Source organism: Sander lucioperca, chromosome 13, assembly GCF_008315115.2.
Source record: "Sander lucioperca isolate FBNREF2018 chromosome 13, SLUC_FBN_1.2, whole genome shotgun sequence".
Taxonomy (NCBI): Eukaryota; Metazoa; Chordata; class Actinopteri; order Perciformes; family Percidae; genus Sander; species Sander lucioperca.
The window spans coordinates 26,464,801-26,536,889 of NC_050185.1; the positions used below are offsets into that span (position 1 = coordinate 26,464,801).

Consider the following 72,089-nt stretch of genomic DNA (forward strand, 5'->3'; position numbering starts at 1 on the left):
TATTGTTACTGATGACGTTACATGTTACATGTCATTTAGCTGACGCTTTTATCCAAAGCGACTTACAATTGCTATAGATATATGTCAGAGGTCACACTCCTCTGGAGCAACTAGTGGTTAAGTGTCTTGCTCAGGGACACATTGGTTGATGTATCGCAGTGGGATTCGAACCCGGGTCTCCCACACCAAAGGCATGCGTCATATCCACTGCGCCATCACCAACCCTTGATGAATCCTCCAGGCACGCTAAAGTTAGCCATGGTGTTCCACAAGGTTCAGTGCTTGGACCAATTATATTCACCTTCTATATACTTCCTCTTAGCAATATTATTAGTAAACAGTCTGTTAATTTTTACTGTTATGCAGATGATACCCAATTATTCCTATCAATCAAGTCAGATGAAACCAGTCAGTTAGTTAAACTTCAAACATGCATTAAGAACTTACAATTCTAGATGACCAACAATATCCTGATGTTAAACTCAGACAAAACTGAAGTTAGTGTGCTGGGCCCTACACACCTACAAAGCTCAATATCTAAAGATATAGCTACTCTGGATGGCATTGCACTGGCCTCCAGCACTACTGTCAGAAATCTAGGAGTTATTTTTGATCAGGATATATCCTTTAACGCCCACATAAAACAAATCTTAAGAAACGCCTTTTTTTCAGCTGCGTATCATTGCCAAAATTAGGCACATCCTGTCTCAAAACGATGCAGAAAATATAATAATTCCTTATCAGATTGAAAAAACAAATCTCTCTCCAGCTGATCCAGAATGCTGCAGCACATGTACTGACATGATCTAAGAAAAGAGACCATATTTCTCCCGTATTAGCTTCTCTGCATAGGCTTCCTGTGAAATGCAGTATTGAATTTAAAATCCTACTCCTGACCTACAAAGCTCTTAATGGTCAGACACCATCATATCTTAAAGAGCTCATAGTACCTTACTGTCCCACTAGAGCACTGCGCTCCCAGAATACAGAGTTACTTGTGGTTCCCAGAGTCTCCAAAGTAGAATGGGAACCCTCAGTCTGGGTTCGAGAAGCAGACACAGTCCCCACATTTAAGAGTAAGCTTAAAACTCTCCTCTTTGATTAAGCTTATAGTTAGGGAGTGACAAGTGGTAGCGTTCGCCTAGACCGGCGGGGGAGTGTGTGTATCTCCAGACACAGTGCCCCCTCCTTCTTACTGCTTCCTTATCAAAGTTGTCTGATTCATCTACCAATCCTTTGTAGGCTGGCTCAGGTTTGCTTTGAACCAGCACTTAGTTATGCTGCTATAGTTTTAGACTGCCTGGGGACTTCCTTTGACACACTGAGCCCCTCTCTCCTCTCTCTTTCCATCTGTGTGCATTCATGTCCCAGTAATGGTTGTTACTAACTTAGTTCCGGGGAGATCAACCCTTCTAAAGTGAGTCATCCAGCGGAGATTTAACGGCAGGTAAACAAAGACCTCCGTGTACTTGTGCCAGGGCTGGACTGGCCATCTGGCACAGCAGGCATTTTCCCGGTGGGCCGACTCACTTTTGGGCCGAATCGCCGATATAATTTATAAGCCTTTTTTTTTTTTCTTTTTTTTTTAAAGGTTACCTTGTTAGAAAATAGGCTACAGAACATTTCATTCTGTATTGACAGGTGCAATATTAGAATTCTTTTAAAATTACATTTATATCTGCATTTATATCAAAACCTAGAGACTTTCAAACATCAACATGTCATTTATTAATATGTATTTGTGTCAAAATTACATATAAACATCTTTTCGTATTCTATTTTGCCTGGAAATGCTTCCAACATGCTTGCGTGTCGTGTGAAAAATAGGCGTCGGTTCTATTTCTAGCATGCACGCGTTTTCAGCGCTGTTCGAGCCGCGCCCGAGACGTGCGTATCATGCAGGCAGTGTGTAAACTCTAACCTGTTAACATGGGAGCTGAAATATAAACGGACACGCCACGCAGCTGACACGCTCACGCGATGCAGCCAGTGTGTAGCCGGCCTAAGAGGACTGTCTGCAGGGAATGTGTCTGACCAATCACGGTGGGTGTGGGCTGCCTGGGCCAAAAATGCCAGGGCCGATTTTTTTGTCCCAGTCCAGCCCTGACTTGTGCTGTTCATCTGCATGTACGGCAGAACAGAAAATCTGCACTTTCCCTTAAGTTACCAGCTAATGCTTGCTAGCTAGCTAACTTGGTTGGCAGAACACTGAACAAGATAATTTTAGGCGACCAAAATGTTCCAATTAACTTTGATGAAGTGAAAACACAAGGTAAGAGGGTCAAAGTTTTAGATGAAAAAATGGACAACAGCCAAAAACAAGTTCAGGTCTACTTTAATGTCCACAGCGTTAGCATGGTTAGCATATCTGAGCCTCTGTCCTGATTGACAGGTCCTAAAGCATAACATAAACTGTAAGTTCTAAGTGTCTGACAACATTATGTAAAGGAGCCCTACAGAGATAGAGCTTTTTGTTAAGATCATAATGATCTTAAGATCATTTTTGTTTAACATGAAACAGCCCCAAAATCACCATCACCAAACCCACCAAACTCCACTTAAATAAACAATAATTTTATCATCGTAAAACTCACTTTATTCAAAGTGAACAGAAACTGAATGAAACAAAAGCCGTCTTGGTTCATCTTTATATTGTTCCAACAATCACCTCTCTGGTTTGGTTGAAATAAACCCTTAATTAATTTAATCCACATTTACATGTGGAAATATGCTGGCTCTATACAAGCTAAAAGTATTGATGATGATAGCAATCTCTGTGCCGTTTCATGTTAAACAAAAAGGATCTTATTCTTTAACAAAAACATCTTTCTCTGTAGGGATCCTCTCCATACAACCCGTTCTCATTCCCAACTTGTAAAATAAAGATGTTTGGACAGTGGCTGTCAGTGTCTGATGTGACGAAAAAGGCGTCTTTCAGCGTGTTTGTGTAACGCACTGGGGAGAGCAGCAGTTAGATAGGATTTAGCGAGTAGTATGTAAGGGCGAATTTCCGCATATGGAGGTTGGTTGGGGTGGTGGATGGGTCAAACAAAGACAGGACTTTCACCCAGGAGAGCGGGGTTCGCATCCCACTTGGCACGCTTGCTATAGTCGCTTTTTATTTTCCTCCCACGTGTCACGGAACCGTAAGCCCACCCACGACCTTTTCCTTAACATAACTGCGTCAAAAGGGACGGCAATAGTCCCGACCAAGCGCGTTTACTTAGCGCTAAAGGGACGGCAATAGTCCCGACCAAGCACGTTTACTTAGCGCTAAAGGGACGGCAATAGTCCCGACCAAGCGCGTTTACTTATAGCGCTAAAGGGTCGGCAATAGTCCCGACCAAGCGCGTTTACTTATAGCGCTAAAGGGACGGCAATAGTCCCGACCAAGCGCGTTTACTTATAGCGCTAAAGGAGACTTTTAGCGTCAATAACAACGACAAAGGCACCTTACCAAGCGTCCGTATTTTACGAGATGAGTGTGAGAACCTGTTGCTCCATAATGTTGTCAGACATTTAAAATAATAAGCTGAGCATGTCAGTGGCAAAAACAGAACTTTTAGTGGACGCTAACAGTTGTCCTATAGGGTTACATTGCAGCCTGGTTTGTGGCTGTCCAATGCTGGACCAATGTCAAAGATTATTGTTCACATTAGTCACTTAGACCCCTATGCATGGGAAAATAGGGTCCAGGTTAACCCTTTCATTTAGTATTGAGTCATTTTGCCTCTGTCATAATGTTTTTTTTCCTGGTAAACCCTATGAACTTTTCTCTGACTGCTTCGATCTGCAGTCCGTAGATAACAGAGTTCAGAGCAGGAGGGACCACGTGGAACAAGATGGAAGCCAGCTTCCTGTGGTCTGACAAGTCGGGGAAACGATGGAGAATGATGATGATGCTTCCTGACACGAACATGATGATGTAAACAGCCAGGTGGGTGGCGCAGGTCTGCAGCGCTTTGCTGTTCAGAGCTTTGTTCTTACTACTCAAACACACCATGGCGATCCTCAGATAGGTGAGCGTGACACTGCCGAGGGACGAGCCCAGCAGCACCACCGTGTAGCCGAGACCGTAGATGTTATTGATGAGAACGCTTTCACAAGACAGTTTGAACAAGGACGCGTTATCGCAGAATGGGTGGAGTATGACCCACCTGCAGCGTGACAAACGGACGCTGAGGCCCACGAGGATCACCACCATCAATAAAGCCACCGCCCAGGCTGACACCGAAAGCAACACCACAATCCTGTTTGTCATGATGGCGGCATACCGCAACGGGTTGCAGATGGCCACGTAACGATCAAAAGCCATGATCATGAGCACCGTGTGACTGGCGCTCGCATGAAAGTGAGCACAAAACGCCTGAACGACACATTCATAATAATAAATGTACCGGTCTGTGATTGGAATAAAAACGTCACTCAGCAAGGGAGGGATGATGGTCGTTGCCCCAAAAACATCATTGATGCTCATGTTGCAGAAGAGTAGATACATGGGCAGGTGGAGGCTCCTGTCTGCGAAGATCAGCACCACCAGGCCGATGTTGGACACCATGATGAAGGCGTAGATGAGGAGGAGGAGGATGAAGGCGGGAAAGGAAGACTCAGGGCTGACCTTTAACCCCTCCAGCTGGAGAATATCCAGGTTGAAAGTTGCATTGTCCATGCTGCAGGGGGATAACAGTTTAAATATCATGTAATATATGTTGAGCCAGATTGAACAAATAAGTTTGATCCCCTAACCCTAACCCGCTAAACCTAACCCCCTAACCCATAAATAAAGTTAATGTTAAACAGAATTTTAGTCCTATGTTATGGTAAAATTAACAACTGAACTTTGTTCTCCAGATTTGATTATTTTATATGAATCAGGTTTACCCAGAATATATTAAATTATATATAAAAAAGTGTGAATTGATGCAGAAGTTCCCCTTAAATAAACCACAGTAAAATTTGAATAAACAGTTGTTCATGGCTCTCTCCATTTTATCAGATTTTCTGCATTTCAATTTCTTTCGCTTAGTCTGAAGGTTGCGCAGAAATCTAAACAACTTTTTGATGTAGTTTTAAGTCGTCGTTTAATAGCAGCAGTTAAAAAACATCAAAATGACTTTTTTTTAAATGTAAAAGCACATTATTAGCACTGTTATAGAAACATATTGTTTATAAAATTGCACAGAATTATTTCGCCACACTTCACCATCATTTTTAAATGTAAATGGACACTTTGGTATGTTTCAACCTGGACTCTATTTTCTCATGTTTTCGTGTCCAAGTGACTGATGGGAACAAGATCTATGGCCATAAAATTGGTCCAGTATTTGGCAAAACGAAACAAGCTACAATGTAATGTTAATTGGCAAATGTTCACTAAAAGTGCTGATTTTGCTGCTGACAGGCTCAGATTATTATTCTAAGTGTCTGACAACATTATGGAAAGGATCCCTACAGAGATAGACCTAAGTCGACAGAAATAACAGTAAACTATTAAAAGCCGTCTTAGTTGATCTTTCCACTGTTCCAACAAAAATAAATCTAGTTTGGTTGACATAAACCCTTAATTCACCCATTTATGCCCATCAATACTGGACCAATTTCAATGATTTCTTTGTTCACATTAGTCACTTACACACCAATGCACGGGAAAACATTTAAACTTTACTTTTTAACCTACTTACGAAATGAAACCGGCTTCAAATATAAAAATCTTCAAAGTCAAGTCAAACATTAACACTGCATCTAAACAATATATTTAACATTTTCAGGCACAAAGAGAGAATCCTTCTCTACATGTTTTACCTTTTGGGCAGTCTCATCTGTCTCCAAATTCAAAACAGGAAACACAACACAAAATTCACCACAATCTACTAGAAGAGCGGACAAAATTCCTGTGCAAACATTGAAATTTTAAAATTTACAGATTAAGCTGCTTCAATAAAAACAAGTATTAGTTCCTATTTATTTTCTGTCATTCAGGCTACAAAACATTTCAGTCAACTAAAATGTTTGTGCAAGCCTATACGTAAAGTTTAGCTTTAGTTAAATGATTTTAATTTCTTTAAAACACTTTGAAAATCTAACATCTGGAAGATTGTTTTCCAGTTTGAAAAAACACAGTTCATTTTGTTCATCAACGTTAACATTTCAGTTAGTTATCTTTTTCTACACAACATGCAGATACAGTTCATTCAATACTCAGTGAGCAGTGAGAAACATTGCTAGGCTGAGTGAGTGAGTGTGTCAGGCTTACTTGTTGATGTGAACCTCCTCCAGTCAGACCAGAGTTGGACTGCAGACTCTTTCTATAAACTGTCTGAGCAGCACTATAAGCCAGACCTCCACTGGGGGCCCCTGAGGGCTTTGATGTCTTCATACCCGAATCATTTAATGATGTTTTTAAGTTTCATTCAACTTTGTTGAACTTGTATGAAGTGCATTGTGTTCTTCACAAATGTTATCTGACTTCAACTTTTCTGCACATGACGCACAGTGCTCTGACCATGAGTTCTGTCTAAAAAGCTAACTCTTCAAACTGCCATACTCAGCATAATTATATATATATATATATATATATATATATATATATATATATATATGTGTGTGTGTGTGTGTGTGTATTACCTTGTTTTTCTGCTTGGTCTTTGTTGTGCATCTGTTTTTATCTTTTATTATTTGTACATGTAAGGTGTCCTTGAGTGTCGAGAAACGGCACCGATGAATGAATGTATTGTAATTATTTAAAGTACGTTTATTAATATATAATTATATAAGTAATCCTGATCTTGATCTCATCCATAGCATTGTGTTTACTGATATCACTGTGCAAATGTTAGAGACTGTCCTCCCATGGAAAAAAGTTCACATAAGTTGTTTGTTCAAGCAGCAATTACGACCTATATTTACATTTACAGTGCCAGTGCCCCTCTAGTGGCAGTAGTAATCATGACGTGAGTAAAGCAGGAAGTAAGGTGATGAAGTAGAAGAGCGCCAAATTTCCACGTAATAAAGGATTGGTCAAACAGGAATTTCACCCAGTTTGAACATTAGTTAAAGCAAATGACAAATCTTTTTACTTCAAGGAACAAATAGAGCTAAGTCACGTTCTGCGTCACATGTGTAACCGGAAGTGAAGCAACGTAACTGATGTACTGATGTAACCCAAACCCCGATCTCTTTTCAAACTTAACTAAGAAGGCCTCTTGACACCCCCGTGAAGCTTTGGAGACCCGTCGTGGGGGATCCTCAGATTAGGGGCCACTGCTGGAAACAAAAACTATCTTAAGTGTGAATGTCACATTCTATACAGCAAGTAGTTTTGGTGCCTAAATCTAACCAAACTGTGACCGTTTCACAACGTTAGACCGATTTTATTAAAACTCTAGCATAAGATAATGTGCGTCGCCTGCTGCACATTATTCATACGGCAAGTAGCATAGACGCACCCTGCTCGGTTCTATCACTGGATGCCGAGAAAGCGTTTGATTGGTTGGAATGGGACTGGGACTATCTTTGGGCTACTTTGGATACATTTGGGCTGACCAATTATAGTCAGGTATCTCGGCATTGATATCTTCCCTTCTTTGACTTCTATTGCAGCACAAAAGTTTTAAGGTATATACAAATGTATAGAGAAGGACTTTCAACACTGGTCAAATCTCCCAAATTCATTTCAAGCCCATTTAGCAATAGTTAAAATGGATGGATTCCTCTTACTACTCAAATTGGCTACTGGGAAATATTCACTCATTAATATCTAAAAACATATGGAAAGGAAAGAGGCCTCGATTTTAACACAACTGTTCAATGAGGCAAGGCACAGGGAGCGCTGGCTCTCCCAGATTTTAAGACCTATTTTCGGTCCTTTGTGTTACGCCCTCTATCTATTTGGTTCAATATTGGTTCTTCAGTCTTTTGGAGACCAATTGAGGAAAATTTGTCGCTGCCTCACAGACTGCAGGACCTAGTGTATTCCAACATACCATTTAAAAAAGCCAAATTATGTTTAGGCCCTCACAACTTTCCGTACTGTAATGAAACATGTACACGCACATCCCAAATGGCACAATCACTCCCCAATTTTCAACAATTTTTCACTTCTTAAGGGTAATATACCTTTTTCACACATTGGAAGAACAGGGGAGTTTATGTTTTAAAAAACCTGTATTGTGACCATGGCTTAAGAGCCTTTAATGATTTACAGGCTGAGTATGATTTTCCGGGATCATCTTTTTTTTTCTACCTGCAGTTAAGGTCAGCCATGTCCCATGGGGATCAGCACTCCCCACGCATCCTCTTCAAATGATATTAGCCTCAGTGGGACCAACACGAGGGAGTGTCTCTAAACTTTACAAATTTATTTTTGATCCTGGCAAACGATTACCAGTAGACCACATGTCATAGGGACTTAGCTGCTATAAATGTTGAAGATATCTGTTGGGACACAGTGAGGAAAAATGTGTGTGGTACAGCTAACAATCCAGATAATCAACTAATACATTACAAATTTGCTCATAGGATGTACCTTACCCCTAGAAGGCACCATTCTATGAAAATTACTACATATCCCAATTGTGACCTATGTCCACTCGATGTCCTGGGGTCGTTTATGCATATGTACTGAGAATGCCCCGATGTGGTTAGGTTCTGGAAGATGATATCTCTCACTTTAAGTGACATGCTTAAAGTTAGGATTATACTCTCTCCAATTTTGCTCCTACTAAATGACGACTCCAGAGAGCAGAGACGCATCTTATGGGCTGGTTTCACGGCAGCTAAGGGACTGTTCGTTTTTTATTTAAGGGGCTACCGGAGGAGTTTTGGGATCTTTAGTCAAAATAGACTTGACCCTCCCTTCGCCCGCAATACATTTTTCTCCAAAATGATTGGGAAAAGAGGCATGACCCTCCCCAACAATTTATTGATGCCTTCTGTACTGGTTTGCAAAGATGTACAGATAGCCACTGTTTTTTTACAATCATGACATACATGACTTAACCTCTGCTTTCTCATCTTACACATCACAGTCCACCAAGATGGTGGCCATTTCAGTACATTTACTCACTATAAGTTAAAAATGAAACACTTTTTGGTTTTAGTTTTGGAATATTTTATGTATGTCAAGGGATAGGGCAGCTGAAAAAAAAGAAAAGAAAGAAAGGGCTAAATCTGTGATGTGTAATGTTAATCTTGCCTTTCTCAATAAAAAATGTATCCAAAAAATATGCCTGAACTACGCAGTCGATGTAATGAATGTACCGGTCTGTGATTGGAACGAAAATGTAACTCAGGATGCGAGGGATGACGGTCGTCACCCCGAACTCATCGTTGATGCTCATGTTGCAGATGAGCAGATACATGGGCTGCTGGAGGCTCTGCTCCATGAAGATGAGCACCCCCAGGCCGATGATGGACACCATGATGAAGACGTAGATGAGGAGGAGGAGGATGAAGGCGGCAAGGGAGGACTGAGAGATGACTTTTAATATCCAAATTGAAAGTTTGGTTATCCATGCTGCAGGGGGATGAGCAAAACCAAATTTTCAAATCAAGTACACAGTATAAATATGATGTATAGTCAGTTTGGACCCAAACGTTTGAACCCCTAACCCTAACCCCCTAACCCATGAATGAAGTTCATCAATCCATTATGTAGAGGGTTCAGTTAAGCCTTGTAAAGATGAGAAACATTATATAAATGGCGGTTAATCAGGCTGTTCTCATGAACCATTCGTACGTATCGCTACAAAAAGTAGAATACAATTCAAAGTCCTTCTCCTCACTCACAAAGCACTTCTCAACAAAGGCCCCCTCCTATCTCACCAACCTGCTACACCACACTCCCTCCTGCAGCCTCCGCTCTTCTGATGTCAACCTACTGTTGCCACCAATCACGACCAAGCGCCGGACCAGGGGCGACAGAGCCTTCTCTATAGCTGCCATCCATATGGAACTCTCTCCGCAAACACATCCACGACTGCACCAATCTGTCCATGTTCAAATCACGTCATGTTGTACTGAGTGAGTTGTCATAGTATGTGTATTTCCTTTTAAAAAACTGTAAAGTGTTCAGTGTACGTGTAATCAGGACATCTCGGCCTCTGCTTTGATTTTAACTTCAGTTTTTTAGTGTCTTGTCAGTTCAATTTTGGCGGCTCGTCCGAAATCAATACGATGCATAATACGCTGTAATTTGTATGTATTTCGGATGTTTTTCGCCAGTGCACCACATTGACTGCTGCGGGTTTTTTTTAACTTCATGGTGTTGCAATACTAAATCGCTGGAGTTCCCATTTAATTCAAAACAACAAAACAAAGATAATGACAATAATAATAATGAAAATGACTGAATAACAATACAATTTCCATATACTTTTTTAAAGATAATGTTTTGGGCATTTTCAGCCTTTATTTTGATAGGACAGCTGAAGACATGAATGGGAAGAGAGAGGGGGGTAACGACATGCAGCAAAGGGCCGCAGGTCAGAGTCGAACATATATATGGGTGCCTGCTCTAGCAACTGAGCTATCCTGGCGCCCAAAATTTCCATATTTTAAAGAAATATATTTTATGTTTGCAAATTTAAATTTAGTTTAAATTTAAAATTAGTTTTTACAGGCCTAAATATCGTAAAAGCCACAAAATACACATTTCGTTTCAAATTAAAGATACAAACTAAATTTGTATTATAGAAAATTACTGTATTTTTAAGTCTTTTCCAGTAATCTTTTTAGGATTCTTTCGCCCCAACTGACAAAATATTATCTTTTTTTACATAGTATCTCACCACAGTGTTATTCATTTACCTTGCTCAAACAGTACAATGATTTCACAGATTCTCTCAAATTAGAGCTGCAAAGATTACTATTAAATTAAATTAAACTTAATTGCAGATTAAATTAATCTGCAACTATTATTGGTTTAAGTAATTTTTAATGAAAAAACAGTAAAACTTGTGTAATGTCAGTTTGTTAAATGTGAATACTTTCTAGTTTCTTCTCTGTGACAGTAAACTGAATATCTTTGAGTTGTGGACAAAACAAGACATTTGAGGACGTCATCTTGTGCTTTGGGAAACACTGATCCACATTTTTCACCAATTTTCTGACATTTTAGAGACCAATCAACTAATCCATCTATCAAGAGAATAATCCACCCATTAATCGACAATGAAAATTATCTTTAGTTTAAAAAATATACAAGTATAAAATACAGTAGAAGAGGACAAAACATGCAACATGTCAAGTTACTTTATTGTTATAAAACAAAGTTTTAATCATCTGCCGGACCTCTTTATTTTGCAGTCCGTAGATAACAGCGTTCAGGGCCGGCAGGACAACGTGTCCCAGGACGGACGCCACTTTCCTGTGTTCGGCCAGAAGAGGGAAGCGGTGCAGGATCACAATGAGGAAGCCGGACACCACGAGGATGACGTACACGACCAGATGAGTGGCGCAGGTCTGCAGCGCTTTGCTGTTCAGAGCTTTGTTTTTACTACTCAAACACACCATGGCGATTCTCAGGTAGGTGATCGTTACGCTGCCGAGGGACGAGCCCAGCAGCACCACCGTGTAGCCGAGACCATAGATGTTGTTGATGAGAACGCTCTCACAGGACAGCTGGAACAAGGACGCGTTGTCACAGAACAGGTTGAAGATAACTGACCTGCAGCGTGACAGGCGGATGCTGAGCCCCACGAGAATCGCCACCAGCACGAAGGCCGTTCCCCATGCTGCTGCTGACAGCAACACCACCATCTTGTTGGTCATGACGGCGGCGTATCGCAGCGGGTTGCAGATGGCCACGTAACGATCACAAGCCATGATCATGAGCACCGTGTGAGAAGCACTCGCATGGAGGTGAACACAAAACGCCTGGACGGCACAGTCGATGTAATGAATGTACCGTTCTGAGTCTGAAATTAAAAGATCTCGGAGGACATGAGGTATAATTATTGTCGCCCCAAAAACATCGTTGATGCTCATGTTGCAGACGAGCAGATACATGGGCTGCTGGAGGCTCTTGCTCCGAAAGATCAGCACCACCAGGCCGATGTTGGACACCAAGATGAAGATGTAGATGAGGAGGAGGAGGATGAAGGCGGGAATAAAGGACTGGGAGGTTACGTTTAACCCCTCTAAGATTAGAATATCCCCAACAAAAGTGTTGTTTCCCATTTCTCATCTGTCTCGTCAGGATAAAGACTCTGAATGTACAACTGCAGTTGTATGTATATGTAGTTAAAGTTACAGAAATGCAACAAGATTTAACTGTGACTCTTTAAAAAAGTCACAGGAAGAAATTGTCTTGATTTAATCAACAGACCTGTAAAACTGAGTTTCTCCACAAGATCTCACTGTGACTGTTTGAGTTCCAGGAGATAGTCCTATGTCAAATAATAAAGATACTCAACAACTTGAGTGTAACTGAGTTCATCATCAAACAATTTCCTTTAATTAGGGCTGTCATCAATTATTGATTTAATCGATATATCGGTAAAAAAATTAGTTTTTTTTCACGCTAAATGATGTAACAAACACTTAAACCCAAACAATGTATTTTTCTTATGAAGCATAAGTGTGAGAGAAGTAGGGCTGTCCTCGACTAAAGAAAACTCTTCGTCAACTAACACTCAATTTTACGATTGTATCGACTCAACGACTAGTTGATTTAATGTCAGATCTGTAAAACTAAGTTTCTCCACAAAGAATCATGCAAAAGCCCCACTTTAAATCTATAAAACCAGAGATTTGTTTAGACATGTCTTGAAAGTGAATAATTCTGCACGAAAGAAGCGTAAAAAATGACTAAAGAAATCGTAGTCGACTAAGAACAAAACGACCAATTAGTCGACTCAGAGGGAGCATTCTTATCATGTATGAAAATTAATTTACATAACAAACATACTTATTTAAACTGTCACCTAACTTATTTTGTACTAACTTTTGAAAAATCTTTTCCTTAATCTAACCAAGTAGTTTTGTTTCAATTCACAACGGTAACCATACGGAAAATTCGTTACCCTCGAAATGATGTTTAAAAATGCAATTTCTTTGGAGCGTAATTATTTAGGCAACAGGGTTGAAGTATTTGCACATAGGTTTCTTGGAAATAAGTCATTCACCATGAAAAAAGCATAAAAAAGAATCGACTTAAGAAATCTTAGTCGACTCGGAGGCAGCAGCCCTAAAAAACGTCTTCATAAAGTTTTAACAGTGAATCTAAACATGTCTACATCACAATAACAATGACAGGCTGTAATGTGACACAGATCTTTGTTATTCTGCACTGTTGTTATCATTAATTTGTTACAGAGGCATCCAACATATTAAGTCACCATGTCTGATTTCTCTCTCCATCTTGGCCTAATTGATTAAAGGGTTGATTCACCTATATTACAAAAAGCATTATTTCTTTACTTAAAATGGCATTTCAAGATTTCCAAAATGTCCCAGGAACAGCTGTTTCCAGAAACAATGTCCCAGTTACACAATGAAGAGCTTTCACTGGAAGTAATTCTCACAAAAGAAACAAAGAGAAGTTGTCAAACCTCCAAGTCAATTTGCTTCAAAATTCTTCTATCATTACAGCCTTGAATCAGATTAGGAAAAACGACCAAAGAAACACTTTTGAAAGGGTAAAAAATCTAAGAAACTTCAGGAAGAGCAACAAAAGATAGATCCCTCTCTGAGGACAGACAGATACATCGATGTTGAATGTCTGTGAGCTGCACAAACTAACTTTCATTCGAGAGAAGGCAGAAATAGAGACACATATAAAACGTGACAAATTAGTCAATAACTACTATATAATTTGGGTGAATCAACACTTTCAAAAAGCATAAGTGTCAGGTTTTGTGCGCACAAGATTAGATTTCTTTTGTTAACACGTTATCCTCCACTTCAGTCAGAACTCTTCTATAAAGCTGCGACACAAAATGAAGAATACTTTCACCTCTAGTGCATTCAAGTGAAGGCAGAAACAAAAACATTGCAAATAAATCTATATCTGCAATATCATTTGGGTGAATCAAGACTTTGAAAGAGCTTAAAGATAAGTCAAAAGTGCAAGCTTTGTGCCCAGATTAGATTTCTTAATGAAACACGTAAGGATTAGGGTTATCCTCCACTTCACGGAGAACTCTTCCACAAAGCTGCGACAGAAAATAAAGAATATGTTCTTTCTGTAAATTCATTAAAACACAGATTGTATTACACACATATGAGAAAACACATCCTCCCTCCACCTAAGACTAGACGTGAAACTGCAGACACTTTTATTCAGCACTCAGCTGTAGCGTCATACGCTGACAGGTCAACTGTTGCTTGGCATCCATTGATACTGAGCATGTGTATCTCCTGCCGGTTGTTTTTAATTTAAGATATTGGCATAGAGACTGACCAAAAATAAAGAAGTAAGTAACTAAAGTTTATTTATATGGCACTTTATAAATAAAAGACATAAGAATACAAAGGAAATCATAAAATCAGACAGCCATAAAAAAAACGTGCTCGATGGTGTTTAAAGCCCCCAACGTTGAATTCAACCCTAACCATTGCCTAAGCCTTCCATGCAGCACTGCAGCCTGGGGGATTAAAATACCAAAAACCAAAAGCCGTTGTCTAACTAAAAGCCTGTTTAAATAACAAAAAAAGAAGCTTTTATTTCATAAAGAAGATTTTATTTATTAGTCACATACAATCATATACAGTAAAATATATTAAACCCAGTGGCGATTTTAGACCCTTTTTAGGGTGGCTCAGCCCCCCTAAAAATTATAATAATAAAAAAATAACTTTTTTTTTAATCAATTTTAGTGCTTTAAGGTAGAGTTTGCAAACTTGTCTGTTAGTGACAGAAGACAAATAATTACAGGTTCAAAGAAGCAGGTTTAATATCCTGTCTCACTGTCGCCGATGCTATGCACCTGTAACCCAGTGATGGAAAGTTTTATTTTTTATTAATTTATTGTTTACACCTTATTATCATTTCATTGGATTCTGGTAGTCCATAAAGGGACTTTCGTAGTTTTTTCATATGTTCAATATTTTGCATTTCTCCTCTCTTATAATAATAAATACATATATTCATTGTTATCCATTGAAATTACTGATTTAGCAGGGGGGTGTTTAACACTTTTGCACTCATCCATGTCACATTCTCATTAGGGGCTGAGACCCCCTAAAGGTCTGATCCTAGAACCGCCCCTGATTGAACCCATCCTAAGACAGACACATAGTAGCATCCAGGGAACAACTTGGGGTTCATTGTCTTGCTAAAGGACACATTAGGCCCGTTGGAGATGAGCGACACCTCATCTGTAAAGTGGACGGGAGCAGCGGCGGAGACAAAAAGTTGTGGTCAAGTCGGACAGTTTCCGACCATTTCAAGAAACCTTCTGTCTGTACAGGAAGTCACAGAAACACTCATTTAGATCCTGTTAGATCCGATTCTTATTTGTTAAAATGTTATCAAACCCATACATCAGTTTGTACTTTGTGCTTGAATTTGGATTGTATTGCGAATTCGGCTCCTAAAGATCACAACAGAGTAATCGAGAAAAACAATTATTTTGCACTTTACATTTTGCAAATAAAGTATTATTTTTAATAGTTTAAAAAAGACTAAATACTTTCACCTCATAAACGGGTGTTTTAAATGAAACCCCAATCTTTTCCATAATCTTAGTCGTTTTGGTGTCTAAACTTAAGTGTTGTGGTCACTTTTTTTTGGCTTAACTCAAATGCCATGATCGCTAAAATGACTGGCAGCTCACTGTGCTCTATAATCACATTAGAGCTGAAGATCTTTGCCCCAGAGTTCGGTCTTTATTTCTATCATTTTACACAGGCTCGGGCCAGGCTCGGGCTTGCGCTCCGGGTTGCGGTAAATGAGCGGTCAGGTGATGTGTTTCGATTAACGCGAAAATGGATGCTGAGGAGGTGAAACGGAGGCTGGCTTGTGGCGATTACGTTTTGGTTGCACCGGCAAAGAAAGCAAGGTCTGAGGTGTGGAACATTTTGACCACAATGCATAATGCATAATGCATAATGCATAATGAGAATAATTAGCCAGTGGGTTATGTGAAATGCAAAAGATGCGACATTCTGTTAAAGTATGACAGCAAAACGACAGGGAAGTCGTCGCTGATAAGGCATGTTGGCCTAAAGTGCTGAGATGTTACGATGTTACAGAAGACTTAGTTTATTTCTTTGTTCCAACTTCCAAGTGGCCTATAGCCTACATTAGTCATGAATAAATAATGTTAAAAAAATTATGACTGACTCATTCTTGACAAAAGGCAAAAGAGCTGTGTGCGTGCGCACATTTTAATAATGTCAGGCTGTAAACGGGTTTGGGCTTTTAAAAAGCTGTCAATCAAAATGTACTTGTCAGGCTCGGGCCTTGTCGGGCCAAACATTTGAGGCCCGATTACAGCTCTACGTCTAATTTCGTAGGATATCATATGAAATGGTGTGCATACGTTTTCACCTAAAAAGGCAAATTTACCACAAATATGTTTATATTTCACAAATTAAACTTTTAAATCCAAGTTTAATTCTGTAAATACATTTCTTAAAGTAGATAAAATTAGTTTTACATGCAAATATCAGCTGTATTTCATTTATTTCCATCCCCTTTACTGTTGCGAAACAAAGTGATGATCCTCTGCTTGATCTCTTTAATTTGCAGTCCGTAGATAATGGCGTTGAACGCCGGCAGAGTTGCTTCGCATAACACCGACACCACTTTCCTGTAGTCCGCCGTCCGAGGGAATCGGTGCAGGGCGATGATGACAGCGGCTGACACCAGCAGGAAGACGTACACGGCCAGGTGGGTGGAACAGGTCTGCAGCGCTTTGCTGTTCAGAGCTTTGTTCTTACTGCGCACACACACCACTGCAATATTCAGGTAAGTGATTGAGATGCTGCAGACAGAGAAGCCGAGCAGGAGCACCGTGTAGCCGATGCCGACAATGTTGTTGACAGTAACGTTTTCACAGGAGAGGTTGAACAAGGAGGCGTTGTCGCAGAACGGGTTAGGTATAACCCGCCTGCAGCGTGACAAACGGATGCTGAGGCCTACGAGCGTCGACGCAATCAACAATGACACCGTCCACGCCAACACCGACAGCTTCACCACCATCCCTTTGGTCATGACGGAGGCGTACCGCAGCGGGTTGCAGATGGCCATGTAGCGATCGAAAGCCATGATAATCAGAACAGTATGAGTGGTGGCCGCGTAGAAGTGAACACATAAGGCCTGGACGGCACAGTGGACGTAACGAATGTACCGCTCTGAATATGGAATGAAAATATCTCGGAGTACGTGCGGCGTGACAATCGTTGCCCCAAAAATGTCATTGATGCTCATGTTGCAGAAGAGCAGATACATGGGCTGATGGAGGCTCCTGCTTGTGAAGATCAGCGTGACCAAACTGATGTTTGACACCAATGCAAAGACGTAGATGAGGAGGAGGATGGTGAAAGCAGGAATGTTGGACTGGGGGGAGATGGTTAACCCCTCCAGGAGCAGGATGTCCTCGTTTAATGTCTGGTTCTCCATAGCTGTGTAAAACTGCACAAGTGCAGCGTTTTCCCTAGATTTGTGACAGGGTTAGGTGCAATAAAGAACATGTAATTTCACATCATTTTGAACCAATATTATTAGATGACTGTGAACAAAATGTTGGGAAAGCTAGAGCAGATAACAAAAAGTTTAAAGTTTGGTTATCCATATCTGTGTAAACTGCAGGGGTTCCCCCTCTCTCCCCTTTTTCTGTTGTCAGCTCAAATAAATGCCAAAGAATGTCCAAAATATAAACTTAAAAAAAAGAAGACACTGCATTGTTTCCCCTAGATTTGTGAAAGGGCTCGGTGCACATATTTAGCCAGGGGTTTTGGAGGAAAATGTTAAGTTTTTTCAATAAAAAAACATGCAATTTTGAGTATGCAAATCTATGTACCAATCTAATGCTATGTAATTAAGCCTGAAAAAAAATATATATTTAAAGTAGTATATTTGTTTTTTTTCCCTTTGACTCATGACTGACTCATGACTGATTGCCTTTCTAACTTTGTTATCCTGATGGAAATGTAATCTGCAGCAGGCATCAAATCACATCAAGTTCTATGACAAACATACATTATTGACAACAGCAACAAAATACAGAAAGATTCCACGCCACAAATGAAAACAAGGTACAACTACCACACTGAACCAGAAGCTAAAAAACTAACTAAAAACATTAGAAACAGCACAGTAAATTATACATGTTATGTTAAATAAAGTGCTGGAAAGTAGACATGAATGGAATAAAGAAAGAAAAGTCCAAGATCAAGATCAAATTTGACCTGAGAACAACATGAGGGTTAAAATGTTATCAGTTTGTTCTTTGTACTCGAATTTGTATCGTGAATTCGGCTCCTAACGATCACAACAGAGTAATTGAGAAAAACAATTAATTTGCACTTTACAAAAGAAACAATTTTGAAAGAGTAAACAAATCTAAGAAACTTCAGGAAGAGCAATAAAAGAGAGATCCCTCTCCGAGGACAGACAGATACATTGATGTTGAATGAGCTGCACAAACTAACTTTCATTCGAGGGAAGGCAGAAACAGAGACACATAAAACATGACAAATAAATCAATAACTACTATATAATTTGGGTGAATCAACACTTTAAAAAAAGCTTAAGTGTCAGGTTTTGTGCGCACAAGATTAGATTTCTTTTCTAAACACGTTATCCTCCACTTCAGTGAGAACTCTTCTATAAAGCAGCGACAGAAAATGAAGAATACTTTCATTCACCTCTAATGCATTCGAGTGAAGGCAGAAACAAAAACATTGCAAATAAATCTATAACTGCAATATCATTTGGGTGAACTGACACTGTGAAAGAGCTTGAAGATAAGTCAAAAGTACAAGTTTTGTGCCCAGATTAGATTTCTTACTGAAACACGTTAGGGTTATCCTCCACTTCACGGAGAACTCTTCCACAAAGCTGCAACAGAAAATAAAAAATACGATGTAAATTCATTAAAACACAGATTGTATTACACACGTATGAGAAAACACAACCTCCCTCCACCTAAGACCAGACGTGAAACTGCAGACACTTTTATTCGGCCCTCAGCTGCAGCGTCACACGCTGATAGGTCCACTGTTGCTTGGCAACCATTGATACTGGGCATGTGTTTCTCCTGTAGGTTGTTTTTAATTTAAGATATTGGCATAGAGACTGGACACCAAAAATAAAGAAGTAAGTAAGTGAAGTTTATTCATATGGCACTTTTCACAGATAAAAATTACAAAGTGCTTCACAATAAAATGAAATACAATAAATAAACTAGAACTGCAAGCAGTTATGACAGGGCCCAAGCCACCCACGCCAGTCGCCCCTGGTGCTCCGGGGAGTGCGCGAAAGCGGAACCCAAAGTCGGGCGGCGGGGAGGCAAACGGCGGTAAATATCGAGAGGCACGCGCCACACGTCTGCGAAAGTCATCGTTGCAAACGTAGCGGTCAAAGGTTCAACTCCACGCATATACAGACTACCTTTAACAATGATATACGGATAGGATTGGAGATGATGCTCAGTATTTTCATCGGCACCTATAAATGGTGTTGATTTTGTATTGAAAAAGTGAGAGAAAAGAGTTGCATTTGTCCACTGAAGGTTGTAGAAACTTTGTCAAGTGGGTTAAGAAGTTTGCTTATTGTAAAAAAACAGAGGAGCATGCAAAAGCGAAAATCAAAACGTAACGTAGGAGGCAAACATGGCGGGCAGCACGGTGGCTCAGTGGTTAGCACTTCTCCCTCACAGCGAAGGTTCTGGGTTCGAATCCAGGTCGTTCCGGGCCTTTCTGTATGGAGTTTGCATGTTCTCCCCGTGTTTGCGCGGTTTCCCACCACAAAGACATGCATATGAGGACTACAGTTGAAAATTAGCCGACTGGCTAGCACTGGCGCATTTACAGAAATGTTGATTAACGTGCATTGTCCCAATCAAATAAAAATAAAACTAAACATCAGTAAATATTGAGAAGCGTGAGCTGCAAGGTCTGTGGTACATTCCCATTACAAATATGTCATTAACATTGAGTAAAAGGGCCAAAACACGTCTACGTCCATTATAGCACCCCCTAATGGCCGATCTTCGCCAAATTTGGTACAGAGCCTTTTCTTTCTTTTCTTTTTAGCCTAGTTTCGTGTTGATTGCTGTTACTGTGGCAGAGATATTGTAAATGCAAATTTCCCATTTAAATGCATTGAGTTATTGGCCAAAACAAATAAACGTTGCTTATAGCGCCCCATAGAGGCCGATCTTCACCAAATTTGACACACAAATTTACAGAGCATCGTAGTGTGATGTTGAACAATGCTCCCAAGTTATTCGCTGATAACATTTAATTTGGTCGAGATATGATATGAATATGTGTGTGGTAGCTAGCTAGGAAAATTAGTTTGGTTGTCAAATGCGCATACTTTAACGTAGCAAAATTCCTTGAGTAACTTTTGGTCAGGTCCATCTGGAGATGCTACGTACCAGGTTTCGTGCTGATCCACGATCAAAAAATGGGCGTGGCCTATATCATGTGATTCAGTTTGATTCAAGGAACACGTGGATGTATGGTTTTCTAATGTGCGATGTGTACTGTGGGAGTTAAAGGCAAAAAATATTATAGCGCCAACTAGTGGTCCACATGTGTAATTCTTGGTAGGTGTGGTCCATGACCCATTGCCTATCTAGCCTGTACATTTAAAGTTGTTCACATTAGTGTAAGTGGTGAATCTAGACTTGGGTCCCATAGGCCACGCCCACTTTGACCCCTCAGTACCCCACTCTAGAGATGGCCTCAGGAGTGTCCCTAGATGGTACCCATCAAATTTTGTAAAAATCGGATGAGCCGTTCATGAGATGTAAACTTTTTGTACTTGTAGCGCCCCCTAGTGACCAATTTTCGTAAAACGCGTGGGGGACCTCCAGAGGGTCATGTCAAACAAGAATCTAGTCTAGTCTAATCTAGAATCTAATCAAGTTTGGCGTTGATAGCATTTATTTTGGCTGAGATATGGCAAAGTTGGTGTTTTAATAGTTAGCTACACAAATTTGTTTGTGCGTAATATGCACAATTTTTATCCTATAAAAATTATTTTTATTAACTTTTTGTCAGGTCTGTCTTCAAGTTTCGTGCAGATCGGTCGCACGGTCTAGGAGGAGATCGAAAAAGTAGGTTTTTGATCGCGATTTTTCATGAATAAAAGTCTAGGCAGAAATGGGCGTGGCATATATCACGTGATTCAGTTGGATCCAGGGAACACGTGGATATATGGTTTTTAAATGTCCGGTGTACGGTGTGGGAGTTATAGGGCCAAACGCGTTTTTTCTGCTTTAGCGCCACCTAGTGGTGGAAGTGGGTAAATTTTTGCACCTGAGGTCTTTGCAGAGTTTCGGATCAGTCCTGAAAACGGCAACCCCCCACCATGTACCATTTAGGCTGTAGTCAGAGTTTTAGGCGGAGAAAAATAATAATGAAAAAAAAAAAAAAATCAGTAGAAAAACAATAGGGTTCCACAGCTCTGCTGGAGATGTGAACCGCGTTGCCTTGCATTACGCGGTTCCCATGCCCCCTTGGGCTTGGACCCCTAACAACATAAGAAAACAAAGGAAAACATAAAATCAGACAGCCATGAAAACCGTTGTCTAACTAAAATACCAAAGAAAGAAGCTTTTATTTTATAAAGAAGCTTTTATTTAGTAATCACATATAATCGTATACGGTAAAATGTATTCAACCCATCCTAACGCCGCCTTCACACTGGCACTTGAAATCAGCTCCGTAATACGCAATGCGCCCATAAGCTGCTACAAAGCTTCGTGACAGCGGCTACAGACCTCCGTCAGAGCTCTGTCGTATCATCGGCAATAAGTAGATGTGTTTACCTGCTACAGAGCTCTGCGACGCCGGCTACATTGCTCCGCATGGTGCTCCGTCGTATCAGTGGTAGTTGGTGGTTCAGTTAACCTGAGAATAGGTGACTGTGAGCCGGGTACACAGCACCGCGAGCTGCCCATTGTTTCAACGGGCATTACAGTTAAATTTAGGAGACAATGTGAGCTTTACGCGGCGACAACAGTTAGGTTTAGGCACCAATACATCTAGTTAAGTTTAGGAAAAAGATCATGGTTTGGATTAAAACACTCCCAAGCAGGGCATGAAGTTAACTTTTTTGACCACCAGCCACTGTGGCAGGTGGATTTTTAAATCCACCTGCCACAGGGACTTTTTACCAGCCACTTTTTTTTGCGTCATAAAGGTGAAAAACAGGAATTGCTGTGACTCTATGATCCTGTCCTGTCCTAGTGATGGTAGCCCGCCTTGATAATCCTGCATAGGGGCCCGGTATTGGCTCGTTATGCCACTGCATATAAGAGATGAGATGACTGACAAAATCAGGAGTAGCCTATGCACACCACAACAACAACAAAACACTGGTGAATGCGCACCATAACACATGAATGTTTTTTGTATAGTTCTTAAAAATAAAAAAATAAATAAAAAGGAAACTTGTTTTGGGGAGAATAATACTTATTACTATTAATTAATTACTCTGGGCTGAGATTTTCTAGGAACTTTACCAAAAAGGCTCAGGATGCTGCAAATGTTGGTAAAATATGAAAAAGGCTGGTGGATTTAAGACACAAAATAATGTATTGGATGAATCAAATATGAACATATCTGTCATTGTCAGTGGCTTGTTGATCTTTACATTGTTTAGTTAATTTCCTATCCTGGCCTGGGACACATTCATACGGTTTAATAAAGTACTTATTGGACTTTAACTTATCATTGCACTTACAATAACGTAGCTGTCCTCAATTTAGGTCATCCTGTACGTCTCATCTGCGTTTTTTCCTGCATCCACCATGTGCGTTTGTGTGTGTGTCTGTGCGTGCATGTGTTTGTGTGTCTGTGTGTGTGTTTGTGTGTGCGCGTCAGTCGCGGGGGAAATGGAGCAGCCCCGCCCGCTGCAGAGAGCCGACAATTTGAAACAGCAGCGCTGACTTTAGAGTGAAAAATCGTTACAGCGTACATTGATGTTAAAATGTCTACAGGTTGGCAGGACGGTCTGAAATGTTTTGCACGGTCTTTCGCTGTACGTTTTGTTTGTAATGTGAGATGTTCGAGTCACATACACGTCTCATCTTCATATCAGAAACTAGGAAATGAATTTGACCCGTTCTCACTCCCGCTTGGTCAGTGGCTGCACGTGGGATGCTGGGATTGTGTGAGTAATGAAAATGCGATAGGGGGCCCCAGCTGTCAATCAATGTCTTCCAGTGATGCGGGCCCCTGATTGGACTAGGCCCGTAAGCAACCGTGTACCCTGCTTACCGATAGTTACGAGTCTGAATCACTCAATTCTCATTGGCTACCCGCCAATGTGGCAGGTAGATTGACAGTTTCACCCGCCAATCACAAAAGTTACCCGCATTTGGCGGGTGGGCGGGTGCCAATTCCATGCCCTGCTCCCAAGGAACACACATTTCCTGGGTGAAAGTCTTTCGTTTTCCCCGGGAAGCGAACTCCGCACCCTGGCTTAAAAGTCCTGTGTTTTATGATCACCTATCCACACCTTCTTATACAGCAGCGGTCATTGGGGTGCATGCAGCAAAAAATATGTGGAATGCTTACGAATTACAGTGCTTAACTTTTCGTAGCTAAATGATCGTATGTTTTTATGAGAACAGGCGTGTTATCCTGAGCTAGCGGGCTATCGGCTGCTCTAATTCACATTAAACTGAACATTTCCATTGGCGGTGAAGTGAGACACGGTGAATGGCTTCTTTGGGAATATTTATGTTGACGTTAATGTCCTCATTCATCTCGTTTCCTTTTTGCACAACCGCTGCAGTTGACACACCTTCTTGCAATGTAAGCTAACTCATTAGTGTTGTTGTCACTACGACGGAAGTTACGGCGGAAGTTACTGCATAGCGATCATAGACCGTATATAAAGATGTAGTGATCACAGACTATATAATGATGTACAGCTCATAGACTGTATATAAAGATGTAGAGATCATAGACCGTATATAAAGATGTAGAGATCATAGACCGTATATAAAGATGTAGAGATCATAGACCGTATATAAAGATGTAGCGATCATAGACCGTATATAAAGATGTAGAGATCATAGACTGTATATAAAGATGTAGAGATCATAAACCGTATATAAAGATGTAGCGTTCTTAGACTGTATATAAAGATGTAGCGATCATTGACCGTATATAAAGATGTAGCGATAGACGCTCACCAGATCTGCTGTCATTGCTTGAATTGGAGGACAGAAGTTGATCCACGTTTCTCCACTTTTTGCCACAGCTGATAAATTATCCGGACTTCTTTCATCGGATTGATAGCTGTCCTACAGAGTGAACAGAATTGCGTCCATGGCAACACTCTGCTATGCATGGCAACGGTGTGTTATACTTAGCAACGGTCTGTTATTAAGAAAATCACAGACCGCAGAATGCGTTATAATTCAACCAAACCATTAATAAATCCCCATAAAGAACCTATAACAAGGAAATATTACAACTTAAAATGGATTCAGTTTTTTAAAATACAACAATATCATATTTTAAAGCAGCCATATTATGCTCATTTTCAGGTTCAGAATTGTATTTTAAGGTTGTATTGTTGTATTGTATTGTAAAATTATTACATATTACATACATTACATATATATTATTTGTAAAAGCTAGTATTGGTTATTGAAGCACAATGTGCACTTCCTCTGGTTCTTGAGAGAAAATACTGTGGTACGAAAGAATTAGTGCGCCCTAAGTCTTTCTTTTTTAAATCTTGTTCGGGAACAAAATAATAACTCTGCTAACAAGATATAAACTTGTGTAAACAAGGTAACTTTTACTAACCTGGAACAAGATCCCAAAACAGAGCTATTATACATGTAAGGTGTCCTTGAGTATCGAGAAAAGGCACAGATAAATGAATGTATTGTAATTATTTAAAGTACCTTCATGATAAGTCTAATCCTGATCTTGATCTTATCCATAGCATTGTGTTATATCACTGTGCAAATGTTAGACACTGTCCTCCCATGGAAAAAAGCACACACAAGTTGTTTGTTCAAGCAGCAATTACGACCTATATTTACGTTTATAGTGCCAATGCCCTCTAAGGGCAGTAGTAATTATGACATGAGTAAAGCACGAAGTAGAAGACGTAAAAAAGGATGGGTCAAACAAACAGTAATTTCGCCCAGTTTAAAAATTTGTTAAAGTAAAAGACAGATGTATTTACTTCAAGGAACAAACAGAGCTAAGTCACGTTCTGTGTCACATGGAACCGGAAGTGAAGCAACATAACAGATGTACTGATGTAACCCAAAACCCAATCTCTTTTTAAACTTAAATTAGAAGGCCTCGTGACCCCCCGTGAAGCTTTTGAGACCCCTCGTGGGGGATCTTCAGGTTGGGAACCATTGCTGGAAACAAAAACTATGTTAAGTGTGAATGTCACATTCTATTCAGCAAGTAGTTTTGGTGCCTAAACCTTACCAAACTGTGACCGTTTCACAACGTTAGACCAGTTTTATTAAAACTCGACTAGCATCAGATGACATGCGTCGCCTGCTGCATATTATTCATGCGGCAAGCAGCATAGACAAACCCTGCTTGGTTCTATCACTGGATGCCGAGAAAAGTGTTTGATTGGTTGGAATGGGAATGGGACTATCTTTGGGCTACTTCGGATACATTTGTGCTAGGTGCACAATTCATTAGTATGGTAAAAAATGTATTCGCAAATCCCTCAGCAATGGTCAACACTGGCAATTGTTGATCTGCCCAGTTCCCAGTATCTAGGGGAACTCTATTTGCCCTCTCCCTCGAACCACTGACTCAGAAAATCCAACAACATCCGTCAATGCATCCCATCACATTTTGTAATACAAATCATTGGATATCATTGTATGCTGATGATATACTTCTCTACGTAGGCAACACAGGTTTTTCAGTTTCACATTTGCTTTCCACGTTTGATTCATTTAGCTTGTTTTCTGGTTACAAAATTAACTGGACAAAGTCAGCACTGATGCATTTAAATTCTGTTACATCTCAAACTCCCCTGCCCTCCCACATACCAATAGTCAAGAGTTTCAGGTATTTCAGCGATGATATCTTCCCTTCTTTGCCATCTATTGCTGCACAAAACTTTTAAGGTATATACAAACGTGTAGAGAAGGACTTTCAACACTGGTCAAATCTCCCAAATTCACTTCAAGCCCATATATCAGTTAAAATGGATCTACTACCTCGTGTTAACTTTTACTCTTCTATGATTCCTCTTTCTCCTCCTATTGGCTACTGGGAAAAAACTTCACTCATTAATATCTAAATACATATGGAAAGAGGCCTTGTTTAAAACTCACAACTCTTCAACGAGGCAAGGCACAGTGAGGACTGGCTCTCCCAGATTTTACGGCGTACTTTCGGTCCTTTGTGTTACGCCCTCTATCTATTTGGTTCAATATTGGTTCTTCAGTCATTTGGAGACCAATTGAGGAAAATTTGTCACTGCCTCACAGACTGCAGGACCTAGTGTATTCCAACATACCTTTTAAAAAAGCCAAATTATGTTTAGGCCCTTTCATTTCATCTCACAACTTTCCGTACTGTATTGAAATATGTGCACGCAGATCCCAAATGGCACAATCACTCCCCAATTTTCAACAATTTTTCACTTCTTAAGGGCAATATACCTTTTTCATTCCCACATTGGAAGAACAAGGGAGTTTATGTTTTAGAAGACCTGTATTGTAACCATGGCTTAAGAGCCTTTAATTCTATCTTCTATCTTAATTTTATCTTCTACCTGCAGTTAAGGTCAGCCATGAGGGCATATGGTGTCCCATGGGGAACAGCGCTCCTCTTCATATAATATTAGCCTCAGTGGGACCAACACGAGGGAGGGTCTCTAAACTTAACAAATTTATTTTTAGTTTTGGAATGTTTTACATTGTGTGTGTGTGTGTGTGTGTGTGTGTGTGTGTGTTAAGGAATAGGGGGCTGAAAAAAAGAAAAGAAAGAAAGGGCTAAATGTGTAATGTTAATCTTGTGCCTTTCTCAATAAAAAATGTATTCAAAATAAATGCCTGAACTACGCAGTCGATGTAATGAATGTACCGGCCTGTGATTGGAACGAAAATGTAACTCAGGATGCGAGGGATGACGGTTGTCACCCCAAACTCATCATTGATGCTCATGTTGCAGATGAGCAGATACATGGGCTGCTGGAGGCTCCGCTCCATGAAGATGAGCACCCCCAGGCCGTTGTTGGACACCATGATGAAGACGTAGATGAGGAGGATGAAGGCGGGAAGGGAGGACTGGGGGATGACTTTTAACCCCTCCAGCTGGAGAATATCCAAATTGAAAGTTTGGTTATCCATGCTGCAGGGGGATGAGCAAAACCAAATTGTCAAATCAAGTACACAGTTTAAATATGTATAGCCAGTTTGAACCCAAAAGTTTGAACCCCTAACCCTAACCCATGAATGAAGTTCATCAATCCATTATGCAGAGGGTTCAGTTAAGCCTTGTAAAGATGAGCGAGAGAAACATTATATAAATGGCGGTTAATCAGGCTGTTCTCATGAACCATTCGTACATATCACTATGAAAAGTAGAGCACTGTAATTCGTATGTTTTTGACGTATTTATTACTGTCAGTACCACATTGACTGCTGCTGTAAGACACCTGTGTTTTCCTTTACATAAAACATAAAAATACTTTGCACATCTACAACAGGAGACAAGTGCGTCGGAGGGGGACGATTAGGTCCAAAGTTGCAAAGTTTTGTTAACATGTCTATCAATGAATGCATTTTGTTTTTTGGTTTGCATTCAGTATGCTGCCCCAAGTCTTTGACATTCACACTTTTACAGACTCAAACTCAAAACTTTTTTATTTAGAATGGCTTTTAATACATAATAGTGGTGTGACATTTTCCCTTTCCTTCTCATGTTTTTATGTAACCTTTTTCTGATTTTACTGTATTATGTTTTGTTCTTTTTATTGTATGTTATGTTGTTTTACTCTTGTCCTTGATGTAAAGCACTTTGGATACCTGCTGATTGCTGTAAAGCGCTATATAAATAAATGCTGATTGATTAATTATACAGATATCAACATCCTGTGGTGGTCAGCAGGGGAAAGAGGACCCAAACGCAGAGAGAGGCAGGAGAAAGTTGGCGTTGAGGATTTATTGTGAACGAAAAACGGCAGTACAGAGACTGGAAAAACTCACTGGGAAAAACTCACAAGAACAAAAGAACGCAAGGAAGATTCCAACAAAGGCACATGGCTGAGACACACTGACCGAGAACAAGCAGACAGGGCAAAAACACAAACTGACCGGATGCAGACACAAACTGATGGGAAAAGCACAAGGACGCAAAACGGACAGAAAACAATCTGACACCAGACAAAGGAAACACAGGGGCTAAATAAACTAGGTAACGAGAAGACACAAGACAGGTGACACCACGGCTGGGGAACAGTTGGAGCACATTAGACAATCACACAGGTGGGAAAACAAAGGAAGTAAAACTAGACATGACAAGACAGAAAACAGACTATCAAAATAAAACAGGAATCATAACATAAACAGGGAAATGCACAACAGGGAACAGAAAAATACACAACAAAATATATACAGACCAAAATACACAACACATGATACATTTACAAGACAGGGAACAGAAAAATACAGAATATACAAAAACAGGAAACATAAAGAAAACTACAAACAGGCTACAGAAATAGAACAAAATACAAAGCAAAATACTGAAACCATAACACATCCATCAATTATAGATTTCTCTGGGATGATATTATTGTTACTATAGAGTGTTGTATTTAATCTTAGTCTCTATCTAACGGAAATGTGAATGAATGTTTTGTAATATTGCATTATTTCATGTAAAGTTGGTGATTAGTACATACAAACAAGTCACCTCCTTTAAAAGATGGCTTCTCAGTATGTAACACCATTTGCCTGATAATGGTCTCAAAATGAACAAAACCTTTATCCATTAAACAAAATAATGATACATAAATCAGATGAGATGTGATTAGATAACATCTGCAAACAGGACTTTAATTGACACATGCTTCAATAAGACTAAAATTCACTTTTATATTCAGTAAAATTAAAACAGGCTCACACATCATCAGGAAACACTTCACTGCTTCATTTAAATACTTAAAAACAATATAAGGTTTGACTGACCATATTCCTGCTTCCTACCTATATTTTATTCAGTTCTTTTTACGTTTGTAAGATTTCATCTCAAGCGTTAACACTAAAGCAGAACGCAGCACATGCTGCAGAAAATAACATATTTGTTGAGGACGTTTCAAATCCTAATGGACCTTTTTCTCAGCAGATATTTTGACTTGTCATAGTAGGAAAAGCACAGCTGAAATTGATAACCTTAAGGATGGCTCAATTCCAATAAGTGTCCCAGTAAGCTATTTCAGTGAGTCAGCATGCACAATACCAGGGCCTCTCCTAAGTGGACTGCAGCCATCATTCATGGTTTTGAATACACCTGTGCTTCTCCTACTACGACATGTCAACATGTCTGCAGTGAAAAAGGTCTATTGGCAAAGTGTGTCACACACGGCAGCAAATACAAATCAACTAATTATAGAATCTCATATCAACAGATTTTGGTTTAAGTTGAGACACTTTAGGCAAAACAATGGTTTGAAATTTTAGGCTCTTTATCTTCCATAACATGTCTTTAATCAGAGTAGTGGAAAGAAAACATGTATTTGTGTCTGTATATTTCTTCTAAATTCACCAAATTGCATATTTCAGTGAACATTTTAGACTTGTATATGTTGGTTAAATGTTGACCCTGTACAGCTGTAGTGTCTTCAAAATGTCTGAGTTTTACAATCCATATCTTTAAAGGTTTTAGTTCTCAGACTCTGAGCCAGAATTCTCCTCTTCAGCAGCACTCAGACACCAAACTTTCCACTTTCATTCCTCTGTATATTCTGAAGCTTTTTACACAGCAGGGCTTTGTTCACAAATCATTCACAGCCTGAATTATACAACATTTCATTCACAAAACATGACAGTATTTTCTGATTTATGGAGTGATAAAAAGAGATAAAAATGCTTCCTGATGTGATTTAATTTAAAGTGCTCATATTATGCTTTTTGGCTTTTTCCCTTTCCTTTATTGTGTTATATATATTTTTGTGCACGTTATAGGTTTACAAAGTGAAAAAGCCCAAAGTCCACCCCAAAGGGACTTACCATCTCCAACAGAAAACACTGTTCACAAACTGCTCCAAACAGCTCTATTGTAGTCCAGCCTTTACGTCAGAAACAAACATGCGTCACTTTGTAACACACGTTATAATGCTCGCCTAGCTGCTAGCGTGGCACGCCCTCATTCTCTGCTTCTGACTGGCTAGTAGTCCTTACCTAGGTACTGTCAGGGCACGCCCTCATACTCTGCTTCTGACTGGCTAGTAGTCCTTACCTAGGTACTGTCAGGGCACACCCTCATACTCTGCTTCTGACTGGCTCGTACTCCTTACCTAGCTACTGAGCATGTGTGACTCCCAACAAAGATGGAACAGAAGTGAGATGCCCCACTCTCTAAAACAGAACGTTCAACACACAGGTTGAAAAGAGGAGCTGCAACAATGTGCAGTACGACAAAAATATGGTATTTTTTGAAAATTAAACCACATAAACCTATTCTGATTAGGGCTGTCAGCGTTAACACGTTAAGCGTTTTTTAATCGCATTAATCGCATGCTGGCATTTATTAATTTATTTTACACTTCACTCGGCTTTGCATCGTGCCTAACAGGCTACTATTTTGACCCTTTGCAGCACAGTTCATCAAGCTGCCACTTCCTCGTAACACATCCTGCTGCATGATGGAGAAAGACAGCAGCAATGAAATCCTGAATGGCGACAAGTCGAAAGCCATATGCACATTGTGTAAAGCCGAATTAAAATATCACCGAAGCACGTCAAGCTTGAGCTACCACCTACGGAGCTAAGCATAGTAGTACAGTTAACGTGATGCGGGGGAGAGATGAATGTTCGGAAATAAGAGGTTGCTGTGGCCCGCCGTACAGGTTAGTTTGACCATCGGGCAGCAGCGGTGGCCGGAGCGAGCAGCAGCAGCTGCGGCGGCCGGAGCGAGCAACTGCAGCGGCCGTAGCGGGCGATCACGGGGGGACATCCTCAGTGGTGAAACGCGAACGGGGGCTGGAGTAAAACCTAGCTAGGTGGAAAGCTAACGCTAGCCGGCCACCTGTTCAAGCAAGACTCTCAGGATTTCATTCCTATATTGGAAATTTGTCTGCGGCAGTTTGATCGCTTGAAAAGTCGTATGGTGTCAGGTCGGCATTAGTTAATAAAACAGTGTAGTGATGAAATATGTGATCGGGAGTCTTCACAGGGAGATCATTTTGAAAATTGACCGAATGCTCTAGCCCTTCCTCTCCCTCCGTGGCCTGTTGAAGGGGCGCTATGCAGTTTTGGCTATTTCTTCGCTGTTTTCTCGCTTTTGTTCACAGGATTCTCTATAGAGCTCCCCCTACAGGTTCAGAATAGATATTTGGTAGCTCCTATGTTTACTTTTGTCTGACTCCTCACTTGGTCGGTCTACCGTTTCCTCTTTCTTTGTCCCTCCTACAATACTCTCCTAGCTTTCTGCTTCTTTTTAGCCGGCTCAGCCATGACGATAGTGTGAAAAACTCCATCACTACCTTGTTAGCCGGTTCCTGAATGGGCGTATGTGTGCAGTGCTGTGAAGCAATTTGTTACATCGCGAGACCTGATATCATGATACTTCCTGGCGCTGAGGCTGGCAGCTCGCTGGGCCGAAAGTTGCAAGGGTGGTTTTTCCACTCACAGGCGCTAGGGAGAAGCGAGACGGCCACCATTCAACTCGAAAAAATTCATATAACCATTCCATTGACTCCGAAGCTGTTCAGTTAAAGTGATGGTTCAGAGTAATTTCACCCTAGGCTGCTTTGCACCTTGACCTCGAGCCAAACAACGCCCCCATAAGCTTTATTCCCCTGTTATAACGTTGGTCGAGTTGGCGTTATCAGCTGGTTAGCTTAGTGCAGGCGATAATGGATCCACGTTTGTATCTCGTAAATTATCCCACTAATAATACCTGGAATGATACCAAACTTCTGCAGTAGTACAAATAGTTTCGTTTTATAAGTACAGAAACTAGTTGTACTACTGTAGAAGTTTGGTATCAGACTTAGACTTAGACTTAGACTTAGACTTCTCTTTATTGATCCTTTTGGGATGACTCCCGCAAGGAAATTAAATATCCAGCAGCAGATTTTAGCAGCATACAAATAAAACACTCTTTAAATAAAGAGGTATAGAAAACAAAAAATACAGTATAAGAATAACAATATACATAGACTTTTAGCTAAATATTTTTTACAAAAAAGTAAACAAACAGTAAAACAACAATAATAAACTACAGATAAATATATAGATATATAAGCATAAATTAAAAGTTAAGAGCAGTTAGAGTGTCCAGGTATGTATGTGAGTAGATTATAAAATTATTGCACAGTGAATGAGCTACCACTCCTTCCCTTCCTTCCTGTTATGTTATGTCCTCTTTACCCTATTTCCTCCTCCCCCCAAGTGAGGAGTTGTAGAGTATGATGGCATGAGGGACAAAGGAGTTCTTGAGTCTGTTGATCCTGCATTTGGGAAGGAGCAGCCTTCCACTGAACGGGCTCCTCTGGTTGCTGATGACGGTGTGCAGGGGGTGGCTGGCATTGTCAGTAATGTCCAGCAGTTTGTCCAGTGTCCTCCTCTCTGCCACCGTCACCAGTGAGTCCAGCTTCATGCCGACCACAGAGCCGGCCCGCCTGATCAGTTTATCCAGTCTGGAGGTGTCCTTCTTGGATATGCTGCCCCCCCAGCACACCACAGTGTAGAAGAGGACACTGGTAACCACAGACTGGTAAAACATCAGCAGCAGTTTGCTGCAGATATTGAAAGACCGCAGTCTCCTCAGGAAGTACAACCTGCTTTGTGTCTTTCTGTACAGGTGGCTGGTGTGTGTTGTCCAGTCCAGTTTATTATCCAGCCACAGCCCGGGGTATATGTATGACTGCACAGCCTCCACCTCAGCTCCCTCTAGCAGGACTGGTCGCGGTCTTGGTCTGGACCTCCCAAAGTCAATGACCAGCTCCTTCGTCTTATAGGTGTTGAGCTGTAGTTAGTTAGTGTGACACCAGAGAGCAAAATCCCTCCCCAGACTCCGATACTCCTCCTCTCTGTCACCCCTGATACACCCAACGATGGCTGTGTCATCAGCGTACTTCTGTATGTGACACAGCTCCGAGTTGTAACAGAAGTCCGAGGTGTACAGGGTGAAGAGAAGAGGAGCCAGCACTGTGCCCTGGGGGGCTCCAATGCTGCTTACCACAGTGTCAGACGTGGTGTCCTTCAGCCTGACGTACTGTGGCCTGTCAGTGAGGTAGTCCTTGATCCAGTCTACCAGATAGGGGTCCACTCCCATCCTGTTCAGTTTGTCCTGAAGTATGAGGGGCCGGATAGTATTGAAGGCACTGGAGAAGTCCAAGAAAAGGATCCTCACTGTGCTGCTTCCCTTATCCAGATGGGAGTGGACTCGGTGTAGCATGTAGATGATGGCATCCTCCACACCAACATCTGACTGGTACGCAAACTGCAGCCGGTCCTGGGCGTGTTGTACCTGGGGTCTGAGGAGGCTGAGGAAGAGCCGCTCCAACGTCTTCATCAGGTGTGAAGTGAGTGCCACCGGTCGGAAGTCGTTCAGCTCGCTGGGCCTGTTCTTCTTGGGAACCGGATCGATGCAGGATGTCTTCCAGAGGGTGGGCACTCTCCCTAGCTGTAGGCTAAGGTTGAAGATCCGTTGTAGTGGTTCCCCCAGTTCTGCAGCGCAGGTCTTTAGCAGTCTCAGACACACTTTTTCCGGGCCTGCTGCTTTCCTGGGCCGGAGCTTCCTCAGCTGTCCTCTGACCTGGTCTGTGGTGATATGAGGCAGGGATTGTGTTGAGGTGGGGGGGGGAGGAGGGGGGGATTGTGGTGTCAGGGGGGAGGTGTGTAGAGGGAAGAAGGAGAGATGGCTGCGGTGAGGGTGGGGGGGACAAGGACAAGGGCTGGTTAAACCTGTTGAAGAAGTCATTCAACTCATTCGCTCTCTCCATTGTCCCCCCTGTAGCTCTGGTCTTTGTGTTGTGACCTGTGATGGTCCTCACACCTTCCCAGACCTCCCTCATGTTGTTCGCCCTCAGCTTCTGCTCCACCTTTTTCATATAGCTATCCTTAGCTTCCCTCACACAGTGTTTCACCTCCTACTGTGCTGCCTTCATGGCCTCCTTGTCCCTGCTCCTGAAGGCAGCCTTCTTCTTGTTGAGGACAGCCTTGACGGCTTGTTATTAGGGTAACAGCAGACAGTCTTGATGGGGGAGACCACGTCTGCGCAGAAGTTCAGGTAGTCCGTCAGACAATGTGTCATCCCCTATATGTCCTCACCATGCGGGTTGATCAGCACATCCCAGACTGTGGTGTTGTAACAGTCTCTCAATGCACTTTCCATCTCCGGGGACCATCTCCTGATGGTGCGAGTTGTCACCGGCTGTCCACCGGCCAGGGGAGTGTACAGTGGCTGTAGGTGAACCAGGTTGTGATCAGACTTCCCCAGTGGGGGGAGGGGAGTCGCTCTGTATGCATCCCTCACATTAGCATACAGGAGATCAATTGTCCTGTTGTTTCTCGTAGGACAGTCTCCGGGCATTATTAGTGGGGTAATTTACGAGATACAAACGTGGATCCATTAGCGCCTGCACTAAGCTAACCAGCTGATAACGCTAACTCGACCAACATTATAACAAGGGAAAAAAGCTTATGGGGGGTTGTTTGGCTCGAGGTCAAGGTGCAAAGCAGCCTAGGGTGAAATTACTCCGAACCATCACTTTAAGTTAAATTAAGCTAAAAAAAACTGCATAGTTCCCCTTTAAACGCCCCGTAGATTTTGATCCGTTTTGATAGCAACCTCATTTTCGAACAGCATGTCAATCAAATTACCAGAACTGCCTTTTTCCACCTCAAAAACATTGCCCGTCTCCGTGCATCACTTACATTCTCTGCTGCAGAAATCTTGATCTGTGCCTTCATTACTTCCAGAATTGATGACTGCAATAGCATTCTATATGGTTTGTGATCCAAAGTAGTAAGTAAATACACTTCAATACATCCAGCACTCTGCTGCTCGTCTGATCACCCATTCATGCTCCCATGACCACATCACTGCGGTCCTCCAGAACCTCCACTGGCTCTCTGTCCCACAAAGAATACAATTCAAAGTCCTCCTCATTCACAAAGCCCTTCACAACAAAGGCCCCCTCCTATCTCACCGACCTGCTTCACCACCACTCCTTCCCACAGCCTCCGCTCCTCTGATGCCACCCTACTGTCGCCACCAATTACGACCAAGCGCCGGACCTGGGGCGACAGAGCCTTCTCTATAGCTATCCCCGGTATGGAAGTATCTCCCCAAACACAACCGCGACTGCACCAATCTGTCCATATTCAAATCACATGTCATATTGTACTGAGTGAATTGTCATATTATGTGTATTTCCTTTTAAAAACTGTAGAGTGATCAGTGTACGTGTAATCAGGACATCTTGGCCTCCGCTTTGATTTTAACTTCAGTTTTCTAGTCTCTTGTGAGCTCAATTTTGGGGGCTCGTCCGGAATCAATATGACACATAACACGCTGTAATTTGTATGTATTCCAGATGTTTTTCACCAGTGCACCACATTGACTGCTGCAGTTTATTTTTAACTCCATGGTATTTCAATACCAAATCGCTGGAGTGCCCATTTAATTTAAACTAACAAAACTAAGATAATGAAAATAATAATGATGAAAACGACTGAATAACCATACAATTTCCATATACATTTTCTTTAATCATTTTTTGGGCATTTTCGGCCTTTATTTTGATAGGACAGCTGAAGACATAAAAGGGGAGAGAGAGGGGGGAACTAAACGCAGCAAAGGACCGCAGGTCAGAGTCAAACCCGGGGCCCGCTGCGTCTAGGAGTTACCCTCTATATATGGGCGCCTGCTCTACCAACTGAGCTATCCTGGTGCCCTCAATTTCCATATTTTAAAGAAAAATATTTTACATTTTCACATACAATACTGAAAATACATTTCGTAAATGTAAAAGTTTTTACAGGTGTAAATATCTTTTATGAAACATTAAAAGCCACACAATACACATTTCATTTCAAATTAAAGGTACAAACTAAATTTGTATTATAGAAAATGATTGTATTTTTAAGTCTATTCCAGTTATTTTCCAGGATTCTTTGTCTCCCCAGGTGATAAAATATTGTTTATTTACAGTGTATCTCACCAGTGTTATTCAATTACATTGCTCAAACAGTGCCATGATTTCACAGATTCTCTCAAATTAGAGCTGCAAAGATTTAGTTTAAATTAATCTGCAATCTATTTTTGTATGTAAAAACAGTCAAACTTGTGTGATGTCAGCTTGTTAAATATGAATATATTCTAGCTTCTTCTCTCCTCTGACAGTAAACTGAATATCTTTGAGTTGTGGACAGTAACATTTTTCACCAATTTTCTGACATTTTAGAGACCAAACATCTATGAAAATTATCTTTAGTTTAAAAAAGATACAAGTATACAATACGCAAGTACAAGAGGACAAAACATGCAACATGTCAAGTTACTTTATTGTTATGAAACAAAGTTTTAATCCTCTGCCGGACCTCTTTATTTTGCAGACCGTAGATACCAGCGTTCAGGGCCGGCAGGACAACGTGTCCCACAACGGAGGCCGCTTTCCTGAGGTCGGCCAGAAGAGGGAAGCGGTGCAGGATCACAATGAGGAAGCCGACCACCATGAAGATGACATACGCGACCAGATGAGTGGTGCAGGTCTGCAGTGCTTTGCTGTTCAGAGCTTTGTTTTTACTACTCAAACACACCATGGCGATCCTCAGGTAGGTGAGCGTTACGCTGCCGAGAGACGAGCCCAGCAGCACCACTGTGTAGGCGAGACCGTAGATGTTATTGATGAGAATGCTTTCACAAGACAGTTTGAACAAGGACGCGTTGTCGCAGAACGGGTTGAAGATAACTGACCTGCAGCGTGACAGGCTGATGCTGAGCCCCACGAGAATCGCCACCAGCACAAAGATCGTTCCCCACGCTGCTGCCGACAGTAACACCACCATCCTGTTGGTCATGACGGCGGCGTAGCGCAGCGGGTTGCAGATGGCCATGTAACGATCAAAAGCCATGATCATGAGCACCGTGTGAGAAGCACCCACATGGAGGTGAACACAAAACGCCTGGACGGCACAGGCGATGTAATGAATGTACCGTTCTGAGTCTGAAATTAAAAGATCTCGGAGGAAATGAGGTATAATTACTGTCGCCCCAAAGACATCATTGATGCTCATGTTGCAGAAGAGCAGATACATGGGCTGCTGGAGACTCTTGCTCCGAAAGATCAGCACCACCAGGCCAATGTTGGACACCAAGATGAAGATGTAGATGAGGAGGAGGATGATGAAGGTAGGAATAAAGGACTGGGAGGTTACGTTTAACCCCTCTAAGATTAAAATATCTCCAACAAAAGTGCCGTTTTCCATTTCTCATCTGTCGTGTCAGGATAAAGACTCCGAATGTATAACTGCAGTTGTATGTATATGCAGTTATAGTTACAGAAAAGCAACAATATTTAATTGACTCTTTAAAGATATTGTCTTGATTTAAATCGGCAGATCTGTAAAACTGAGTTTCTCCACAAGATCTCACTGTGACTCTTTAAAAGGTTAGAAACAGTTTGAGTTCCAGGAGATCGCCGTATGCTTTCCCCCACCAATGTCAAATAATAAAGATATCCAACAACTTGAGTGTAACTGAGTTCATCAATAAACCATTTCCTTTAATTACGGCTGTCATCAATTAAAACAAATCATAGTTGACTGACTGATTAGTTGATTTAATCGACAGATCTGGAAAAAAATTAGTTTCTTTTCAACTTAAATGATGTAACAAACACTCATTTAAACCCAATGTATTTTTCTTATAAAGCATAAGTGTGAGAGAAGTAGGGCTTTCCTCGACTAAAGAAAACTCTTCGTCAACTAACACTCAATTTTACGATTGTATTGACTAAACGATTAGTTGATTTAATCGTCAGATCTGTAAAACTAAGTTTCTCCGCAAAGAATCATGCAAAAACCCCACTTTAAATCTATAAAGCCAGAGATGTGTTTAGACATGTCTTGAAAGTGAATAATTCTGCACAAAAGAAGGGTAAAAAATGACTAAAGAAATCATAGTCGAATAAGAACAAAACGACCAATTCGTCAACTCAGAGGGAGCATTCCTATCATGTATGAAACTTAATTTACATAACAAACATACTTATTTAAACCATCACCAAAGTTATTTCGTACTAACTTCTAAAAAATCTTTTCCTTAATCTAACCAAGTAGTTTTGTTTCAATTCACAACGTTAACCATACGGAAAATCCGTTCCCCTCAAAACAATGTTTACAAATGCAGTTTCGTAATTATTTAGGTGACAGAGTTGAAATACTTGCTCATAAGTTTCTTGGAAATAAGTCATTCACCATGGAAAAAGCATAAAAAAAGAATCGACTTAAGAAATCTTGGCCGACTCGGAGGCAGCAGCCCTAAAAAACTTCTTTATGAAGTTATCACAGTTAACCTAAACATGTCTCCATCACAATAACAATGACAGGCTGTAATGTGACGCAGAATTGTGTTATTCTGAACTGTTGTTATCATTAATTTGTTACAGAGGCATCCAACATCTTAAGTCACTGTGTCTGATTTTTCTCTCCATCAGGGTTATTTCACCTATATTACAAAAAGCATTATTTCTTTGCTTAAAATGGCATTTAAAGATTTCCAAAATGTCCCAGGAACAGCTGTTTCCAGAAACAGTTTCCCAGTTACACTATTAAGAGCTTTCACTGGAAGTAATTCTCACAAAAGAAGACTGTTTTTGCAAAGAGAAGTTGTCAATCCAAGTCAATCTGCTTAAACATTCATCTATCATAAAAGCCCTAAATCAGATTAGGAAAAAGTCCAAAGAAACACTTTTGAAAGGGTAAAAAAATCTAAGAAACTTCAGGTAGAGGACAAACAGATACATCGATGTTGAATGTCTGTGAGCTGCACAAACTAACTTCAGTCAGAAACAGAGACACATATAAAACGTGACAAATAAGTCAATAACTACTATATCATTTGGGTGAATCAACACTTTAAAAAAAGCTTAAGTGGCAGGTTTTGTGCGCACAAGATTAGACTCCTTTTGTGAACACGTTATCCTCCACTTCAGTGAGAACTCTTCTATAAAGCTGCGACAGAAAATGAAGAATTCTTTCATTCACCTCTAATGCATTCAAGTGAAGGTAGAAACAAAAACATTGCAAATAAATCTATAACATGCAATATCATTTGGGTGAACTGACACTTTGAAAGAGCTTGAAGTCAAAAGTGCAAGTTTTGTGCCCAGATTAGATTTCTTACTGAAACACGTCAGGGTTAGGGTTATCCTCCTCTTCACGGAGAACTCTTCCACAAAGCTGCGACAGAAAATAAAAAATACGTTCGTCTCACAAGATGCTGTAAATTCATTAAAACATAGATTGTATTACACACGTATGAGAAAACACAACCTCCCTCCACCTAAGACCAGATGTGAAACTGCAGACACTTTTATTTAGTCCTCAGCTGCAGCGTCACACGCTGACAGGTCAACTTGTTGCTTGGCAACCATTGATGCTGAGCATGTGTATCTCCTGTAGGTTGTTTTTAATTTAAGATATTGGCATAAAGAGTGGGCACCAAGAAGTAAGTGAGTAAAGTTTATTTATATGGCACTTTTCGCAAGTGCTTCACAATAAAATGAAATACAATAAATAAAAGACATAAGAATATAAAGGAAAACATGAAATCTGTCATAAAAACTGTTGTCTAACTAAAAGCCTGTTTAAATAACAAAGAAAGAAGCTTTTGATTTATTAGTCACATACAATCATATACAGTAAGTAAGTAAGTAAGTAAACTTTATTTATATAGCACCTATCACAGACAGAGTCACAAAGTGCTTTACATGCAGCAAGTTTAACAATTTAAAAAACATCATACAAACATAAAAACAATGATAGCTCAGTCAAGTGAAAGCTTGTCTGAATAGGAGTGTCTTCAGCTGTTTTGTAAAATAAACGATAGAATCGGTCACACGCAGCGACAGGGGCAGGGCATTCCACAATTCGGGAGCAACTGCCTGAAAGGAGCGGTCTCCCCGAGTTTTAAGGCGGGTTTTTGGGACCATCAGGAGATTTTGACCTGAGGAACGAAGCATGCGGAAAGAGGAGTAAGGGGTCAACAAATCAGCGATATATTTCGGCGTCTGTCCATGTAGTGCTCTAAAAGTTAAAACTAAAATTTTCTAATCAATTCTTATTCATTTTAATACAGTAAAATATATTCGGCCCATCCAAAGACAGACACATAGCAGTGTCCGGGGAACAACTTGGGGTTCATTGTCTCGCTAAAGGACACATTAGGCCCGTAGGAGATGAGCGCCGCCTCGTCTGTAAAGTGGACGGGAGCAGGGGGTGGGGGGTCAGCACTATGTTCCCACAGCCCAATGGTCCCACAGCCCTATGTTCCCACATTTCTAAGATTTTTGTTAAAATTAGGCCCTATGTTAGGGTTACATTACATTCCATCTGTAGTCAATTGCTACTGGATAATAGGTTGGGTGTAATTGGCTACCAAATTGGGAGAAAGGGGGAAAAAATCTGATACAAATTTATGAAAAAGGAAATGTGGGAACATAGGACCTAATTTTGGAAAAAATCTTTTTTGCACTTTACATTTTGCAAGTAAAGTATTATTTTTAACAGTTTGACTTCCTGGAGTTCGCTAAACGGGGAAAAATCTAAATACTTTCACCAAGTAAACAGGTATTTGAAATCAAACCCCAATCTTTTCCCTAATCTTAGTCGTTTTGGTGTCTAAACTTAAGTGTTGTAGTCACAAATGTTTTCACAAATTAAACTTTTAAATCCAAGTTTAATTCTGTAAATACATTGCTTAACCCTTGTTTTGTCCTCGGGTCAAACTTGACCCATTTATATATCAGAATTATGGGTTTCTTTGAACCAAATTCCCCCAAAATAACATGAATGCATGTCTGTACGTTGTATGGAAGCCATGTAACATTCTTGACAGGTAGAATTACTGATTACTTTCATTGAATTGTGGGTGTTTGTTTTTCTCCAATTTTATAGCATTTGAAATAAACTGTGATCCATTCAACATACTGTTTAACTTATTTTACTTATTTTACTATTTATTTAAATTTATTTTATCATTATTAATACGTACTGTGTGTATATGTTTATACTTATATTGTTTATATCTTTTTATCCTTCTTATATTTGTATGTGTGACATGCTCCAACAACACCATGACAAATTCCTCGCATGTGCAACGTACTTGGCAATAAAGCCCTTTCTGATTGTGATTCTGATCCTCTGATCTTAACTATCAGTCAAAATAATCCACAATTTCTGTTTTTTTAAACCAAAAAAATAGGTATTATGTTATTTAAATTATGTTTATTGACCATGTATTCAAAAAAGCGTTGAAAAAAATGACAAAAACATTCACAGTCTACGTGAAGACAACACAAGTGTTAAAGTAGAAAAAAATTGTTTTTACATGGGCAAATATCCTTCATTAAACATTAAACAGCTGTATTTAATTAATAATATTTAGATGATCCTCTGCTTGATCTCTTTAAATTGCAGCCCGTAGATAATGGCGTTGAACGCCAGCAGAGTCGCTTCGCATAACACCGACACCACTTTCCTGTAGTCCGCCGTCCGAGGGAATCGGTGCAGGGCGATGATGACGGCAGCTGACACCAGCAAGAAAACGTACACAGCCAGGTGGGTGGAACAGGTCGGCAGCGCTTTGCTGTTCAGAGCTTTGTTCTTACTGCGCACACACACCGCCGCAATATTCAGGTAGGTGATCGAGACACTGCAGACGGAGAAGCCGAGCAGGAGCAAACAATGTTGTTGACAGTAACGTTTTCACAGGAGAGGTTGAACAAGGAGGCCTTGTCGCAGAACGGGTTGGGTATAACCCGCCTGCAGCACGACAAATGGACGCTGAGGCCCACGAGCACCGACGCAATCAACACCCACGCCAACACAGACAGCTTCACAACCATCCTGTTGGTCATGACGGAGGCGTACCACAGCGGGTTGCAGATGGCCATGATAATAAGAACAGTATGAGTGGTGGCCGCGTACAGGTGAACACAGAAGGCCTGGACAGTGCAGTGGAAGTAACGAATGTACCGCTCTGAATGTGGAATGAAAATATCTCGTAGTACGTGTGGCGTGACAATCGTCGCCCCAAAAATGTCATTGATGCTCATGTTGCAGAAGAGCAGATACATGGGCTCATGGAGGCTCCTGCTTGTGAAGATCAGCGTGACCAGACTGATGTTAGGGCTGTGGGAACATAGGCCTGTGGGAACATAGGGCTGTAGAAATATAGGGCTGTGGGAACATAGGGCAGTAGAAACATAGGGCTGTGGGAACATAGGGCTGTAGAAACATAGGGCTGTGGGAACATAGGTTAGTGGGAACATAGGGCAGTGGGAACATAGGGCTGTGGGAACATAGGGCAGTGGGAACATAGAGCTGTGGGAACATAGGTCAGTGGGAACATAGGGCTGTAGAAACATAGGGCTGTGGGAACATAGGGCAGTGGGAACATAGGGCTGTGGGAAAAATAGGGCTGACCCCGGAAAACAGAGTACCTAACTTGAATGTATGTAGCTTAAAAGTTAAAATTGAGGTGATTAACTGTCATTTTGTTATTGCCAATTGTGCTGGACCTCTGACCTGGAATAAAAAAATCAAATGCGACCCTTTGAGTGATATGTTTGAGAACCGCTGGACTAGGCTAAAGATGGATGACAGAACTTGTGTTGGCAACCCAAGAACCCGCTGTCCAAGACATTTAAATTGTAATGAATCGCTAACTAAGTATTTTGATAATCGATGAATTGGTTTTAATCATTTTTCATGAAACTTGTGTGATGTCAGCTTGTTAAATGTGAATATTTTCTAGTTTCTTCTCTCCTCTGGGACAGTAAACTGAATATCTTCGAGTTGTGGACAAAACAAGATCTTGGGCTTGTGGTCACTGCAGTGATATTTATTCATTTTTATTATTTATTTTTTGAATAATGTTTAACTACATGCACTGAGTGACAGCATTAGGGTTTTGTATCACGTTGTACATGTTTGTTTCTGTGTTGTTGTCTTTTTACTGCAGCAGCATGGGTTAAGTGCTCAAGACAAATTCCCCACCTTGTGTTACAATAGTTAATCTTGATCTTGGGCTTTGGTAAACACTGATTGGCATTTCCCACCATTTTCTGACATGTTAGAGACCAAACAACTAATCCATTCATCTAGAAAAGAATCCACACATTATTGGACTATGAAAATAATCGATAGTTGCAGCCCTAAAAAGCACAGATGACTCTCTTAACCCTTGTGTTGTCTTCTGGTCAACCATGCACTTGTTGTCCTTCTGGGTCAAAATTAAAACTTTTTTTCCACGTTATTCAACTTATTACCAATAGTTTTACACGTATTTTAGAATTCATGGTCAATAAATCTCATTTATAGGAGATTACACCTAATTTTGAAATGATGAATGACTTTGACTAATATTAGAGGAACGTATGTTGATGGAGAATCACAGACATGTATATGTCTAAGTTTAGTCATGTTTTGAAAGCATTTCAATTTTTTCAAATGCTATAAATTTGAATACCCACAATTCAATGAAAGTAGTAATCGAGTACTTGCAATTGTACTTAATTTTTTTTTGTAATTTGGTTAAAAATAAACCCATATTTCTGATATAGAAGTTTTGAGAACGGGTCAAATTTGACCCGAGGACAACATGAGGGTTAATCTATGGGAGAGAGATACCGTAGGTGTAGGCCTTTACATTGGCTAAACATTTTAACTAAGTAGTTTAAGTTTCTTTAGATACACAGAAGATGAGTGGTCTCCAAGTGACAGACGACCTGTGGGTGTGATGCGTCAGCTGTAGGCCTCTAATACACTACATAAAAGTGTTGCTGTTTCAGTTCTGGTGCGGGGTGGATTACAAGGTAATGCCAACAAACACACTGCACCTTCTACAGCAGGAAAAAGCATTACGTGAATGTACCTTTGCAATACCTGGCTTTTTCTTTCCAAAGCAGCAGAAACATTAATGTTGACAGATGTATCCTTCTTTTGCTCGTACATTTGACAGTGAGTCCTTACTGAAGTGAACGATTCAATCTTAAGAAACAAAATGTGAGATATGTGGAAAAGTTAAGTCTTTACATTTAGATTTACTTCTCCAGCTATGTTGAAATGTTTCTCTCAGTTAGGTTGACTAATGTTGACACGTAAAAAAAACCTTAAAAGTGTCAAAAATGTTGAAATATTTTGACTTGTAGTCTTAATGAGAACTGTTTCTTATCTAACCTGTAGCTTTTGTGTCACTTTTTATCCAGTGGTTTGTTTTCTTCACAAATGTAAAATGTGTATAACTCACTGAATGGAAATCGTTGGGATCATTTTCACAATCAGAATCAGAAAAGGATTTATTGCCAAGTAAGTAAAGCTTGCAAGGAATTTGCCTTGGTGGATGTAGCATATATAAACATGAAAATGTCCGAAGGAAATAACTGTTGAATAACTGTTTAAACAACAGGAGGAAAAAGCTGAATGGTTTATTGCAAGATATGACTTATAACTAATTACAGATTTTAATGACACTGATGAAGAAACTCGGTCAAGTCTGGATGATAACTGATCTTCAGCTGTTTGCACTGCAGCTGTCATTCATGTAAGAATCTTTGTTGTTATTTCACAGAGACCCGCAGCATTTTCCACAAACATTTTCAGGCTTTTAGGCAAATCACCCGAGCCTATGTTTTGGGCCACTTCCTCTACACCGAATGCATGTAAAACTAAAGTGGAGAGGATCAAAACTAGAGATGTTCTGATTCAATTTCTTCCTTTCCAGATACAGTTTCTGACACCTGAAGTTGCATATCGGTCGATACGGAGTAACGATCCGATACCGGTGCATTTAAAATAATATAAGTATAACCCTAATATAACCTGTGTGGATATGATATGATTGCTTTAATTGTTGTACGGTCTGGTTTGGGTAATAACCCTTTTAAAACATGAATGCCATAAAACTTTTATTATCTAGTTTTGTCTTCTTCACTAAGTTGCTTTGCTTGTAATTGTATCCTTGAGAGATAGCTTGGATTCATTATTTCTTTCTTTATTCCATTCATTTGTACTTTTCTAACCCTAACCCAAACCCCCCTAACCCTAACCATTTCTAACCCTAACCCTTCTTCACTAAGTTGCTTGCTTTTATTTGGATCCTTGTGAGATAGCTTGGATTGATTATTTATTTCTTGATTCCATTCATTTATACTTTTCTAACCCCTTCTTACCCTTTCACAGCACTTTATTTAACATAACATGTATAATTTACTGTGCTGTTTCTAATGTTTTTAGTTAGTTTTTTAGCTTCTGGTTCAGTGTGGTAGTTGTACCTTGTTTTCGTTTGTGGCGTGGAATCTTTCTGTATTTTGTTGCTGTTGTCAATAATGTATGTTTGTCATACAACTTGATGTGATGTGATGCCTGCTGCAGATTACATTTCCTTCGGGATAAAGTTAGAAAGGCAATCAGTCATAACGGGAAAAAAAACAAATATACTACTTTAAATATATATATATTTGTTCCAGGCTTAATTACATAGCATTAGATTGGTGCATAGATTTGCATACTCTAAATTGCATGTTTTTTTATTGAAACATTTTCCTCCAAAACCCCTGGCTAAATATGTGCACCGAGCCCTTTCACAAATCTAGGGGAAACAATGCAGTGTCTTCTTTTTTTTAAGGTTATATTTGGGACATTTGTTGGCCTTAATTTGAGCTGACAACAGAAAAAGGGGAGAGAGGGGGAACCCCTGCAGTTTACACAGATATGGAAAACCAAACTTTAAACTTTTTGTTATCTGCTCTAGCTTTCCCAACATTTTGTTCACAGTCATCTAATAATATTGGTTCAAAATGATGTGAAATTACATGTTCTTTATTGCACCTAACCCTGTCACAAATCTAGGGAAAACGCTGCACTTGTGCAGTTTTACACAGCTATGGAGAACCAGACATTAAACGAGGACATCCTGCTCCTCGAGGGGTTAAACATCTCCCCCAGTCCAACATTCCTGCTTTCATCATCCTCTTCCTCATCTACGTCTTTGCATTGGTGTCAAACATCAGTTTGGTCACGCTGATCTTCACAAGCAGGAGCCTCCATCAGCCCATGTATCTGCTCTTCTGCAACATGAGCATCAATGACATTTTTGGGGCGACGATTGTCACGCCGCACGTACTCCGAGATATTTTCATTCCACATTCAGAGCGGTACATTCGTTACGTCCACTGCGCCGTCCAGGCCTTCTGCGTTCACCTCTATGCATCCACCACTCATACTGTTCTTATTATCATGGCTTTCGATCGCTACATGGCTATCTGCAACCCGCTGCGGTACACCTCCGTCATGACCGTCAGGTGGTGAAGCTGTCAGTGTCGGCGTGGGCGGTGTCATTGTTGAGTGTTTCGATGCTCGTGGGCCTCAGCGTCCGTTTGTCGCGCTGCAGGCGGGTTATACCTAACCCGTTCTGCGACAATGCTTCCTTGTTCAACCTCTCCTGTGAAAACGTTACTGTCAACAACATTGTCGGCATCGGCTACACGGTGCTCCTGCTCGGGTTCTCCGTCTGCAGTGTCTCGATCACCTACCTGAATATTGCAGTGGTGTGTGTGCGCAGTAAGAACAAAGCTCTGAACAGCAAAGCGCTGCAGACCTGTTCCACCCACCTAGCCGTGTACGTCTTCCTGCTGGTGTCAGCTGCCGTCATCATCGCCCTGCACCGATTCCCTCGGACGGCGGACTACAGGAAAGTGGTGTCGGTGTTATGCGAAGCGACTCTGCCGGCGTTCAACGCCATTATCTACGGGCTGCAAATTAAAGAGATCAAGCAGAGGATCATCACTTTGTTTCGCAACAGTAAAGGGGCTGGAAACAAATGAAATACAGCTGTTTAATGTTTAATGAAGGATATTTGCACATGTAAAAACAAATTTTCTCTACTTTAAGAAATGTATTTACAGAATTAAACTTGGATTTAAAAGTTTAATTTGTGAAATATGAATTTATTTGTGGTAAGTTTGCCTTTTTAGGTGAAAACTTATGCACACCATTTCATATGATATCCTACGAAATTAGGCCACCGCGGGCCGGTCATGTGATGTAGAGCTGTAATTGGGCCTTTAAAGATGGCCCAACAAGGCCCGAACCTGACAAGTATATTTTGATTGACAGCTTTTAAAAAGCCCAAACCCATTTACAGCCTGACATTACTAAAATGTGCGCATGCACACAGCTCTTTTGCCTTTTGTCAAGAATGAGTAATTTATACATTTTTAACATTATTTATTCATTCATTTAAACTTTTCCACACCTCAGACTTTGCTTTCTTTGCCGGTGCAACCAAAACGTAATCGCCAGAGGCCAGCCTCCGTTTCACCTCCTCAGCATCCATTTTCGCACTAATTTAAATGCATCACCTGACCTGACCGCTCATTTACCGCGCAACCCGGTGCGCAAGCCCGAGCCTGGCCCGAGCCCAGGTAAAATGTTAGAAATTAAGACCAAATATCTTCAGCTCTAATGTGACTATAGAGCACGGTGAGCTGCCAGTAATTTTAGTGACCGTGGCGTTTGAGTTAAGCCAAAAAAACCTGACTACAACACTTAAGTTTATACACCAAAATTATTAAGATTACGGAAAAGATTGGGGTTTGATTTCAAATACCCGTTTATGTGGTGAAAGTATTTCGTTTTTTCCACGGGTAGCGAACTACGGGAAGTAAAACTATTAAAAATAATACTTTACTTGCAAAATGTAAAGGGAAAAATAATTGTTTTTCTCGTGTACAAAGTACAAACTGATATATGGCTCTGATAACATTTTAACAAATCAGAATCGGATCTAACAGGATGAGTTTTCCTGTACAGACAGAAGGCTTCTTGAAACGGTCGGAAGCTGTCCGACGTGACCACAGCTTTTTGTCTCTGCTCCCTGCTGCCACCGCTGCTCCCGTCCACTTTACAGACAAGGCGTTGCTCATCTCCAACGGGCCTAATGTGTCCTTTAGCGAGACAATGAACCCCAAGTTGTTCCCCGGACGCTACTATGTGTCTGTCTTAGAATGGGTTGAATCAGGGGCGGTTCTAGGATCAGACCTTTAGAGGGGCTCAGACATAAGCCTGGGAAAACCCTGATGAACTTTCGGCAAATTTGAGATTTGCACTGCAAGTCAGTCTGGCCGAGAGCCCATTCAAGCCCATTTCCAATTTTTCCAAATCGAGGCACCAATCACAACCGTTGAGGCAGGCTTTACACCAATCACAACCGTTGAGGCGGACTTTACACAATGACGATAGCGCAGCGACGGAGAGCAGCTTTTTGTTTACATTCAACATGACGGCCACCTGAAGCGCAGCAACCCGTTGATGCCGCTGTCGCTGCTACGTCACCTAGATCGTTGGTCTGATTGGTTGAAGGACTATGCAATTGCGCCCAGAGGCATTTGAGCGGTGTCCGTTGGTGACGCCCCGTTGGAAATGGGCTGTGAATGAACCTTTCCCAGACCCACTCTCAGTTACAACTGAGAAGGGTCTGGTGTCAACCAGGCTAACTCAGCCCCTAATGAGAATGTGACACGGATACAGTGCCTTGCAAAAATGTTAACCCCTCCTACAATGAACATATGTATTTGTTATCATAACAGAGGATAAATGTAAAATATTGAACATATGAAAAAACTATGAAAGTCCCTTTATGCCTTTAAGCCTCCAACGTTGCACTAGGATTAGGCAATGGTTAGAGTTATGGTTAGGGTTAGGTGCCTTGAAGTTGACGGTCACAGCGCTGCCTTGAATTCAACGTTGGGGACTTAAAACACCATCGAGCACGGTTTTTATGGCTGTCTGATTTTATGGTTTCCTTTGTATTGTATTTTCTTTCATTTATAAAGTGCCATATAAATAAACTTTACTTACTTACTTCTTGGTGCCCACTCTCTATGCCAATATATTCAATTAAAAACAACCTACAGGAGATACACATGCTCAGTATCAATGGGTGCCAGGCAACAGTTGACCTGTCAGCGTGTGACGCTACAGCTGAGGGCCGAATAAAAGTGTCTGCAGTTTCACGTCTGGTCTTAGGTGGAGGGAGGTTGTGTTTTCTCATACATGTGTAATACAATCTGGGTTTTAATGAATTTACAGCATCTTGTGAGACGAATGTTTTCTTTATTTTCTGTCGCAGCTTTGTGGAAGAGTTCTCCGTGAAGTGGAGGATAACCCTAACGTGTTTCAGTGAGAAATCTAATCTGGGCACAAAACTTGCACTTTTGATTTATCTTCAAGCTCTTTCACAGTGTCAGTTCACCCAAATGATATTGCAGTTATAGATTTATTTGCAATGTTTTTGTGTCTACCTTCACTTGAATGCATTAGATGTGAATGAAATTATTCTTCATTTTCTGTCGCAGCTTTATAGAAGAGTTCTCACTGAAGTGGAGGATAACATGTTCACAAAAGAAATCTAATCTTGTGCGCACAAAACCTGCCACTTATGCTTTTTGAAAGTGTCGATTCACCCAAATGATATAGTAGTTATTGACTTATTTGTCACGTTTTATATGTGTCTCTGTTTCTGCCTTCTCTCGAATGAAAGTTAGTTTGTGCAGCTCACAGACATTCAACATCGATGTATCTGTCTGTCCTCAGAGAGGGATCTATCTTGTGTTGCTCTTCCTGAAGTTTCTTAGATTTTTTACCCTTTCAACAGTGTTTCTTTGGACGTTTTTCCTAATCTGATTCAAGGCTTTCATGATAGACGAATGTTGAAGCAAATTGACTTGGTTTGACAACTTCTCTTTGAAAGCAGTCTTCTTTTGTGAGAATTACTTCCAGTGAAAGCTCTAAAGTCTTTAAATGCCATTTTAAGCAAAGAAATAATGCTGTTTTTGTAATATAGGTGAATAATGGAGAAAAACATCAAACAGAGCGACTTAATATGTTGGATGCCTCTGTAACAAATTCATGATAACAACAGTTCAGAATAACAAAGTTCTGCGTCACATTACAGCCTGTCATTGTTATTGTGATGTAGACATGTTTCGGTTCGCTGTGATAACTTTATGAAGAAGTTTTTTAGGGCTGCTGCCTGCCGAGTCGACTAAGATTTCTTAAGTCGATTCTTTTTTTATGTTTTTTTCATGGTGAATGACTTATTTCCAAGAAACTTATGAGCAAGTATTTTAATCCTGTCGCCTAAATAATTACGCTCCAAGGAAACTGCATTTGTAAACATTGTTTCGAGGGCAACGAATTTTCCGTATGGTTAACGTTGAATTGAAACTAAACTACTTGGTTAGATTGAGGAAAAGATTTTTTAGATGTTGGTACAAAATAACTTTGGTGACGGTTTAAATAAGTGTGTTTGTTATGTAAATTAATATTCATACATGATAGCAATGCTCCCCCTGAGTCAATTAATTGGTTGTTTTATTTTAGTGAACTACGATTTCTTTAGTCATTTTTTACGCTTCTTTCGTGCAGAATTATTCATTTTCAAGACATGTCTAAACACATCTCTGGCTTTTATGATTTAAAGTGGGGCTTTTACATGATTCTTTGTGGAGAAACTTAGTTTTACAGATCTGACGATTAAATCGACTAATCGTTTAGTTGATACAATCGTAAAATCGAGTGTTAGGTGAAGAACAGTTTTCTTTAGACAGCCCTACTTCTCTCACACTTATGCTTTATAAGAAAAATACATTTGTTTTAATTGATGACAGCCCTAATTAAAGGAAATGGTTTATTGATGAAATCATTTACACTCAAGTTGTTTGATATCTTTATTATTTGACATTGGTGGGGGAAAGCATACGGCTATCTCCTGGAACTCAAACATTTTCTAACCTTTTAAAGAGTCACAGTGAGATCTTGTGGAGAAACTCAGTTTTACAGATCTGTCGATTTAAATCAAGACAATTTCTTCAGGCGAGGAAAGCCCTAGAGTTTGTTGCTTTTCTGTAACTATAACTGCATATACATACAACTGCAGTTATACATTCAGAGTCTTTATCCTGACACGACAGATGAGAAATGGAAAACGGCACTTTTGTTGGGGATATTCTAATCTTAGAGAGGTTAAACGTAACCTCCCAGTCCTTTATTCCTGCCTTCATCCTCCTCCTCCTCATCTACATCTTCATCTTGATGTCCAACATCGGCCTGGTGGTGCTGATCTTTCGGAGCAAGAGCCTCCAGCAGCCCATGTATCTGCTCGTCTGCAACATGAGCATCAACGATGTCTTTGGCGCGACAGTAATTATACCTCATGTCCTCCGAGATCTTTTAATTTCAGACTCAGAACGGTACATTCATTACATCGACTGTGCCGTCCAGGCGTTTGGTGTTCACCTCTATATTGGTGCTTCTCACACGGTGCTCATGATCATGGCTTTTGATCGTTACATGGCCATCTGCAACCCGCTGCGCTACGCCGCCATCATGACCAACAGGATGGTGGTGTTACTGTCGGTGGCAGCGTGGGGAACGATCTTCGTGCTGGTGGCGATTCTCGTGGGGCTCAGCATCCGCCTGTCACGCTGCAGGACAGTTATCTTCAACCCGTTCTGCGACAACCCGTCCTTGTTCAAACTGTCTTGTGAAAGCATTCTCATCAATAACATCTACGGTCTTGGCTACACGGCGGTGGTGCTGGGCTCGTCCCTCAGCAGCGTAACACTCACCTACCTGAGGATCGCCATGGTGTGTTTGAGTAGTAAAAACAAAGCTCTGAACAGCAAAGCGCTGCAGACCTGCTCCACTCATCTGGTCGTGTACGTCATCCAAGTGGTGTCTGGCCTTCTCATTATAATCCTGCACCGCTTCCCTCTTCTGGATGACCTCAGAAAAGCGGCGTCCGTTGTGAGACACGTTGTCCTGCCGGCCCTGAACACTGTTATCTATGGTCTGCAAAATAAAGAGCTCCGGCAGAGGATTAAAACGTTGTTTAATATCAATAAAGTAACTTGACATGTTGCATGTTTTGTCCTCTTCTACTTGTGTATTGTATACTTGTATCTTTTTTAAACTAAAGATAGTTTTCATTGTTGATTATTGGGTGGATTATTCTCTGGATAGATGGATTAGTTGTTTGGCCTCTAAAATGTCAGAAAATTGGTGGAAAATGTGGATCAGTGTTTCCCAAAGTCCAAGATGACGTCCTCAAATGTCTTGTTTTGTCCACAACTCAAAGATATTCAGTTTACTGAGAAACTAGAACATAATCACATTTAACAAGCTGACATCAGAGAAGTTTTACTGCTTTTCCATTAACAAATGACTCAAACCAATAATAGCAGATTAATTTAATTGTTGACAACTAAATCTTTGCAGCTCTAATTTGAGAGAATCAGTTAAATCATGGCACTGTTTGAGCAAGGTAAATGACTGACACAGATACACTGTAAATAAACGATAATATTTTGTCAGCTGGGGCGACAAAGAATCCTTGAAAATAACTGGAAATGACTTAAAAATACAATAATTTTCTATAATACAAATTTAGTTTGTATCTTTAATTTGAAATGAAATGTGTATTTTGTGGCTTTTAATGTTTAAAGAAAGATATTTACAACTGTAAAAACTAATTTTAAATTTAAGAAATGTATTTTCAGTATTGTAAGTGAAAACATGAAATATATTTCATTAAAATATGGAAATTGAGGGCGCCAGGATAGCTCAGTTGGTACAGCAGACCTGTTTGCCCTCTGTCACTAACAGACTAGTTCGCAAAATTTGGCTTGAGGCATTAAAATTGATTTAAAAAAATAAAAATGTTTTTTTATGATAATTTTTAGGGGGGCTGAGATGAAATTTAAAAGGGTCTAAAATCGCCACTGGGTTGAATACATTTTACCGTATATGGTTGTACTGTATGTGACTAATAAATAAAAGCTTCTTTATAAAAACAAAAGCTTCTTTCTTTGTTATTCAAACAGGCTTTTAGTTAGACAACGGTTTTTGGTGTTTGGTGATTTAAGCCCCCAACATCGTCTTCCAGGCAGCGCTGCCTGAAAGGCACTAGGATTAGGCAATGGTTAGGGTTAGGGTTAGGTGCCTGGAAGTCAACGGTCACAGCGCTGCCTTGAATTCGACGTTGGGGGCTTAAAACACCATCGAGCACGGTTTTTATGGCAGTATGATTTTATGCATCCGCCTGTCACGCTGTAGGTCAGTTATCTTCAACCCGTTCTGCGACAACCCGTCCTTGTTCAAACTGTCTTGTGAAAGCATTCTCATCAATAACATCTACGGTCTCGGCTACACGGTGGTGGTGCTGGGCTCGTCCCTCGGCAGCGTAACGTTCACCTACCTGAGGATCGCCATGGTGTGTTTGAGTAGTAAAAACAAAGCCCTGAACAGCAAAGCGCTGCAGACCTGCGCCACTCATCTGGTCGTGTACGTCATCCTCATGGTGTCCCACTTCCTCATTGTGATCCTGCACCGCTTCCCTCTTCTGGCCGAACTCAGGAAAGTGGCGTCCGTTTTGGGACACGTTGTCCTGCCGGCCCTGAACCCAGTTATCTATGGTCTGCAAAATAAAGAGATCCGGCAGATGATTAAAACTTTGTTTCATAACAATAAAGTAACTTGACATGTTGCATGTTTTGTCCTCTTCTACTTGTGTATTGTATACTTGTATCTTTTTTAAACTAAAGATAATTTTCATTGTTGATTAATGGGTGGATTATTCTCTGGATAGATGGATTAGTTCCCAAAGTCCAAGATAACGTCCTCAAATGTCTTGTTTTGTCAAAAACTCAAAGATATTCAGTTTACTGTCACAGAGGAGAGAAGAAACTAGAACATATTCACATTTAACAAGCTGACATCAGAGAAGTTTTACTGTTTTTCCATTAAAAAATGACTCAAACCAATAATAGTTTAGTTTAGTTTTAATTTAATAGTTGACAACTAAATCTTGCATCTCTAATTTGAGAGAGTCAGTGAAATCATGGTACTGTTTGAGCAAGGTAAATGAATAACACTGTGGTGAGATACACTGTAAAAAATTATAATATTTTGTCAGCTGAGGTGACAAAGAATCCTGGAAAAGACTAAAAAAATACAGTAATGTTCTATAATACAAATTTAGTTTGTATCTTTAATTTCAAATGAAATGTGTATTTTGTGGCTTTTAATGTTTAATTAAAGATATTTACACCTATAAAAACTCATTTTAAATTTAAGAAATGTATTTTCAGTATTGTATGTGAAAACATAAAATGCATTTCTTTAAAATATGGAAATTGAGGGCACCAGGATAGGTCAGTTGGTGGAGCTGGCGCCCATATATACTGTAGAGGTTTACTCCTCGACGTAGCGGTCCCGGGTTCGACTCCGACCTGCGGCCGAAAAATGCCCCAAATCTTTAAAAAAATATATGGAAATTGTATTGCTATTCAGTCGTTGTTTTCATTATTATTATTTTCATTATCTTACTTTTGTTAGTTTTAATTAAATGGGCACTCCAGTGATTTGGTATTGAAATACCATGAAGTCAAAAGTAAACAGCAGCAGTCAATGTGGTGCACTGGCATAAAACATCTTGAATACATACAAGCTACAGCGTGTTACGTGTCATACTGATTTCGGATGAGCCCCCAAAATTGAACTCACGAGAGACTAGAAAACAGACATTAAAATCAAAGCGGAGGCCAAGATGTCCTGAGTACACGTACACTGATCACTCTACAGTTTTTAAAAGGAAATACACATACTATGACAATTCACTCAGTACAACATGATGTGATTTGAACATGGACAGATTGGTGCAGTCACGGATGTGTTTGGGAAGATACTTCCATACGGGGGGCAGCTATAGAGAAGGCTCTGTCGCCCCAGGTCCGGTGTTTGGTCGTGATTGGTGGCGACAGTAGGTTGGCATCAGAGGAGTGGAGGCTGCGGGAAGGAGTGTGGTGGTGAAGCAGGTCGGTGAGATAGGAGGGGGCCTTTGTTGTGAAGGGCTTTGTAAGTGAGGAGGACTTTGAATTGTATTCTTTGTGGGACAGAGAGCCAGTGGAGGTTCTGGAGGACTGGAGTGCTGTTGTCATGGGAGCGTGAATGGGTGATCAGACGAGCAGCAGAGTGCTGGATGTATTGAAGTTTATTTACTTACTACTTTGGATGACGAACCATTGCAGTCATCAATTCTGGAAGTAATGAAGGCATGGATCAAGATTTCGGCAGCAGAGAATGTAAGTTGTAGTGGGAAATTTTATTTTAACATTATAAGTTTAATATTCTACAAGATTCCCTTATATTCTTATTTGTGTTATAGACTTAGAGACTCCAAGGAAGAAGCAACTGGCGTCATAAACTTTGGCCTAGTTGAGGATATCCTTCTCTTTTTGGAACTCAGTGTTCCTACTGTTTACCTTTAGCAGATAAGGGGGAAAAGGGCCATAACATTTTGAACTGTGTCTCCTGCTTTAAAAGGTGTTTAGGCTAAGTTAGGGAGCAGGAGTGAGGGGAAAGGTTGTAAAGTCATTGTGACTGTTTATGGTGTTTTTTCATCTGCGTAGCTGCTAAACTTATCCTTGAGGGGGGTGGTTTGCTCAGCTGGTCAGAAGACCCTTTCAGATGTGCCATGAGTACCTGTGAAACTGTTTTCTCTGCATTTGCAAATGTAAATAAATACTCAAAGACCAAACTTTGGTTTAATCCTCAAATCGTCCTTATTTGTTTCATCTGGTGTTTTTGATACGCACTCCTGCTGCTAACAAGAAAAACTTCCACTACAAAGTGATGGACGGAGACGGGCAATGTTTTTGAGGTGTAAAAAGGCAGTTCTGGTGATTTGATTGACATGCTGTTTGAAGGTGAGGTTGCTATCAAAACGGTTCAAAATCTACGGGGCGTTTAAAGGGGAACTATGCAGTTTTCTTTTAGCTTAATTTACCTTAATTGAACAGCTTCAGAGTCATTGGAATTGTTATATGACTTTTTTCGAGTTGAATGGTGGTTATCTCGCTTCCCCCTAGCGCCTGTTAGCGGAAAAACCACCCTTGCAACTTTCGGCCGGTGAGTTTTTCACACTATCATCATGGCTGCGCTGGCTAAAAAGAAGCAGAAAGCTAGGAGAGCATTGTCGGAGGAACAAAGAAAGAGGAATCGGTAGACTGACCGAGCTAGGAGTCAGACACAAGTAAACATAGGAGCTGCCAAATATCTATTCCGAAGCTGTAGGGGGAGCTCTATAGAGAAACCTGCGAGCAAAAGCAAGAAAACAGCAAAGAAATGGCCAAAACTGCATAGCGCCCCTTTATCAGGCCACACAGGGAGAGGAAGGGTTAAAGCAGGGGTTTTCAAATTGGGTGAATGTGAGCCTTCCCTTAGAGTAGGTAACGACAGCCAAGGACTCCCTTCCCCAAAATCCCGTCCGCCTGCCCTAACCCACACACGCATTTGCAGTAAATGCCATCTTTTGTGTTATCCAGGCAATGATGAGTTTCAATAACAACTGATAAAATGTAAATATTTTTTGATGTTGTATTTGAAGACATTTTATTTCCACAATTTTTAAAAGTGCATTCATACAACAATTCTTTGCAACAGCAAATAATTTCCGACTTCATGCAGGCCTATTGAGGCTACTTTTAAAATGATTCATCATAAAATCAGTGGGCCTAACCACAAGTCAACAAAACATGCTTAACATGTGTTATGATGTGGGGGGTCTGGGGGTCCACCCCCCTGAAAATTTTGAGCATTAAACACTTCATTGACTGCATTCTGGTGAATTTGTATGTTCTACCTTTTTCTGAATCAATTTGCTGGAAATATTGCTGGAAACAGATTACAATCAAAATATAAAAACTTAATGGAATATATTGCAGTAAGGCTCTCAGGCATTCTGTATTGCTTTCAACTATTTATTCTCCTGTAGACCTGCTTTTCTAATTATATCTGAGTCAGCACACATGTAGCTTAGACATCACTTACTCTTACCTTCTATTTTGCATCTTTTGTTGAGGAAGTAATCTCAATTATACATTATTAATTTAAATTTATTAATAAACCCCTGGACTGTAATATTTTAGATGTTTGAGCAAGATTTCTGCTCATGTCCAAAACTTTGTGCATGTTCAAAATATAACTCATCCCATCTGTGTTCTCTGAGGTTTGGAGGAGTCATGATATTTTGTGAAAAATATAGTTATAATAGGCTACTACAAGAGTAAAGTCACTATATTTCAGAAAATAATCTACCTGCATCATAGCCTGCTCTCTCTGGTCTCTGAATGAGACAAAGTTTAGGGAAGTGGCTGTATGCTGCTCTACGTCGGAGCTTTTTACAGCGAGAGTAGACACTAAGCGACGTCCGGTTTCATATTTGTCAGTCAACTTTCCAAAATTCATTCAGGGCTACACTCAAAACATTCAGGGCTGAAGCCCCGGCAAAATCAGCTGACGACGTGTCTGTCAGTGGGAACAATGAGACCGTGCTTTTGATGCGCAGAGGTGTTCGATGCGGGGCTGCACTGCAGAGAGAAATAAACACAAGTCGTCCTCCACCTGCAGCCTTGAACTGTATTTGTTTTTAATCAGGGTCAGTACGGAAAACCCACACTCACACAAGTAGGTGGAGGTGAAGGGGATTAGGACTTTCATAGCCTTAGGGGAACTCTAAGATGTGTTTGACGTGTGACGTAAGACGTGTTTGATATTATCATAAGTTAGAAGTCTTGGTAGTAAAATCTTCTAGTCTGTGACTGAAAACTCAGAAAAATTGTCTTTAGATGTGAGATGGTAGGCTGAACAATTATCAGCATGAAACTTTCCCCAGTTGATTACTGACTTTAAGACAATTGTTTTATGTATTACAAATTGTATTCAAATGTTATGTTTTAACATGCAAATGAGGCATTATCTTATTACATCTGCCCTACTTTGAATAAATGTCCAGAACAGAAATGTAAACATTGGATAAAGCCAAGTTCTTGTTTATAATCGTGTCGACATTTTAGAGTCAAAGAGTTTTACTATAAAATTAGGCCACCGCGGGCCGGTCATGTGACACCGGCTATAGAGCATGATGAGCTGCCAGTCATTTTAGCTACCGTGGCATTTGAGTGGCACAAAACTTAAGTTTAGACATCAAAATGACTAAGATTAGGGAAAAGATTGGGGTTTGATTTAAAACTCCCATTCATGAGGTGAAAGTATTCCGTTTTTTCCCCAGGTAGAGAACTCCGGGAAGTAAAACTATTAAAAATAATACTGTACTTGCAAAAAGTGCAAAATATTTTTTTTTCTCGATTACTCTGTTGTGATCGTTAGGAGCCGAATTTGCAATCCAAATTCAAGTACAAAGTACAAACTGATATATGGGTCTGAAAACATTTTAACCCTCATGTAATCCTCAGTCAAATTTGACCCGTTTTCAAAGTTTTTTTTATGGGATGTCGATGAAGCGCTGAAAATGTAAAAAAATAAAAGAAAAACACGACAAAATGTTAAAAAAAAAAGCAACAAGAAAAAAACGATGAATAAAAACTGTCAAAACTGCCAAAAAAAGCATCAAAAACTTCAAAAATAAGCACCCAAAACATGGAAAAAGTGACAAAAATATTGGGGAAAAGCAGAAAAAAAAAACGTCACCAAAAGTGATTAAAATGTTGAAAAAAAAGTGAAGAAAACAATGGGGGGAAAAAAAACACTAAAATGTGAAATACAAAATTTTGAAAAAAGTGTTTTTTTCATGGTTGACGGGAAGACAACACAAGGGTTAACAAATCAGAATGGGATCTAACAGGATGTGAGTGTTTCTGTGACTTCCCATACAGACAGAAGGCTTCTTGAAACGGCCGAAAGCTGTCCGACTTGACCACAGTTTTTTGTCTCCGCCCCCTGCAGCTGCCGCCGCTGGGAGCGTGCCTATGTTCCCACAGCCATATGTTCCCACAGCCATATGTTCCCACAGCCATATGTTCCCACATTTCTAAGATTTTTTCCAAAATTAGGCCCTATGTTCCCACATTTCCTTTTTCATGAATTTGTATCAGATTTTGTCCCCCTTTCTCTCAATTTGGTAGCCAATTACACCCAACCTATTATCCAGTAGCAATGGACTACAAATGGAATGTAACCCTAACCCTTACATAGGGCCTAATTTTAAGAAAAATCTTAGAAATATGTGAACATTGGGCTGTGGGAACGTAGGGCCTGATTTTCAGTGGAAAAAAAAAATCTTAGAAATGTGGGAACATAGAGCTGTGGAACCATTGGGCTGTGGGAACATAGGGCTGTGGGAACATAGAGCTGTGGGACCATTGGGCTGTGGGAACATAGGGCTGACCCCCCACCCCCTGCTCCCATCTTACAGACGAGGCGTCGCTCATCTCCAACGGGCCTAATGTGTCCTTTAGCGAGACAATGAACCCCAAGTTGTTCCCTGGAGGCTGCTATGTGTCTGTCTTAGGATGGGCTGAATACATTTTACTGTATATGATTGTATGTGACTAATAAATAAAAGCTTCTTTATAAAATACAAGCCTCTTTCTTTGTTATTTAAACAGGCTTTTAGTTAGACAATGGTTTTTATGGCTGTCTGATTTCATGTTTTCCTTTGTATTCTTATGTCTTTTATTTGTTGTATTTCATTTTATTGTGAATCACTTTGTAATTTTTATCTGTGAAAAGTGCCATATAAATAAACTTTACTTACTTCTTTATTTTTGGTGCCCACTCTCTATGCCAATATCTTAAATTGAATCAGGGGCGATTCTAGGACCTATAGGGGGGCTCAGTCCCTAATGAGAATGTGACACGGATACAGTGCCTTGCTAAAGTCTTAACCCTTCCAGTAATTTCACTGGATAACAATGAATATATGTATTTATTATTATAGTAGAGGATAAATGCAAAATATTGAACATATGAAAAAACTATGAAAGTCCCTTTATGGACTACCAGAATCAAATTAAATGATAATGAGGTGTAAACAATAAACAAATAAAAAATAAAACTTTCCTTGACGGGGTTACAGGTGCATAGCATCGGCGACAGCAACACAGGATATTAAACCTGCTTCTTTGAACATGTAATTGTTTGTCCTCTGTCACTAACAGACTAGTTCGCAAAATTTGGCTTGAGGCATTAAAATTGATTTATAAAAAAAAAAGTTTATTAGGGGGGGCTGAGATGAAATTTAAAAGGGTCTAAAATCGCCATTGGGTTGAATACATTTTACCGTATATGGTTGTACTGTATGTGACTAATAAATAAAAGCTTCTTTATAAAATAAAAGCTTCTTTCTTTGTTATTTAAACAGGCTTTTAGTTAGACAACGGTTTTTGGTGTTTGGTGATTTAAGCCCCCAACGTCGTCTTCCAGGCAGCACTGCCTGAAAGGCACTAGGATTAGGCAATGGTTAGGGTTAGGGTTAGGTGCCTGGAAGTCAACGGTCACAGCGCTGCCTTGAATTTGACGTTGGGGGCTTAAAACACCATCGAGCACGGTTTTTATGTCTGATTTTATGGTTTCCTTTGTATTGTTATGTCTTTCATTTATAAAGTACCATATAAATTAACTTTACTTACTTACTTCTTGGTGCCCACTCTCTATGCCAATATCTTAAATTAAAAACAACCTACAGGAGATACACATGCTCAGTATCAATGGGTGCCAGGCAACAGTTGACCTGTCAGCGTGTGACGCTGCATCTTAGGGCCGAATAAAAGTGTCTGCAGTTTCACGTCTGGTCTTAGGTGGAGGGAGGTTGTGTTTTCTCATACATGTGTAATACAATCTGGGTTTTAATGAATTTACAGCATCTTGTGAGACGAATGTTTTCTTTATTTTCTGTCGCAGCTTTGTGCAAGAGTTCTCCGTGAAGTGGAGGATAACCCTAACCCTGACGTGTTTCAGTAAGAAATCTAATCTGGGCACAAAACTTGCACTTTTGACTTATCTTCAAGCTCTTTCAAAGTGTCAGTTCACCCAAATGATATTGCAGTTATAGATTCATTTGCAATGTTTTTGTTTCTGCCTTCACTTGAATGCATTAGAGGTGAATGAAATTATTCTTCATTTTGTGTCGCAGCTTTATAGAAGAGTTCTCACTGAAGTGGAGGATAACGTGTTCACAAAAGAAATCTAATCTTGTGCGCACAAAACCTGACACTTAAGCTTTTTGAAAGTGTTGATTCACCCAAGTTATATAGTAGTTATTGACTTATTAGTCACGTTTTATATGTGTCTCTGTTTCTGCCTTCTCTCGAATGAAAGTTAGTTTGTGCAGCTCAGAAACATTCAACATCGATGTATCTGTCTGTCCTTGGAGAGGGATCTATCCTTTGTTGCTCTTCCTGAAGTTTCTTAGATTTTTTACCCTTTCAACAGTGTTTCTTTGGACTGTTTCCTAATCTGATTCAAGGCATTTATGATAGACGAATGTTGAAGCAAATTGACTTGGTTTAACAACTTCTATTTGCAAAAGCAGTCTTCTTTTGTGAGAATTACTTCCAGTGAAAGCTCTAAAATCTTTAAATGCCATTTTAAGCAAAGAAATAATGCTGTTTTTGTAATATAGTGAATGTTGGAGAAAAACATCAGACAGAGCGACTTAATATGTTGGATGCCTCTGTAACAAATTCATGATAACAACAGTTCAGAATAACAAAGTTCTGCATCACGTTACAGCCTGACATTGTTATTGTGATGTAGACATGTTTAGGATAACTTTATGAAGAAGTTTTTTAGGGCTGCTGCCTCCGAGTCGACTAAGATTTCTTAAGTTGATTCTTGTTTTTTATGCTTTTTTTCATGGTGAATGACTTATTTCCAAAAAACGTATGAGCAAGTATTTTAACCCTGTCGCCTAAATAATTACGCTCCAAGGAAACTGCATTTGTAAACATTGTTTTGAGGGGAACGAATTTTCCGTATGGTTAACGTTGTGAATTGAAACAAAACTACTTGGTTAGATTAAGGAAAACATTTTTTAGATGTTGGTACAAAATAAGTTAGGTGACGGTTTAAATAAGTATGTTTGTTATGTAGATTAAGATTCATACATGATAGGAATGCTCCCTCTGAGTTGACTAATTGGTCGTTTTATCTTAGTCAACTACGATTTCATTAGTCATTTTTACGCTTCTTTCGTGCAGATTTTTTAATTTTCATCTCTGCCTTTTTTGATTTAAAGTGGGGCTTTTGCATGATTCTTTGTGGAGAAACTTAGTTTTACAGATCTGACGATTAAATCAAATAATCGTTTAGTCGATACGATCGTAAAATCAAGTGTTAGGTGAAGAAGAGATTTCTTTAGTCGAGGACTGCCCTACTTCTCTCACACTTATACTTTATAAGAAAAATACATTGGATTTAAATGTGTGTTGGTTACATCATTCAAGTTGAAAAGAAACAAATTTTTTTATAGATCTGTCGATTAAATCAACTCAAGTCAGTCAACTATGATTTGTTTTAATTGATGACAGCCCTAATTAAAGGAAATGGTTTATTGATGAACTCAGTTACACTCAAGTTGTTGGATATCTTTATTATTTGACATTGGTGGGGGAAAGCATACGGCTATCTCCTGGAACTCAAACATTTTCTAACCTTTTAAAGAGTCACAGTGAGATCTTGTGGAGAAACTCAGTTTTACAGATCTGTCGATTTAAATCAAAACAATTTCTTCAGGCGAGGAAAGCCCTTTTTTTTAAAGAGTAACAGTTTAATCTTGTTGCTTTTCTGTAACTATAACTGCATATACATACAACTGCAGGTATACATTCAGAGTCTTTATCCTGACACGACAGATGAGAAATGGAAAACGGCACTTTTGTTGGGGATATTCTAATCTTAGAGAGGTTAAACGTAACCTCCCAGTCCTTTATTCCTGCCTTCATCCTCCTCCTCCTCATCTACATCTTCATCTTGGTGTCCAACATCGGCCTGGTGGTGCTGATTTTTCGGAGCAAGAGCCTCCAGCAGCCCATGTATCTGCTCGTCTGCAACATGAGCATCAACGATGTCTTGGGGGCGACAGTAATTGTACCTCATTTCCTCCGAGATCTTTTAATTTCAGACTCAGAACGGTACATTCATTACATCGACTGTGCCGTCCAGGCGTTTTGTGTTCACCTCCATATGGGTGCTTCTCACACGGTGCTCATGATCATGGCTTTTGATCGTTACATGGCCATCTGCAACCCACTGCGCTACGCCGCCGTCATGACCAACAAGATGGTGGTGTTGCTGTCGGCAGCAGCGTGGGGAACGATCTTCATGCTGGTGGCGATTCTCGTGGGGCTCAGCATCCGCCTGTCACGCTGCAGGTCAGTTATCTTCAACCCGTTCTGCGACAACGCGTCCTTGTTCAAACTGTCTTGTGAAAGCATTCTCATCAATAACATCTACGGTCTTAGCTACACGGCGGTGGTGCTGGGCTCGTCCCTCGGGAGCGTAACACTCACCTACCTGAGGATCGCCATGGTGTGTTTGAGTAGTAAAAACAAAGCTCTGAACAGCAAAGCGCTGCAGACCTGCTCCACTCATCTGGTCGTGTACGTCATCCTCGTGGTGTCTGGCCTTCTCAGTATAATCCTGCACCGCTTCCCTCTTCTGGCCGACCTCAGGAAAGCGGCGTCCGTTGTGGGACACGTTGTCCTGCCGGCCCTGAACGCTGTTATCTACGGTATGCAAAATAAAGAGGTCCGGCAGAGGATTAAAACTTTGTTTCATAACAATAAAGTAACTTGACATGTTGCATGTTTTGTCCTCTTCTACTTGTGTATTGTATACTTGTATCGTTTTTTTTTAGAAAAGATAGTTTTTCTTGTTGATTAATGGGTGGATTATTCTCTGGATAGATGGATTAGTTGTTTGGTCTCTAAAATGTCAGAAAATTGTTGAAAATGTGGATCAGTGTTTCCCAAAGTCCAAGATGGCATCCTCAAATGTCTTGTTTTGTCCACAACTCAAAGATATTCAGTTTACTGTCACAGAGGAGAGAAGAAACTAGAACATAAGCACATTTAACAAGCTGACATCAGAGAAGTTTTACTGTTTTTCCATTACAAAATTACTCAACCCGATAATAGTTTAGCAGATTAATTTAATAGTTGACAACTGAATCTTTGCAGCTCTAATTTGAGAGAATCAGTGAAATCATGGTACTGTTTGAGCAAGGTAAATGACTAATACTGTGGTGAGATACACTGTAAAAAAAAGAATATTTTGTCAGCTGGGGCGACGAAGAATCCTGGAAAAGACTTAAAAATACAGTAATGTTCTATAATACAAATTTAGTTTGTATCTTTATTTAATGTGGCTTTTAATGTTTAATGAATGATACTTACACCTGTAAAAACTAGTACTAAATTTAAGAAATGTATTTTCAGTATTGTATGTGAAAACAAAATATATTTCTTTAAAATATGGAAATTGAGGGCGCCAGGGTAGCTCAGTTACTAGTCGGGTGCCCATATATAGAGGTTTACTTCTGAACGCAGCGGCCCCGGGTTCGACTTCGACCTGCTGCCCTTTGCTGCATGTCATTCCCCCTCTCTCTCCCTTTTCATGGCTTCAGCTATCCTATCAAAATAAAGGCTGAAAATGCCCAAAAAATAATCTTTAAAAAAATATATGGAAATTGTATTGTTATTCAGTTGTTTTCATCATCATTATTTTCATTATCTTAGTTTTGTTAGTTCTAATTAAATGGGCACTCCAAAAATTTGGTATTCAAACACCATGGAGTCAAAAATAAACCGCAGCAGTCAATGTGGTGCACTGGCGAAAAACATCTGGAATACATACAAATTACAGCGTGTTACGTGTCGTATTGATTTCGGATGAGCCCCCAAAATTGTACTCACGACAGACTTTAAAACTGAAGTTAAAATCAAAGCGGAGGCCGAGATGTCCTGATTACACGTACACTGATCACTCTACATTTTTAAAAGGAAATACACATGCTATGACAATTCACTCAGTACAATATGACTTGTGAATTGAACATATACAGATTGGTGCAGTCGCGGATGTGTTTGGGGAGATACTTCCATACGGGGGGCAGCTATAGAGAAGGCTCTGTCGCCCCAGCTCCGGTGTTTGGTCATAATTGGTGGTGACAGTAGGTTGGCATCAGAGGAGCAGAGGCTGCAGGAAGGGGTGTTGTGGTGAAGTAGGTTGGTGAGATAGGAGGGGGCCTTTGTTGTGATAGGCTTTGTGAGTGAGGAGAAGGACTTTGAATTGTGTTCTTTGTGGCTCAGAGAGCCAGTGGAGGTTCTGGAGGACCGGAGTGCTGTGGTCATGGGAGCGTGAATGGGTGATCAGACGAGCAGCAAAGTGCTGGATGTATTGAAGTTTATTTACTTACTACTTTGGATGACGAACCATATAGAATGGTATTGCAGTCATCAATTCTGGAAGTAATGAAGGCATGGATCAAGATTTCGGCAGCAGAGAATGTAAGTGATGGTTGGAGACGGGCAATGTTTTTGAGGTGGAAAAAGGCAGTTCTGGTAATTTGATTGACATGCTGTTCGAAGGTGAGTTTGCTATCAAAACAGGTCAAAATCTACGGGGCGTTTAAAGTAAAAAAAAGTAAAGTAAAAAGAACTATGCAGTTTTTCAAGCTTAATTTACCTTAACTGAACATCTTCGGAGTCATTGGAATGGTTATATGACTTTTTTTGAGTTGAATGGTGGCTGTCCCTCTTCCCCCTAGCGCCTGTGAGCGGAAAAACCACCCTTGCAACTTTCGGCCGGCAAGCTGCCGGCCTCAGCGCCAGGAAGTATCGCATGATATGAGTTCTCATGACGTAACAAATTGCTTCACGGCACTGCGCACATACGCCCATTCAGGAACCAGCTAACAAGGTAGCAATGGAGTTTTTCACACTATCGTCATGGCTGAGCCGACTAAAAAGAAGCAGAAAGCTAGAAGAGCATTGTCGGAGGAACAAAGAAACAGGAAACAATAGACTGACCAAGCGAGGAGTCAGACACAAGTAAACATAGGAGCTGCCAAATATCTATTCCGAAGCTGTTGGGGGAGCTCTATAGAGAAACCTGCGAGTAAAAGCGAAGAAATGGCCAAAACTGCATAACGCCCCTTTAACAGGCCACGGAGGGAGATGAATGGCTATAGCATTCAGTCAATTTTCAAAAGGAACTTCCTGTGAAGACTCCCGATCACAAATCTCATCACTACACTGTTTAATTAACTAATGACAACCTGACAAGGAAAGACTTTTCAAGCGATAAAACTGTCGCAGATACATTTCCAATATAGGAATGAAATCCTGAGAGTCTTGCTTGGGTTGGGGCACTCCAGTTGTCTCAATCGTTTGGTGTAAGGTGATCATAAAACTCAGTCCCAGCTATCTTCAGTCAGTCACAAAATCTGTTTGATATTATAAGTTTGAAGTCTTGGTAGTAAAATCTTCTAGTCTGTGACTGAAAACTAAGTCTTTAGATGTGAGATGGTGTCACACTTTAGACTTTTAAGTCTTTTCAGAGACTTAGAGTGCATGGTAGGCTGAACAATTATCAGCATGAAACCCTCTCCAGTTGATTACTGACTTTAAGACAATTGTTTTATGTATTACAAGTTTTATTCAGCTGTTTTAATGTGCAAATGAGGCATTATGTTATTACATCTGCCCTACTTTGAATAAATGTCAAGAACAGAAATGTAAACATTGGATAAAGCCAAGTTCTTGTTTTTAATTGTGTCAACATATTACCGTGGATTTCCACAGGATGCAGAACGTCTGCGGACCGGCTCCGCTGCGGAACGGCTGCGGGCTCCGCCGTGGGTCAATACCCACCAGGTCCGGATTTGTTGCGTAATGGCTGCGGCCAGCCGACCACGAGATCTCGCGAATTCACGTATGTTCGCGCGATATAACAGGATGTAGTTTCTATAAACAGAACCACAAAACCAACAACAGTTAGTTTCCATCCAGAGGAGTAGAGGGGAAACTACTCTGAGCTGTGTTTTCAAGGTGTAGTGCAGGGAAATATGACCTGCCGTGAGCACGGTGTATTTTATTTTGAAAAGTCACCGGATGTTTTATTTTGTTTCTGTGCTCGACTTCCTGTCCCGCACAATCTGAATTGTGCTGAATTGCTGCGGAGCTCTCCGTCATCCGTCAATAATAGAAGCTCTGGGTATCTGTTCCGGAGGGCTGCGGACTGACGGAACTGGGACGGAGTCGGGACGCAGACGTTCTGCAGTCAGTGGAAATACACACATTGACTTTACTGGAAACCTAATGACTCCGCATCCAGTGGAAATTGCCGGTTAGAGTCAAAGAGTTTTACTATAAAATTAGGCCACCGCGGGCCGGTCATGTGACGCCGGCTATAGAGCACGTTGAGCTGCCAGTCATTTTAGCGACCGTGGCATTTGAGTTTAGCCAACAAAAAGTGACCACAACACTTAAGTTTAGACACCAAAACGACTAAGATTAGGGAAAAGATTGGGGTTTGATTTAAAACACCCATTTACGAGATGAAAGTATTTAGTTTTTTCCCCGGGAAGTGAACTCCGGGAAGTAAAACTATTAAAAATAATACTGTACTTGCAAAATGTAAAGTGCAAAATAATTTTTTTTTAGTTTTTCTCGATTACTCTGTTGTGATCGTTAGGAGCCGAATTCGTGATCCAAATTTGAGTACAAATTACAAACATTTTAACAAATCAGAATGGGATCTAACAGGATGTGAGTGTTTCTGTGACTTCCCGTACAGACAGAAGGCTTCTTGAAATGGCCGGAAGCTGTCCGACTTGACCACAGCTTTTTGTCTCCGCCCCCTACTGCTGCCGCTGCTGGGAACATGCCAATGTTCCCACAGCCTTATGTTCCCACATTTCTAAGATTTTTTCCAAAATTAGGCCATATGTTCCCACATTTCCTTATTCATAAATTTGTATCAGATTTTAACCCCCTTTCTCCCAATTTGGTAGCGAATTACACCCAACCTATTATCAAGTAGCAATGGACTAAATATGGAATGTAACCCCAACCCTAACATAGGGCCTAATTTTTAAGAAAATCTTAGAAATGTGGGAACATAGGGCTGTGGGACCATTGGGCTGTGGGAACATAGGGCTGACCCCCCACCCCTACTCCTGTCCACTTTACAGACGAGGCGTCGCTCATCTCCAACGGACCTAATGTGTCCTTTAGCGAGACAATGAACCCCAAGTTGTTCCCGATACGCTGCTATGTGTCTGACTTAGGATGGGTTGATTACATTTTACTGTATATGATTGTATGTGAGTAATAAATAAAAGCTTCTTTATAAAATAAAAGCTTTTTTCTTCGTTATTTAAACAGGCTTTTAGTTAGACAACGTTTTTTATGGCTGTCTGATTTTATGTTTTCCTTTGTATTCTTATGTCTTTTATTTATTGTATTTCATTTTATTGTGAAGCACTTTGTAATTTTTGCCTGTGAAAAGTGCCATATAAATAAACTTTACTTACTTTAATCAGAGGCGATTCTAGGATCAGACCTTTACGGGGACTCAGCCCCTAATGAGAATGTCACACGGATACAGTGCCTTGCAAAAGTGTTTTGAGCCAGTGCAGAGAAAGTCACAATAAAAAAAGTTTGATCTTGCGAATGTTAACGTTAAACCCTTCTGGGGGAGACCAAAGCCACCTGGTGATCTCATGTTATCTCTTGTGTGTGAACAGGAAAACTTTCCTTCACAAAGAAGCTTGTTGATGAAGTTCAGCTGGTGTTGCGTTGGGAGGTCGGGGGTTAGCTGAAGCTTCCCTGCAGAGTTCCTTCTGCTTATGGTACTCATTAAGAAATTGTCACCACAACAACAGCAAACAAACACTGGTGGTGAAACAGTGAGGTCAAATTTGCATGACATTACTCAGTAGAAGTCCTCAAGGCTCAGACCACACTACAACAACAAACATTTGACAACATCCATTTGTCTGTTTTTGACCTTTAATCCAAATCAAGTCAGTTTTCTTTTTCCGTTCTGTGAGATGGTTCATGAGAACAAAAAAGTGCAAACTTTTAATCATTCTCTTTACCAGATAAAAACAGATCTTAACCTCACCCTCCTCCAACTGACTTATCCCCCTGAGGCTACATCTCCACTACTACATTTTCTTTTAAAAACTAATATCTTTTGCGTCTACACTACTCCGGTGTTTCCGAACCCCTTAAATGGAGACATTTGGAAACAATGCTGCCCCTGTTTTGGTTTGAAAACTCCGGGGTTGCTTTGTAGTCTGGACAAACAGAGACCTTTTCATCCATCCATGATTTTTTTAACCGCAGATTAACGTCAAACAATCTACTTCCTGTTAACACCGGCACGCACATGCCCAGTGTATGTGAATGGTCATGTGATATGTGTTGCCAGATCTGTTAATATGGACGGAGATTAGTTCTGTTACTGGAGCTAAAACGCTTGCATTGACAGAGGTAGTTTTTGGCTCAAAACAACACTTAAAAATGAAAATGTAGTAGTTTGGATGTAGACCAAGGCTCTGTCTCTGCATTGTAGCCGTTTAACATATACATTCTCATGAACGGGTTTGTATATTGTACAAAACATGCATGCACAATTATTCATTTGATGTCATACAAAATAACGGAGACCGCTGTCAAATTACATTTAAGTTTATCGGCCTTTACAGTTAAATTTAGCAGAGAAAAGGTGACTGTGAGCTGGGCGCAGAGCACCATGAGGTTACGATCCTTTCATGGGCTGTTGCCGTTAAGTTTAACCGACAACAGGTGACCGTCCTGCTGCGACGACAGTGAAGTTTACACAACAAAAAAACTGGTTAAGATAAAGGATTGTGGTTTGGGTTAAATAGGGATGTAGGTGGTCCATGGATGTAGTTCAGTCCACTCATAATCCTGTAGTATGCACAACACCAAAGATTCAGGATGGGTCACAAGTCTTTGGGGCATGTAAAATACTTACTGGGCATTTTGGTTAAAGAGCCCAAAACAGTCAGATATTTGCAGAAGAACAATCCAGCACCTGGTGCCCCCCCCCAAGATAAAGCAGTCTGGCAACCTCAGAAACAAGCCATCTGGATGACGAAGGACTGGGATCAAAAGAAATGGATGCAGGAGAATCACAGGACTCAGACAAAAAGGCCAGAGAATACCACATTCTACCAGAGACCTTTGATAGACTGGCTCAGGCAGAGGCTGAGAAACAAGCTCAGGAGTCAAAGGCTTAAGAAAAGCTCAAAAAGAGCTGTGATTTTGCCTGAGGCCTGGCCCAGATGTCGAACAACAAGACTCTTTTTCCCAGAAGAGTCAGATGTTTGCAGAAGAACAACCCAGCACCTGAAGACCAAGCAGCCCAACCATGCTTTGGGGGTGAAGACTTGGGTTGATTTTGGGCTGTAAATCAGCTTGATTTCAAACCTCTTGGTTCAGATTCTGGATAGTGTCGGCATCCTGAATTAGACCAATGGACATATTGCACCTCTTCCATCAGAAATGTGACATGAATTTTAAAGCCAAACTTCTGGAAGCAGAAACTAAAGTCATCCCTCACAAAGATGTTTGGACAGCAGCAGGATGTTTTTTGCAGATTATATACTATACCAATGCTTTTTATATACTTTTTTCTGCCAAGAAAAAATAGGTAAAGGGTGTTTGTGCTTTACTGTGAAAAAAAGAACAAAGACAAAAAACACTGCCAACCTTCATCCATTAGTTCAGCAGTGTTGCCTATGGCTACCAGCTTGACGATTTGATGTCTCGTCATCCTTCTCTACATCTGTTATAAAACTGAGACACAGGTTGTGAACTTCTGGCAGAAGGTTGGCTAGTGATTGTTTGATGACTGCAGGCAAGCAAAGAGAAATTAAAGATAACATTTAAATGCTTTTAATTATCTTAATACTTAACTATTTCAAATCTTTCCTCGGTTTACATTCACAGATGTTGTATTGAAAGATCTTATGACTTATGTGATAAATCAGCATTCTCTTTTGTGTCTTTTGTTTCAGGTTGATGGAAAACTACACCTACAACAGCTTTACCCTCCAACTGGAGGGGTTAAAGGTTACAGAAGTTTCTGTGTACCCTGTCTTTCTCTTCTTCTTTTTCTCCTACCTAATTATTATATTTGCAAATGTTGGTATTGCTGTTCTGGTTTTCATTGACAAAAATCTTCACCAGCCCATGTATCTGCTTTTCTGCAACCTGCCGGTTAATGACATTATTGGAAATTCTATCATGGTGCCCCGTTTGCTTTCAGATATCTTGCGGCCTCCCTCTGAGCGCATCATCAGTTATTATGAATGTTTGGTCCAAGCTTTTACAACACACGTATATGGCACCACTTGCCACACAGCGCTCATGATTATGGCCTTTGACAGATATGTGGCCATCTGTAATCCCCTGCGCTATGCTGCCATAATGACCAACAAAATGGTGATCAAGCTGACAGTTTGTGCCTGGGGAGTGGCCTTTGTGTTGGTCGGGATTCTGCTCGGTCTGACCATATGTCTGAACCGATGCAGGACTCTGATCACAAATCCTTTCTGTGACAATGCCTCACTGTTTAAACTCTCCTGTGAGAATGTGTCTA

At 40.4% G+C, this 72,089-nt stretch overlaps 6 protein-coding genes and 2 pseudogenes across 6 annotated transcripts in view; 3 read left to right on the plus strand and 5 right to left on the minus strand.

The window, feature by feature from the left end:
• Positions 1–3,721: 3,721 nt before the first annotated feature.
• LOC116060378 (olfactory receptor 52N5-like) lies at positions 3,722–4,676 on the minus strand. Its single transcript, XM_031313911.2, has one exon. It carries the CDS (start codon positions 4,667–4,669, stop codon positions 3,722–3,724), a length of 948 nt encoding a protein of 315 aa, XP_031169771.2. The 5' UTR covers positions 4,670–4,676.
• A 6,565-nt stretch (positions 4,677–11,241) lies between these two features.
• Positions 11,242–12,181, minus strand: LOC116060391 (olfactory receptor 8U1-like). The gene has a single exon (XM_031313922.2). It carries the CDS (start codon positions 12,175–12,177, stop codon positions 11,242–11,244), a length of 936 nt encoding a protein of 311 aa, XP_031169782.2. The 5' UTR covers positions 12,178–12,181.
• Positions 12,182–16,621: 4,440 nt separating this feature from the next.
• Positions 16,622–17,566, minus strand: LOC116060392 (olfactory receptor 146-like). The gene has a single exon (XM_031313923.2). The coding sequence runs from the start codon at positions 17,564–17,566 to the stop codon at positions 16,622–16,624; it is 945 nt and encodes a 314-aa protein (XP_031169783.2).
• Positions 17,567–36,853: 19,287 nt separating this feature from the next.
• On the minus strand, positions 36,854–37,796 carry LOC116060379 (olfactory receptor 8U1-like). Its single transcript, XM_031313913.2, has one exon. The coding sequence runs from the start codon at positions 37,794–37,796 to the stop codon at positions 36,861–36,863; it is 936 nt and encodes a 311-aa protein (XP_031169773.2). The 3' UTR covers positions 36,854–36,860.
• Positions 37,797–41,972: 4,176 nt separating this feature from the next.
• Positions 41,973–43,654, minus strand: LOC116060380 (annotated as a pseudogene).
• A 2,822-nt stretch (positions 43,655–46,476) lies between these two features.
• Positions 46,477–54,132, plus strand: LOC116060381 (annotated as a pseudogene).
• A 9,179-nt stretch (positions 54,133–63,311) lies between these two features.
• LOC116060384 (olfactory receptor 8U1-like) lies at positions 63,312–64,254 on the plus strand. Its single transcript, XM_031313916.2, has one exon. The coding sequence runs from the start codon at positions 63,312–63,314 to the stop codon at positions 64,245–64,247; it is 936 nt and encodes a 311-aa protein (XP_031169776.2). The 3' UTR covers positions 64,248–64,254.
• Positions 64,255–71,506: 7,252 nt separating this feature from the next.
• LOC116060401 (olfactory receptor 5H1-like) overlaps positions 71,507–72,089 on the plus strand; it is a 945-nt gene continuing 362 nt past the window's right edge. The window contains exon 1 of the mRNA XM_031313936.2: positions 71,507–72,089. This exon is cut by the window's right edge and continues 362 nt beyond it. Within this exon, the coding sequence (XP_031169796.1) occupies positions 71,510–72,089 (580 nt within the window). The 5' untranslated portion in view covers positions 71,507–71,509.

Bases quoted from the DNA above. Each gene is read 5' to 3' on its own strand.
- LOC116060378 (XM_031313911.2), bottom strand. From the start codon at position 4,669: ATGGACAATGCAACTTTCAACCTGGATATTCTCCAGCTGGAGGGGTTA.
- LOC116060391 (XM_031313922.2), bottom strand. From the start codon at position 12,177: ATGGGAAACAACACTTTTGTTGGGGATATTCTAATCTTAGAGGGGTTA.
- LOC116060392 (XM_031313923.2), bottom strand. From the start codon at position 17,566: ATGGAGAACCAGACATTAAACGAGGACATCCTGCTCCTGGAGGGGTTA.
- LOC116060379 (XM_031313913.2), bottom strand. From the start codon at position 37,796: ATGGAAAACGGCACTTTTGTTGGAGATATTTTAATCTTAGAGGGGTTA.
- LOC116060384 (XM_031313916.2), top strand. From the start codon at position 63,312: ATGGAAAACGGCACTTTTGTTGGGGATATTCTAATCTTAGAGAGGTTA.